Source organism: Pinus tabuliformis, chromosome 6 (assembly GCF_031772625.1).
Source record: "Pinus tabuliformis cultivar Carrire ecotype Pingquan chromosome 6, CPIR1, whole genome shotgun sequence".
NCBI lineage: Eukaryota > Viridiplantae > Streptophyta > Pinopsida > Pinales > Pinaceae > Pinus > Pinus tabuliformis.
This window is the reverse complement of record NC_142292.1, coordinates 1877727273-1877799361: the sequence shown is the minus strand read 5'-3', so window position 1 is coordinate 1877799361 and position 72089 is coordinate 1877727273. Positions and strand designations below refer to the sequence as shown.

At 35.8% G+C, this 72089-nt stretch overlaps 1 protein-coding gene and 2 pseudogenes across 1 annotated transcript; all 3 read left to right on the top strand.

Moving 5' to 3' along the window:
* The first annotated feature begins 18142 nt into the window (after positions 1-18142).
* Positions 18143-46941, top strand: LOC149266661 (mitogen-activated protein kinase homolog D5-like; annotated as a pseudogene).
* A 3000-nt stretch (positions 46942-49941) lies between these two features.
* Positions 49942-61398, top strand: LOC149266660 (mitogen-activated protein kinase homolog D5-like; annotated as a pseudogene).
* A 1847-nt stretch (positions 61399-63245) lies between these two features.
* On the top strand, positions 63246-64552 carry LOC149266659 (blue copper protein 1a-like). The gene is made up of 3 exons (XM_089397164.1): positions 63246-63352; positions 63537-63725; positions 63832-64552. Exons 2-3 carry the CDS (start codon positions 63554-63556, stop codon positions 64344-64346), a joined length of 687 nt encoding a protein of 228 aa, XP_089253290.1. The 5' UTR covers positions 63246-63352; positions 63537-63553; the 3' UTR covers positions 64347-64552.
* Positions 64553-72089: the final 7537 nt, after the last annotated feature.

Genomic DNA, 72089 nt, shown 5'->3' with positions numbered 1-72089 from the left:
TAAATCTTGAAAGTTATAAAACTCATTAATAAATGAAACTTGAAACAAGAAAGACTACAAACTTTCACAAACTGATCTGAACAACAGCAAAAGATTCAAGCAAACTGAGAAAATGTCAAGAAAGAAATACTTTCAAAATTGCCAAAAAGACTCTCAAAAAGGCACGAAAAGCAACAAGGCCAATCAAACAAGGAAAATCAAAGCAAGGCAACTTCAAATCAGGGCTACAAATGAAATTGAAATAAATTTCTTGTTCTGGAAAACCAGAACATCCAATAACTTCAAACAAAAGCCTTGAACTCAAGACAAAAACCACAAATTTACTTAAGAAGCAATCCTAGGCCAACTAGGCTTTTTAGTGAGAAGGAGATTTGAAAAAGAAATCTTGCAAGAAAACTAAGTTCTTCAGATAGTAGATGACCATAAAACCACATAAATGACCAAGCAGTAGACCTAACTGGGAAATTTTTTTTGAAAAAACAATTCAAAAAATTGTATACATGACTGTGTTAAGACACAAAAGCATGCACACGCATTTCTAGCATAAGAAACTCGCGTATACGTGAGTCTGCTTGAGTAACCCTACGTGTATATGCAACTGTAACCCAAGAAAACAACATATACAAAGCTCAATTAGGAAAAAACAAAAATCAGGGACTGATCCAGAAGATCATACTTGATGCCTCGAAAGCTAATGAGTCAAATAATATTGTAGAAACAAGCAATAAAGAAAACAAACCCTCATTGGGAACAAACAACCCAAACTAGGAATAACAAGAATGTTATCCCCAACGGAGTCGCCAATTTTGTTGCGGGTGAGATCACAAGATGGTCTTGGGTTGAAAGTCCCAATAGAGCGGAGGGTAAACAACAACAAGAAATGCGCAGGCAAACAACCTAAATGCTTATTCTATTGAACTATGCAGGAGTGTCCTTACCTGGAGGTCCTACATTTGGGTATATCTTGCACGGTGCACACCCTCAACTTCTCCCGATGTCTTTGAAACCTATAAATTATTCAAATGAAACATATACAACAATAGAAACATAAAGCATGTTCATGATATTCACTTTCTATCATATAAATCAATGAACAATTACGCATCAATATAATATTCATAAACAAATTACAATATAAATCAATGCATAAACACGTTTAATATTGGGAACAAAACATCATTTCTTTATTGAAGTAAGCTACAAGAAAAGTGGATAAATACAACTTGAGTCTTTCTCCAGCTCCAAGCAGAACAATCCTTCGAATCCATCCTTTCCCGACCTCAGCAATCTTCCTCCATCATCATACACAACGATATCTCAAGAAAGATGAAATACATCTCCAACAATGAAACAAGGGTTTCCTGGAGGTTTGGGGCATGAAGGAGGAATAGGGATTTTGATAGACTTGATCAGGGATAATCTCACTATAGTTTCAATATATCATATCTTCTCCCTTAGGGCCTTCCCATGGAGGTTTATTTATACTTCTCCAAATTAGTTTTTTCAGTTGGGAAATAGTTGGGCCACAGGCTATAGGAGTTGAGTAACAGGTAAAAGCCATGAACTCCACCCAAAATTAAGGAAATTTATTATTTTTTAGTGTTTTAACACATGTATGTGGGTTGAGTATATGTTGACCCGCATGTACATGCTTTTATCACAAGGAAAAGTAGCATATAGGAAATAAAACATTGTTTTTTAGATTTTGGACCAAGTCTGGAAGGAAGGGTTTCCCTAGGCCATAATCAGATCATCAGACCTACCAAAATTGGTAAATGGTGCTTTAACAACCTTTGAGTTTGTCTAATTCAAGTTCTCTCAAGTCGATTTTGTCCTCATCTGATTTCATTGTATCTACCCCACTGGTGCTTTTACTCAACAATATGGCTATAAATAATGAAAATATGAAAAATAACATGATTTGCAGACCTATCCTTCCATTTATGGATAATTTTAATCTCCCAAATTTGATTAGGATCACCAATCCTCCCATCCAATATGATCCTACTTGGCTTGTTTTGTGCATTGAACCTCCATTAGATAGCCCAAAATTTGAAGCAATGGATAGAGAAGATCCATATAACCACATATTCCCCTCCCACTTATGTTGTTCCTTAAAAAATATCATTGATGAATCTATATTTCTAAAATTGTTTCTATGCACCCTTAATAGAGTTGTTGTGAAATGGTATATCAAAAAACTCATAGGGTCACATCCTAATTTTGCATCCCTAGCCACAACATTCCAAAACGTTTTTAAATTTTTGTTTGATATGATGAGGGAGTTAAAAACATTCTTTCATGTAATCAAAATATGACCACTCGTTTTATGAACTATATCCATAAATGGTTTTGAACGAGCCTATGATCTATAAAATATCATGGATATTCCACTAAAACTATTTATCACAAGAGATCTTACAATATTATAAATTATTTTACAATGCAATGGTTTACTTTATATTTATATTTTATTCTATGATATTAGTGCATAAAATAAAAAAATAAACTAAAACAAAAATGAAAGAAGCTAAGAAAATAACATGCCATTATGGTAAAAAAATACAAGTTAGATCTTATGAAGATTAAATAAGAAGGTGAGGCCTACTCTCTCTCTCTCTCTCTTCTTCTATATTATAATATGTAAGTATAGAGAAACTGCACTCAATATGGAGTTTCCAGTGCATTGTGGTCTAAATCATCACAATAGGATCTTGTATTTCCTCTCTTCTTCTTTAGCATCCTATTCCTAGATGTTATACTTTGTTATGGAGTAATAAACAATTCAAAAAGTATGAATAATTTTCATTTCATAATGGCAAATAACTCGTTCAGGACATGAATTGGTCTACACCATAGCCCAAGGTTGAGCCCAAGGTTCACGCCCGGCTCAGACCTCATCTTCCCCAAGGTAGGCACCTATCTCAATAATCCATGCACTAGTACTCTAGGCATATCGAAATGCTGGCCCACTCCCTCCACACTCACTAAGGTGCACATCCCCAAGCATCAAAGTAATTACATCCCACAAAACTTCGAAATCCCAATCCATTATCAGGAACTTGGTCTACAATATCAGGCACTTAGCCTCCTCAAGAAGGTCCTATAACCCCTTAAGAGCTATCCATAAAGAGCTATACAAGACAAAGGAACCACTAGAATATGTAGTGTTGATTGAGTATATCACCATCCCATATGGTGTTACATATTCTCCCTCACAAGTATGGGCTCCCATGAGATCATCAAATAAACTGGCCCTCTCGGCCCATTTGTGGATTTCCTATCAATCACCACATCTCAACATGCATCCAATGCATTAGTTATAACATCATAATAAATAATCCATATGTTAACTGTTGCATTTCATTATAAGAAAATAACATCATTGTTATCACAACATCTTTAGTAATAAAAATTGCATGCTCATGCATGTCATAAAATCTACATGCAATAACCACATGCTTCATATCCTTAAATATCATGAGTTTTAACATCAACATATCTGCATGGAAGATATATCATGACATCACATAATAAACTAACCACATGTCAATATAACCTTGTATCATAACATCATAAATGTGATAATCATCTTAATACATATCAAATATAGAGCAATAATACTCCATAAGCATGATTATCATGATTTATCAACCAAATAAATTTCATTGCCTAAAAAAACAATGAATACCAACTACGAACTAAGATTATTCAACATCCATCTATTATTTATCTCAGTGTTGTATTCTCAACAAGATTCCAATTGTTTTCAATAATCATTTCCTCTCTTCTCAATAAGAAATTTCACAATTTGTTAGACATGCATAGATATGCTATTAGACACATAGATATGCTACTGTCTCTTTACTTGAATTTTCACCCTCTATCCAAAACAAGATTGACATATCTATATTTCAAAATTTATATTGACTTTTCATTTACATTCACAATATTTTTATTAAAAAATAAAAAATAGATATATGCAGTAAAATAAATGTTCACAAATTACCCTTTTTTAGCTCATACTTTTCTATTTTTTATTCACTCTTACCTTTCTTTTTTTCAAAGTATTTTACTAATTCATTTTTTCCTTTAAAAAAAAAGAATGTATTTATTTCGCTCATGTCATTACCAATTTCTTATTAGCTCGACATTAGATATTTTCATATATTAAGAATATAACAAGTATTTAATAAATAAAAGTTGACATATAATTAATGTGATAGATACATGTACTCTCACTTGATGTGATTTTTTTAAATGTGACCCAATAACATTCATTAAATATAAGCCAACCTAATTAGTTCTTTTTCACTTCATAGGAATAAGAAATCCATCCTATCAACTTAAGCTATACTCTATTCTTACATAAATAAGCATAATAATTGTATAATTTATGATTTAGAATATTCTCTCAAAATGAAATATAAAATCACTTTTATAATTTCCCCCATACAATGGCTTAGGCATAAAATATAATTAAATTCATAAACAAACACTTACAAATTTTAATTGTAATTAATATTTAATATTCACCTCTATCAACATTGCCTTTATCTTATTTATACTCATTGTCATTTAAAAATACATTTTTATATACTTTATTAACCAAAACAAAGCACCTCTTATAACACGATATATATATATATATATATATATATATATATGGCAATGCATGAAAAACCCTCCAATACTAATATCTCACTTAGATTATTAAGGTTACTAAGCTGAATTAAAATATCAAATAAGTACTAAGAAAATTAATGCTTGAGAACATAGAAAAACATACTAGTGGTGGCCTTAGATGGGTATGACCCACTACAATGTATTGGTATACGCAAACTCTTGCTTATCTAAAAATAGTAACAATGTTAATTTTAACGTATTTTTAGATCTCTATTTTTTTTTGTTAAGCTTAGTAGGTCCATCCATTTTCTATTATATATTAAGCAAATTTACACCACACAGATTGACTGGGTGGCCTCAACTTGCCCTGATGGGAAACTAAGTATATTTGGAAGGCTATGCACTGTTACCGCATGCCCAGATAGATTTGTTCCATCACTTTTCAAAGAAGACTTTTCATTAAGAAATACAAATAAAGGGTGTGTTTAAACTGAGTAATTCTACCACAGGTATTCCCTGGATATGGGACCAACATCCTCCAATTCTTGATCTCTTCCTTTGATTCACTTTCCTACTTAATCTCTACTTCCAAGTCTTTAATGAGCTTCTGAATTCCCATGTCTATCTCATCTTGGTATGCCACTGCTACCTCTGCTATGAGGTAATCGATAGGCTTACAACCCCTGTGAGCTTCCGAAGTGCTCGACCCCTTGTTTTCCTGGTGGGTCAGGCTTCTCCTACCATGACCACATCCTCTTGTTACTTGAGCTATAACCTCTGCAGTGACACCTTGTGGACAGCCAAATGAAGCTAGTCTCGTTAAACCTTGCTCAATATCCCATATTTGTTTTTCATACAGTGCCTCTCTTCCATACTTCTCCACTTGAGAGTTAAGGTAGCCCAGACTCCGCAGGTGGCCAAGGGAATTGAGTTTCTGACTCTTCTCCCAGGGCTCCTCATAGTACCCCTCCCCCTTGCTATGGTTCAATTTTTGGTCATTCCTATGCATCTGGAACCAAGCCCTCAGGCCCATCCGAAGCCTAGCACTATGCTTGTGTTTATACCCACTTTCTTCACCCTCACCCAACAGATGCCAGCCATGGCTTTGCTTGCCCCTCTGCCCAAAATTCCACCTAGGATCCCTAGCTTGCCCTCAATACAATGCGAGGGCCCAGTTTCCCAAGGTTTTCTCAATTTCCTTCTACCATGGTAGAATTCCCTGCCCTCAGCTCTTTCATGCCTCTCTCTTCAACTCCCAGCCCCCTAGGAATGGAAAACCCACTATACCCTATTCCCATGGTTTGAGAAACTAGGCCCATGTATCTTCTTAGCGCGCAATTGCCAATTCCGCTACCAAGGTTCTTGTTCAATTGAGATAGAAACAGAAAGCAGAACCAGGCCATGGCACACCCTTTCCTCCCCCAGTGCATCCCATACAAAGCTACTCCCCATTGAGATGACCGCTTTCCCCTCCCTTCCCCCAGCAGAACCCCAACCAGATCATGGAATTGATACAGGAGCGAGACCAAATTACAAACCAGGAATCTGTTTCTTGTCTGCAGCCAAGGTTCCTTTCTTACCTTGGCCCCTCTCTAGCTCTAAGTCTCCCATATCCAAAATTGCTCTCTCTTACCCTGCACGTCAAATGCCATGCTTCCTTATTGCTTCCTCCACCACCTTGCCAACTCACCATCCATGCATTCATATCGAAGGACACCACACCCCCTGCCTTGAGCATGTGGGAGACGATAGTTGTTATGACCTTTGTACTACCCATATCACATCTGAGTCTAGCTTCTCTGACATCGTCCCGCATCCCGATCAGGAGTTTAGATCTCTATTTTTACTAATTCATAACTTTTATATTATTAATAATTATGTATGTCATATCAAAATAACTAGTTCTTCTCGTTATGTTTTGGGTGTTGGTTTCCAGTTTGCGATATAAGTATAGTTATTTAGTTATGACATCTTTTATATATATATATATATATATATATATATATATATATATATATATATATATAGATATATATATATATATATATATCAGAATAATAAAATTTAAAATACTTTTTATTTAGAATAAGACATATATTTTAATTATTTATATAATATTAATGTTTTTAAGAGCGGTTGCTTTTCCGTTTCAATATATTTATTATATTTATTTCTATAGTTTGCACCAAAAGTAACAAACAACATATTTAAGCATAAAGGTCCATATTGATTGATTAAACATAATTCTGTTATTACAATTAGTGTAAGATTTCGAAGTCTATTATCATTATCATTGTTGACATCCAACTACTCGGTAAATTTATTTGGACACTATTTAATCCAAAATCTAAATTTAATAATCCAAATATTTTTTTTATCTATTTTCTTAAAGAAATGGTATGAAAGGGTATTCATTTAGTGTCTTATATGAATTTTTTTATTTTAAAATTAATCATTTTTAAAATATATCTATATATATATATATATCTATCTATATATATATATATGTTATTTTGGATGTATATATTGAAAAAATGTCTTAAAAATTGCATTTATTTTTCAATCACTTTTAGCTAAATTCTTCTTTGTTGTTAAAAGAAAAATGATTGAACTTAGGTTTAAATATATATATTTTTTGTTTCAAACTAGTACCTAGCGATCACATAGAAATTTTTAAGCAGTTGGAGAATTTTGAAGACGATAATGGACAATAAAACTCCCGAGAGTATTCTCCTATGGAAACAGTAATTGAAAATTATGGAAATAATCGAAGTTTTCTATATTAAAATTCCATATGACCTAAGGGTTGAGCCTAGGCTCTGATACCGTATGAAACAACCCATAATTTAAATATACAACTAATTAGATCAATTATGTGATTTATAATCAACACACATCTATTCAACTAAGTAGCATAGAATTTTGAAAAATATGAGCAGAGACAACTTACTTGTAGCAATAATATTCCTTACATGTAATTTCAAAGTTGAATGTTATTTGAATCTCATTTACTGCAACAAATTTTTGGGGATGACTCTCCAACCAACCGTAGGCTCAGCTGCACATAATATGTCTACAACTGGCCACCCTCGAACCCTCAATCAACATACTACTCCCAGGGAATACTTTGTCTCACAACACTTTTCTCCCAAGAGAATGGGTGAAGGAATGGATGAATCTCATCCTCCTCATCATCCATTAAATAGCACAAAAAATGGAAAGGGGTGTTTTCATGCACATATTCCATGTGTCAAAATGCAACTTTTGTTTCTTTATTTTAAGTTTTACTTAATTTGATATTTATCTTAGTTTAACTCTTTCTTCTTTCATTCCTTTTTACTTTTTGTTAACTTACTTATATTTTCTATTTTTATAGTTTACTTGTATATATAGATATTTAGAACTCGAGTTTCTATTTACTATTTTATTTATTTATTATTATTATATTTTCTTCATTGTTTATTATTTATTTACTATCATTATATTTTCCTTACTGTTTACTATTTATTTACTATTATTATATTTTATTTATTGTTTATTATTTATTTATTTATATTTTAATATTATATTATATTAATTATTTATTATTTTTATTATTAGGAGCATTACACATCCTTTTTTATTTACTTAGGAGTTTTCTTTAAATTAGGAAAAAATATTTCCTCTTTCCTCTCAAGCACACCTTTCTCTCGCACTATTCTTTTCTTAACTTTCTACCCAACTTAGCATTTCTCTCCAACTAAGTTTATTCCTCCACTCAACATAATATACTTCTCCAATTATGTCGTTTCCCTTAGTGGAAATATTCCTCATAGGATTTTTTGGAGAAACATTTGGGAAGGTCCACCATGTGGAGTTAACCACTTAACAATTTCTAGGATAGCAAGAAGTCCATATTGCTCATGTGCTCTTTCCCATAACATTTCCCAAATGTAAACATTTATTCGCCATAAAATTTATTTACATAATCATTCAAATTAGGTCATGATCTCCACAACCATTAGAATCAAACAATATTTACAAATAATTATAAAAGAATCAATGTAACGAACCAAGTCATACATAGAGGAAAAAAAATATCTCTTAGAGTTTGTTCCTTTGATGGTTGCTTATGATAAGTGTATAAAGTGTATGATGTACTAATAGAATATTCAACTTCTTAATTAGTTTCCTTATACTACATAATGCTTTCCCATATTTTCTGGCATAGTTAACCTACAAATATATTGATCCTTCTTTTCTAAGTGTTACAATACACCACAACCTAATTTTTTGTTCTAGTCTTCCACCATTTGTTTGGTTTACATAATGTCATAATTGGTTATATTGAAAATCTCATATATTACTTCCATTTAAATCTATATGATGTATTAATGTCACTTCTGCCATATTTTCATGGTATTGGTTGCCTATTGTTTGACCTTAGGGAATAATCTAATTTCCCCCATCTCTTATGTTACACTCCCTAGCTCAATTGGATTATTTAATGGGGGTGGAAGCTATATCTTGGTCATTACATTACCTATTCTAATCTATGCACTCAAACTCATCCCTTGTCAGAGCCACAATAGTGCCACCACCCTCCTACTTATGGCAGTTGTTCCTCCCACTGTATCTAGTTTCATTTAGGGCATGCCACAACAGTCTACCCATGTGATCTCATCCTCATCTAGGGTACTATCAACGAACTTTTTATTATTCCCATGATGCAACTTCAATGGCTGGATTCTATTGGTAGATTGAAAGTGTTGGTTGCAGCACCTGAAACCCTAACTCCTCGCTCCATGGTTTTGATGGTGCTCTCCTTGGCGACCCTTAGTTGTTTTTCGAGGTTTTCCTACATATTGGTTGCTCTGCCCTCTTGGCCTAACCTCCTACAACAATGAAGGTGGTTGTTTTGGTTCTGTAGCATCGCCATGGCCACCCTAAATTAAAATTGAAACCCTGGCTCTGTGAGGGTTTTATCACTCTATTTATGGAACCTTTGCTTTGTCTCACTGGGATTCGAGGGTCTGCACTTGCACAGGTAACAATATAACATGTAGTTTTTTTCTCATTTTTATTTTTTACTAAGAACCAGTCCTCCCTCTATGAAATCTGAGTAATCATTGTTTATTTGCAGCGCTTTGATGATATTGTACCAGAGAGGCAGGAAGATACACAGAAGGGGTGCTCACCGTCCTCCTTCAAGAGAATTTGGTGGGTTTTTCTTTTGTATTATGGGTTTATCTCTAATCTACAAAAATTTCTAGTTTGATACTCTACTCTCCATCGTTGCCTTACTTTGTTGTGAACTCAATGCTCGGGTTTACTCAACTCCCACATATAGCAGTTACATTCCCAGAGAAGGTATGGTGGTCAGGTTTCGTTGTTCTTAGATATGATAGTTTCCATGATAGCTAACTGTCAATTTCTTAATTTAGTTTCTATTAATTTCACTAACTCATCTCTCTATTGCTTGGTATGCCCTCGCAGGTAATCTCAAAAAGCATTTCATGCAAGCATGGTGTTTGCTCAAATATTCAACATGCTAATCTAAGGTTTGACAATTATCCATGTTTGTTTTGGGTTCTCAAGTCCCTACTCTTATTGGCCTTACATAACATGTGCACCTTCGCGTTTGAAGCCTTCCTTGGAAATGTCGTGTTCTTTTGGAGCCATTTGATGTGCTTTTAAACTACCTTTTGGGTATACCATGAAAGGTGGAATAGAGAAGGGTTGGGTCCTGTATCAGTGTTTTTTTCTTCTGTCTTTTAGGTGGGTGGGTTCCACCCCAGGGTTTGTTTTCTTTCTAAACACGATGCTTTGTATATGCTAACTTTTATATGGGCAATTCACCCACTAGTTGTTGTTTACCTTTACCTTGAAATTGCTACACTCTTGGACAGTTCTATTTTGGGGTTAATTAATCTAATGTAATCATCTGTAATTTATTGGGATTTTCCCCTATGTCATGGACTGTTTGTTTCACTGCTATGACAATGGTTAGGTTATTACTGTGTTTATGGAAAGACTGTTTTATGATGATTTATGTCTATGGTGTTGTCCCTTGGTAATTTCAACTGCATAAGTAACCCTAAAAAGGATAACCATGTCCCAATTTATAACAAGGAATTTTTCTTAATGATTTGTTTCTATATTACTACTCTTCACAATTTCCCATATATAGGTAGATTTGTACACGATATTCATTTGGTAGCCTTTGGCTGAGCTCAATATATATTTTCGTCTACTATGTTCACTCTATTTTGTTTAATTGATTTAAAATCATCACTTACTGTAATATGTATGCCTTCTAGGTTACCATATGTAACCAACATTCTAGATATTTCAAGTCACCTTCATATACGCGTGATATGTACAATTATTATTTGTTTCTCTCAGTGTTTAATTTATAGTTATACCATTATATTGAGCGATCGAGGTAGCAGTGCTAGTTATGGATACTTACTACATGAGGTTTTTTTTGCATTTGAGTGTCCTTTCTAATTCACCCACGAATTCAGAATGTCTATTTGTACCTTTAACTTCTATAAGGTCTTACATGTGGTGCTACCACACAATGAGTTTTTGATTAAATAGTTGTCTCTACATTTCCCATAATTAATGAAGGAATTATTTCTAAGATGGAAATAAAACTAAGTTCTAGTAGCTTTGTGTACTTAATCTATAGCACATATCTTTCTTGTGCTTCTTTTTTGTTTTTTGGGAATTCCCTTTATACACAATATTACTAAGTGGTTTTCAAATCTAGGAATTCATTTGCAGTTGTTAGACTCAACTATTTGATCTATTTAAAAGTTCTATTGATGATGTTATTGTTTCACTTATTAAATCTACTATTAAACTTGATTTATAAAATTTCGTTTTTGGTACTGATGAATATAAATCACCGACTCTTGTTTCTTCTGTTGAGAATCTCATATTTTCACTAGTCTCGACCTGTGAGTTAATGTATTGTTATCATAGAGAACCCTTACAGTAATATGATACTTTGGTTATACACTTATGTACCCAATAGTATCACTTTCTTATTCAGAGTACATGCATGAACACCTCTTTACTAGTATTCCTATAATTTGGTTTTCTCAGTTACTTCTAATGTAATAAACATATCTAAACTAAAATTTTCAACTAGATGAATTACATATTAGAGAGTATTTGTAGACAGATGTTACATAACCAATAAAACCCACACTCTAAATCAAATATAATTACATTCATCTAAAGAGACTCCAGGGTCTCTACAACTATATTTCTTATAGAAACCATACCGTTACTGGAGCCACAACCATGCAAAACTTAGGAGTTCATCCATGTCAAATGAATCTACATTTCCATAGTTAAATGCCCGCAATAAGAATAAAACTACGATCATTCATTATGAGAAATTTGGATGGAAAATAATCAAATGAGTTCAATTACAATAGAAAATTTATAAGAAAATAAATACTATGTTACCAGAAGATTGGATTACTAGTGGCCGAATTAGCTTGGAAGGAACAACTTCCCACTCAACCTTAAACCATCTCCTCCGGTTCCCCCCGATTTGAGATCTATTTTATTCCTATAATCAAAAACTTTTGTTGTCTTGGTGAAGGTATTTTTATGCCTCACTTTCCTTAGTAGACATTCCATAACAATGTCTTGTTTTTCTAGGTTTTTCAAAACCCCATAGCCTAGGATTTTCTTGTTTTTATTTTCTTGAAAACGATTCTTTTCCATCCTTTAAAGACCTTATTTTTCCACTACAGTTCTTTTTCACCCATTCAAGTGCTGTTTCCGCCACAATGAGTGATTTTACAAATTTTTCTCTACTTATCTAGTAAATCACATGATTTCACTCAAGGGGTTTTTATTTGGAGTGATTTAAGAAAGTTTAATATTTTATTATTATTATTTTCCTTTATCCAATCTATCCATCCTATATTATGGATTAGGATAATGATCTCATTCGTTTTGTTGTTCTTTCGAGATAATTACTTCCAACACCACATTTAATTATTTCAAACTCAACTAATTACATTATCATAGTTAATTTTTCAAAAGAAAACCTTGGCCATCATGCCATTATTATCATTATTTCAACTACTAAATATAATTTATTAACTATTATAGTTTTTTAAATAGAGGGGCATTACATCCTCCCCCCTAAAATAAAATAACACCATCCTTGGTGTTTATTTCTCAGAAATTGCTCTGGCAAGCCAAGCTGCGTAAAAAAATTCTTCATGTTGTCTTCTAGTTCCCAAGTGGCCTGCTTGGGAGTAAAGTGCCTCCACTACACTTTAACTCAGGCCACAACCTAATTATGGAGCACAGTCTCTTTCCACTCCAATATACAGAGTGGTTCTGCTAGAAAGTCCCCTTCAAGATCCACCTGACACACATTCCAATCAACTGTATGAGAAGGATCATGAATATATTCTTTCAGTAACGAAACATGAAATAAATTATGAACATTAACATGGCTAGGCAGAGCCAACTAGCATGCTACTCGACCCATGCGATCCAAAATTTCAAATGACCCACAGAATCAGGGTGCTAATTCAACACACTCTCGGGTTCTATGAGTACCTTTTCGAGGCTTAACACTCATATACACATGCTCTCCCGCTTTGAACTCCTTAATGGCCCTTTTCCTGTACACATAACTCTTTTGTCAGCCTTCGATAGTTTTATTATTCTGTTGAATTTTCTGCATTCTCTGTTCCATTTCCTATAAAATCATTGGTTCAAGAATCAATCTGTCCTTGGGTGGCTCCAACTGAGTGGGGTATGGCATTTGCTCCCATAGAAGGCTTCGAAGGGGCTCATATTAATAGTAGTGTGGTAGATTTTATGATAAGCAAACTCAACTAGATGTAGAAAATCTTCCCACTTAATGGGCCTACCCATCACATGCATTCGGAGCATATCCTCTATAATTTGGTTTTTGCTTCCAGTTTGCCCATTCGTCTGGGATGGTATGTAGTACTGAATTTCAACTTAGTTCCCAAACCCCCAAACAAAGCCTTCCAGAAGTTGGAGGTAAATTCTGCATCCCTATCTGATACTATCATCTTTGGTATCCCATGTAGCTTGAAGATATTCTGCATGAAGACATTAGCAATTTGTGCAATGCCAAAACTGGATTGTAGTGGAATAAAATGTGTTGCTTTAGTCAATGTATCAACTACCACCATAATGGAGTCATGCTGGTGCCTGGTCCTTGGTAATCCAATTATAAAATCCATCGAGATGACTTCCCACCTCCACTCAAGTATGGGCAGTGGATTCAACAATCTTGTTGTATGTTGGTGTTCCACTTTCACCTATTGGCACTCCATACATTTGGCTAAATAGTCGACCACATCTTTCTTCATACCTGGCTAAAAAATTTAATTTCTTAAGTTTTTTTTAATGTTTTGATACCCTGGATGACCAACATATGGTCTCTTATGGCATTCATCTAGAATCGTTTATTTTAATGCTCCTACCCCCCAAAATATACAACCTATTCTAGTATGTAATTAAACCTTTTGGGTTTAAAGCATATCCCAAGACTCCCCCCTACTGTACCTTTAGTTGCATTTCTTGTTAACCCTGGTCATGTTCCACTGCCCACTATATCTGTTCTTCCAAATCCGATTTTACACTTCTTTCTTCACTAGCAATCAGCAAATTAGAGTATCTACTTAGTGCATTAACATTTATGTTTTCTTTTCCCTTAATGTCTTTGATTTACATGTCAAATTTTCTAAGGAAACCTAACCATCTTGCCTGCTTGGCATTTAGATCAAGTTGGCTAAATAAATAGTTTAAGCTGATATGATCTCTTATCGACACAAACTTCTTTCCTAGAAAATAACGCCTCCACATTTTCAAGGCATGGATTACTACAGCTATCTCCAGGTCATAAACAACATAATTTTGTTGTTTTTTTTTCAATTTTCTTGACTCATAGGCTATAACTAGATTTTATTGGAGTACCACACCCCCCAATCCTTCTAACCAAGCATCAGTGCACATGGTAAAATCCTTATTTGAATCTATTATCTTTAAAATAGGGGTTGTTGTCAACATTTAATTTAATTTATTAAAACTCTCTTGGCATTTTGTCTATCCTTTCAAACTTCACCCCCTTCTTTTGTAGAGAGGTAATGGGGTAAGCCAACTTTGAAAACCCCTACACAAATCTACGGTAGTACCCAGTAATCCCCATGAAGGAATGAATTGTTGATACATCTTTTGGTATTGGCCAATTCATAATGGATTTGACTTTCTCCACATCCACTCCCAATCCCTCTTTGGAGATGATGTGTCTTAAATATTATATTTTGGGTTTATAAAACTCACACTTACTACTCTTCACATAAAGCTGATGCTCCTTGAGTGTTTACAACACCAATCTAAGATGCTCTTGGTGTTCCTTCTCATTGTTAGAGTACACTAGAATATCATCAATAAAGACTAACACAAACCGTTAAAGGTACTTATGGAGCACACTATTCATGAGACGCATGAAGGTTGCAGGTGAATTAGTAAGTCTCAAAGGTAATACCATGAGATCATAATAACCATGCCTTGTTATCAAATTTTTCTTATGTATATCTTCATTTTTTATGCATAACTAATGATATGCAGTTCATAGATCAATCTTTGAAAAAATCGCTGCCTGCCTCACTTGATCAAATAGATCATTGATTCGGGGTAGCAGATATATGCTTTTAATGGTTAATTTATTCAACGTTATATAGTCAATAAACATTCTAAATGTGCCATCCTTTTCCTTAACGAACAATACCGAGGCTCCCATGGTGACACACTCGGTCTGATATAGCATTTATCTCGTAACTCTTGTAGCTTCATTTTTTAATTCTAATAGCTCTAGGGTACTCATTTGGTATAGGGCTCTAGACACAGGCGTAGAACCTGGCATGAAGTGAATCGATAAATCTATGTTCCTTCGAGCGGGTAATTTCAAAATTTATTTAGGAAACACATCTTGAAACTCTCTTACCATAGGTAATTGATCTAACGCTTAAGCTTTTGTTTGTTGTTTATTTTCTTCCACATGCACCATATAAACTTGACAACCTTTTATTGTTCTTTTCAGTTGTAAGGTTGTTATTTGTCTAACCTAAACTGGTTTTGGTTTTCCTTTCACCCAAAAGGAATTCCCTTGTGAATCAATGCAACTCACAGTCTTTTCATATACCAACCCAACTAGTATAATTTTCTCAACCAAAGATGAATCTCTAGTCTGATCTCCGGTGGGAGCATGGCTAGGGTTTTCTTCAGCACTGACTGTAGAACCGCAACTACTTACTACCATCCCCTTTGTTGTGGTGTCATTTTCACTATCATGGTCGGCTAGCTTCCCCCTTTGATTTGACTGTCAACATAGTGACTCCTTTGTTGTCTCTAGGATTGTCTGCCGAATGTCAGATATGGATTACTCAGTGGAACCTAATCCCTATGAGTCCCAATGATCTGTCAGAGGTTACAGTTTCTCGATCCCTCAGAATGCCATTTTAGTTGTACTCTAATTTTTCGTCTGCCCTTTCCGACCCCATCCCTTCCATGCGTAGTTTGTCATTTGTTACACTCTCTATTGCCTCTCTGGGCCTTGACTTCCCACCCCTCTCTCTAGCTACACCTCCTCTTCTTACCACTTGCATCCCACCCTCCCCCTCATATGACTCATTGCCTCCAGTTTCATCGCCCCATCAGTTCTCCACTACATTCCCCACCTCTGTAGGGTTTGTTTCATCAATGGGCATGTCTTTAATCCAGCTGTATTCCCTCCCCTTCCCTCACTTTGCAGCGGAGCCCCGTCCACCTACCTCCTCTTATGATTTCTTCAAAATGTCGACAATAAACCCTTGGGATAGTAACCTTATACCTGAGAAGGAGAATCAGGGTAGTCAAGATCCCCTATAGGACCACCTAACAGTGTGTCACTTTGGTAAGGTCAAAAAATTGAAGTGTGTTAAGTTCTCCTGAAAGGATCTGTCTCTCAGTTTTGGAGAGGGAGTACAAATGGGGGAAGTTTTAGATATGGCAAGCAAGGTTTTAGTGGGAAGAGTCAGAGGTAGAGCATATTCAGCTGGTCATCTCCACCTCAGGGTCATGGAAATTTGTGGGAATATCTCTAGAGAACTCCAGGAAGTTACTACCTTAGCTTGGGGCTAGTTTGAACTCATCTTTCAAAGGGATTAATATACCTCTTAGGCACTCTCGAGGTATTGGCATATAGAGATGGCTCTAGTATTGCTCAAGTGATGGAACCCATTATTCAATCCTGAGTGGGAACAAAATTGGAGTAGGACCACTTTGGGTTAGGCTTCCTAGGATACCCCTCTATTTCTAGTCTGAGGACATCTTCACTCACATTGGGAATGTTCTTGACACATTTCTGGAATATGAAAAGACTTAGTCTACCTCAAGAAATAAATCAATGGGTCAAATTTTGTTATACCTGGATACCATAGAAAGTTTGGAGGAGAATATTACACCGCGTTGGAAAAAGATTCATGCGTATACAAATTATGGACTACGAGGGAGTGTCTTTCAGATGCAGAAGGTGTCATAAATTTGGACACCTCTATAAAGAATGCCCTTTAGTTCGCCCTGCCGCCTCTCCCTCCAAACACGCGGATGAAGTTGATCCTGTTGCACCTTCATCTGTTGAAGGTCAGATAGCTCAGTCCAAAGTTCCTCTGACAGCAGAGTACATATCGACTTAGGAGCCAACTTCAAGCTCCCCCCATCCTCACTCCCCGCCTATGACAAGATATAGTGTGGCAACTACAACCACTCTCTCATCAAGTACCCCTCCTCCGTTTTTCTTTGCATCTTCTTTTTCTTTAAATTGTAATGCATAGCACTTGCATACTGCATTTTCATCCATACCTATAATATCTTCTTTTGCTATAACTTTCCCACTGGAACTCCACCAACCATCTTTCTTGACCACTCAACCATCTATTCCTGCATTGGTTCTCTCATACTCTCACGAAGATCTTTTGACCACCACTAGGCATTCTCATTCATAAAATCTTTGATCCCAAGTGTCACACCCGCCTAAGAATGTTGATATTGGGTTGACCTCCCCTCCTCAAATTTCCAAGAACACCAGGGGTCAACACTCTCTCATTTCAAAAGCCATCATGTAAGCTGGGGTGGAAGTGGTGCATGGCAAACAATCCAAACTTGACAGGGTTCTCATAGCATCGAACATACTTCCTAGGTCACCCCCATGAAGTGGATCTCCTTTAACTGCAGAGAGCTGGCTAGCCCTCCCAGAAAAATAGCCCTCATAAGACTATTAGACTCTGATCCTATCGATATCATCTTCCTACAAGAAACACTTGGTTTGGATGACCAGGTTATCCATGTCCTACAATCTTTAAAGCCAGGATAGACCTTCCATGCACTTGACATCATTGGTAGATTTAGGGGCATTTCCCTGGGAATTAACCCCCACACTAGCAAACTCAAGGCTTCTTAAGGAGGGTTTGACTTTATTGGTATGGATATCTACTCCTCAGAGCTTTGCATGGAATTCATAATTATCAATGTATATTCTGCCTGTCAGAATAGAGCTGCGTTTTCGAACCATCTCCTCAACTTAACTCTAGTAAACTTCGACAATATTATTCTCGGTGAGGACTTGAATTTCTCCATTGGATATGGGGAATCTTGGGGAAGCAATGCTCAATTGGATCCTCTATCAGACACTATGGAACACCTTCTAGAGCAACACCACTTGATTGATATTCCCATGAATAAATCACAACCTAACTGGTGCAACAGAAGAAATGGGGATGCAGCTCTGGTCAGGCGTTTGGATAGATTCCTCATCAAGGAGCATCTGGTAAGATCCTTGTCCAATTATAGATAGTGGGTGGGATCTGGTGGCATATCTGATCATTCTCCTATCTTCCTGGAGCTGTCGGGTCCCTTCAAGAAGCCTAGGGCACCTTTCAAATTCAACTCTACTTGGCTGAAGGACCCCAATTACATCAATTTGGTCAATGATTACTGATGCACCCATCCACCTGCCTAGGAGAGATCAATTGCATAAGGTTTATGTCATAACCTTTTAGAAATTAAGATCTTATCTATCAAATGGGCTAAGGATAAGCGAGACTAGGATGATCAGGCTCTCAGTATCATTGAAACCAAGATGGCAGATCTCTTGGATGAGCAAGGATGAAGGTTTACATCTAAAGAGGAAAAATCAATACTCATTGACTTGGAGACTCAGAGATCCAAAATTCTCAAAGACCAGGAAGAAACTTGGTGCCTCAGGAGTCAGGTTATTTGGCTATAGGTTGGAGATGAGAACACCAAATTTTTTCACAATTGTGCGAAGGGAAGAAGGGCCAAAAACACCATTTGGAACATTCCATATGAGGATGACCACCTCGCCAACTCCTTTCATCAAATGGCACACTTGGGCAATTGACATTTTCAGAAACTTTTCAAGGCCCCCCTAGTGCCACACTTGCCGAAATTGTTCAAATTGTTGGGATCTTCCCTCGATTTGTTGACCATGATGAGGCTGAGGAGCTCAAAAATCCTGTTACTATGGTAAAATTGAAAAGCACGATAAAATGGTTCAAAAAAGACAAAAGTCCTAGACTAGATGGCAGGCCTATTGAATTTTACTTAGCCTTTTTTTATACCATTGGATAGAATCTCCTTAAGGTGGTGGAGGATTGCAGAATAACTGGGTGTATGTATGAGGCTATCAACTCTACCTTCATCACACTCATTCCTAAAGTACACTCTCCTCTCTCATTCAATGATTTCATACCCATATCTATCTGCAACTACCTCTACAAGATCATTGCCAAGATTATATGACGCAGGGTTACCCCTGCTTTACCCACAATATACATGTAGACCTATGCATAAATCATTTTCCCAGGAATGGATATGACCTACCAAGTCAAAACTTCAATAACGGTGATGGTTAAGGCCCCTTTCTTTGGAACTCATGCGGAAACATATAAATAGACTAACCCAAAGTCTAAACCTTTCAAATCCTTTCCATCGGGACTCCTTCACTTCTATCGAGACTCTATCACCCCGCATATACCTTCGTTAACCTTTTATTAACCTTTAAGCCCGCATATATACTTAACCCCCATTTATAAGTGGACTTACACATAAAATCCTCCTATCGGCGCTTTAATCCCTTATAAACCATTTACAAAGGAAAACCCCCACAAAACATAACTTTTTTACCTTTATATGGCTTCAACACAGTCATCGAGGTTACCTTTATCGCAATCGCTCATCAGGTTCCTCCGCGCACACACCACATATAGTTCTATCGCGCCTCCAACTCCGATATGTGACTATCGGAATGTTTAAACATCACTTAAGCCTTAAAAGACTCGCCCACAACACTTTACTGAATACAAAGGAAATGCACCAAAATTCCACTCCGAACCATATAAGCCAGACTTCAAAATTTATATACCCACAACCATAATATTCATCGAGTCCGCTAATACCAAGCCCTTCCGCCTTGTTACTCCGATCTCTGAAACACCAACCTCCGATCAACGATTATCGCTATCGGCCATCACAACATCCTTCACCTCCTAACCTTGCGATATGCGATTACATCTCAACCATCTGTTGTATCCTCCGATCCAATGGTTGTCATTACTCCCGATCAATGAAATTAATCGCTAATCCTCCACCGTCCATTTACTCGTGCCAGATCTAACAGCTCACAAAGATTTCGGTCAGGCAACATACACAAGGATTAATCTCTTGATAAGTGGTTTCCTCTCTCCTCATCGCTACCATGTGTTGATTGCCTAATGGGATCGAGGGTTCCGCGCTCAATACCACTTATGGTTTTGAGGTTGCACGAAATCTACTTTCACTATTACAAAACCACCTTTCCCTTTTTTTCTCCACTATTCCTTTTTACTTAGCTTTACGATGTTTTCTAGTGTTGATGTGGTTCTCGGGTTTCTTCAAAGGTTTCACCTTTTCACTCTTCCACTGCTCTATTTACTCCCGAACTTGATTTCTGCATCTTTGTTCAATCACTGTCCCTTTAAAGCTCTACTTTGATCCTTCAAATGGATTCACAGATCCATTACATTCCTCTATCTCGCTCTCCTCTTTGTGTTCTCTGAACTTCGCCTGCACGAATATATATATTATGCAGAATCTTTGATAGACACATAAATTATCAGTCAACACTCAAATCACACATCTACACAGTCAGCATCAAATTATCTGTGTATAAATACATAAACAAATTATTACATATTGAGACTCTGTCTCTCCTCGGACCGATATTCTAATTTAATGGCCTTTGTTAATTATCTGCCCATAGGCTTACAAACTCTCCAATCTGTTATCTGTCTACCCTATCCAACCTCTCTATTTCTAACCCCTTTCTTTGCCTTTTTGGCTTACATTTATACAAAGGGATTCTAAAACCAATTTCTGGTTTAGATCCATAAACTCCTCAACAAAATTCCTAAAATCTCTTCCTCATCCCTAAGGATTCTCTCAAATCCACAAAATCATGAACTGACTCCTAATCTAGGATTTACAATCAATTCTCAATCCTCTCATCACTCAACTATCCTAAATCTCTCATGTTCTCCTACATTCGAGAACATTTACAATTATGCCTCACAATATTCAATTAATTCCTATTCTCATTAAAATCACTCAAAACATGAAATAATTACATTAATTCAATACTTAGGAAACCAACTTCCTTAAAACACAAGTCCCCCTATGTATACTATGATACAATAATGATGTTGAGCTGATTTCTCCTACATCATTATAGCCAATCACCTTAACTCTATTTTATCAAATCATATCTCGCTTGAACAATTTTCCTTCTTGCATAACTGACAAATTCATGGGGCTATGGGCACATCACATGAGGCCGTCCATTCCATCAAGATTAAGCAGCTTGAAGGTGCCATCCTCAAAGTTGATCTTTCCAAAGCTTTTGACCGGGTTAGCTGGCTTTACTTAAGAATGCTCCTAACCCATTTAGGCTTTCCTCTCCCCTTCATAAAATTGATTATGTGTTGCATCACTACTGTCGCTTTCAACATCCTGATAAATGGTTTTTCCTCCAATGTTTTTCATGCAGAACGAGGTCTTAGACAAGGATGCCCTCTTTCCCTTCTCCTCTTTCTCCTAGTCATGGAAGGACTTGGTAGATTTTTAGCCATGGCTAAAAGAGAGGGGTGATTGCTGCGTCTTAAAATTGCAGACTAGTGCATTCTTACGCACCTCCTTTATTTTGATGATGTGCTTATATTTCTCAATAGAGGCATTTAGGACACCACTGTATTCTATGACATCTTGTTGATGTTTTCTACAACCACTAGTATGGAACCTAACTGATTGATATCTACTATCACTCTCTCAGCTTGCACTCCAAAGGAAGCTCAAATTGCACAATATAAATTTCCATTTCAAAGCCTCAATTTGGATGATGGTCTCAAATATCTTGGGTTCTCATTTAAACCCCATTGTTACAAAATTGCAAACTCGATATGGCTTGTGGCCAAGGTGGAAAAGAGAATGCAAAACTGGAATCATAGGTTTTTATCTAGAACAAGAATATTAGTCCTTATTAAATCAGTCTTGGAGGCTGCATCGGTGTATTGGATGTCTCTAGAATGGATTACCAAAGTGATTCTTTCTAGAATACAATAACTTTGTTGCAGATTCCTTTGGAATGGTTACAAGGAATGGAAACCATTTTCTTGGGTGGGATGGAGACACCTTGCAATTCCAAAGAAATGGGGAGGTTGGGGATTGAAAGACCTCCCCTCTCTCGCTCATGCACTTGTTGCAAAGATGGGGTGGCTTATTCTTACATCCCATACTCTTTGGACTGAGGTGATAAACCATAAATATATTTGGCCCTACCAGCTTATGGATTGGATCCACCTACCTACATGGAAAAGATCTAGGATATCCATGATTTGGCGTGTTGTCTTACATACTCTATGCACCATCAGAAATGGTCTTACCTGGTGGATTAGAGATGTCTCATTTGTACGTATTGGCATTGATCCCTGGATGGGATGTGGCAACATGTATAGACTCCCACCCAACCTCAATCAATTTCTCAAGAACAAAGATATCGTCATGCTCGCCAACATTGCTAACCAAGAAAATACCTCCCTATTAACTCAAGAATGGAAATAAGCTGATCAACTAGGTACACCTATTCAGTGGCAGCAAGTTTGGAATGGATATATCAATGCGCTATCAGAATCTCATGTTCGCATTAAGGAGGGAGCTAATGAACTAAATTGGGTCCCTGCTGGGCATGGTGCATACACTCCAAAAGATGGATATCCCATCATACATGCTGCCCATATGCCACTTGCGCTTATAGAATGGTGGTGTACTCTTTGGACGGTTAAATCTCCTCCTCGAACCACTATGTTTATGTGGAACATCTTAATGAATAAGACACCAGCTGGGGGTAACTTGATGAAATGATCCTTCTTCAGCCCCACTTGGTGTGTGCTTTTTCATTGAGCAGAGGAAACAAATGACCACATTTTTATACTTTTCCCTTCGATGATCTACATATGGGAACAAGTTCTAATAAAACTATCAATTTCCAACGGATGGCACTAGAAAATGTATTGTAGGCCTGGAATCAATGGAGGGAGGGGTCCTCGAACCAAAAAATTCACTATCTTCCTCTGATAATATGTTGGACCATCTGGCTAAATAGGAACGGTTTCATATTCAGAGACAGAGTGGCTCAATGGCCAGCATCTATTGCCCAAATTATTTCTGCCTATCATGATATCTCGGAAGATGATCCCACACCTGCTGGCCATGTTGTCACACCAGAAGTCATTGATCAAAATCTGCCTTGGGCATACTTTGATGGTGCAGCTCAAGAACAAGGATGTTGGGGGAGGGTATACTTTTTCATAAATCTGAAAATCATTTCTTTTGAATCCATATGGGCTTGGGGATTGGTACAAACAATTATGCTGAATTGATCTCTCTTAGACATCTCTTCCATTTTTCTCTTGCACATGCATGTAGACATATTCATATTTTTGGAGACTCTAAAATAATCATAAACTGGTTCAACAAATCATTTTCATGTCATATGCAGTCTCTCATAAACATTTTGGATGAAATCATGCTCTTAAAGGTACAACTTAATTATATCTCTTGTCAACATATTTACAGGGAGTGTAATATGGTTGCCGACTAGCTTTGCAAGGCGGTCATGGTCCAGCCTAGAGGATTGTGGATAATATAAGAGAAGAAAGGAGCTAATCACTTCCAATATTATCATCATCCTCATATAGATCAGTTCTACCAGCAAGCCAATAGGCCCTAATTTTTGCGATATATAGAAATGATTACTATCAGTACTTGGTTTATACATTGTATATATTTTTCTCTATGCACATTTACAGTATACACTGTGTGGTAAATATGTACATACTTATATTTTTTATGGATATGGCCGACTTTACAGCATATGACATACAAGCATCTACTACATGTAACTTTCTATATTAATGGAAAATTGTGTTTTTCCCCAGGGAAAAAAAAATCAATCTTTTCTAGACAATTCACCACAGCTTTTTATTGTTCCAACTAGCCAATGACAATTAAGAGGTCATATCATCCTAAACGGAAGGGTTTTTAAGTTTATTTCTATGATATATCCATTTAAATTAACTACACACTATTTTACCACATGGGTCACTTTCTGTTTGGTACCAGTGGCTAACTCTAGTAGCTAGGAACTATGAAATGTTTATGATTTTAAATTGTACTTTTCCACAATTTGAGGATTTATATAGCTTAGTTTAGCCCCTTGGTCTATTAAAACATACAAAATTTGGTTTTGAATAATACCTTCAATATCAGTCATGGTATATTGACGTTCTGCCTACTTGTCTTCCCATGTCGAGCTGATTCTCGGAATGCTTCTCGCCACATCATTTACCGTAGAAGCTTCATGTGCCACCTGCACATTCTAAATGAACTTGAGGTTGTGGCGACAATCCCATACAAATTTTCGTTCGCCACAAATCCAACACTTTAGTTGCTCCCATTCCTTACCCCCTGTGTTTTTCTTGCTGCCCAACTCTACAAGTTTGGATCTAGTGTAAGATTGTGTTGGCTAATTCTAATCGACTCTGTAAAAAAATTTCCACTCGTGGTCCTTGCAAAATTTCTTTAAATAGGTCAGATTCTACCTCTTTATGTTCATTCCCATCTTGGTTTTATCCTTAATCTGGTAGGGTCGAGAGCCCTCACTTTGAAATTCTAAATTGCTGATAGCAAAGTCGAGCCTTCGTCACTACTACATCCATAGTTTTGGGATTATCAAATTCAATTCTTTTTATATACACAGTTGGTAAACAATTTAGAAGTGTTTGTAGTTTATCCTTTTCCTCTCTGATGTAGGCCACATACCAAAGTAATCTTGTGAACTTGGTCATGAACTCATCCATGGTAAGTTGTCCCAATATCAATTCATGGAATTCTTTTACCTAGTCAGCATAATACCTCTCACTCACATAGCGAGCTTTAAATTTCTGTTAGAAATCCTCCCATGAAAATTTTTTCTCCTCCAGCGGATGTATAATTTCCATCTCCTCCCAACACAATGTGGATTTCCCCTGCAACTAATGCACATCCAATCTTTCTTTTAGGTTCCTTTCATATTCATACACCTAAAGGTACTTAACCATATTCAAGATCTAAGTAACTGCGTCCTCCTCCTTTTCCCTGTCAAAGATAGGAGGTTTTATCTTTTGGAACTCTCCCTGTAGTTCCTTATTCATTTTATCCTTATGGGATTTAGAATCTATTTTATCAGATTCTTCTTCCTTTCTAATTTTTCCAACATCGATCCTCTCGGCTTCCATTTTGACCCTTCTGTCTCAACACTCTTATCACTAGATTTCTCAATCCATTATGTAATCAATTTATCTTGTTCTTCACTGTGTTTTATTAATCATTCATTGCTACTCCAGAGTTGTGCCAATTCTTGTTGCAAGTTTCTAATTATTTTCACAAACTAAGTGGGCAATTACGTAACACCTTCCCCCAATTCTACATATAAATCATCCCCTCCAGTAATGGTTGGGGTTGTCTTCTCGATCCTTCAAGTAGAGTAAGATATCTATCAAGCAAAGAAATTTAACAACATCAGAGAATTTCGTTTTTAATGTTAATCCTATGCAACACTAATGAGTAATGGATCCTCTATGCAATCTGAGTGTAGAAATATGGGCTCTGATATCATTTGTAATGAACCCAGTCATACATACATTTTTTTTTTTTCTTACAGTTTGTTTCTTTGATGGTTGCTTATGATATCAAAAGTGTATAAAGTGTATGATGTACTACTAGCATATTCAACTACTTAATCAATTTCCTTATACTGCATAATGCTTTCCTATATTCTCTAGCATAGTTAACCTACAAATACCTTGATCCTTCTTTTTTAAGTGTTACAATACACCACAACCCCAATTTTGTTCTAGTATCCCACCATTTGTTTGGTTTACATAATGTCATGATTGGTTATAGTTTCAAATCACATAATTTACTTCCATTTAACTATATATAATGTATCAAGGTCACTTCTCACATATTTTCATGGTATTAGTTTCCTATTATTTGACCTTAGGGAATAATCTAATTTACCCCATCTGTTATGTTCTCCTCCCTAGCTCAATTCGACTGTTGAATGGGGGTGGGTGCTATACCTTGGTCATTACATTACCTATTCTAATCTATGTGCATGACCCTTTCCCTTGTCTGAGCCACAAGATGGCCACTACCGTCCTACTCATGGCATGTAACTTGTTCCATCCAGTGCATGCCATGCAATTTTGGCCATGTGATCTTGTCCTTGTCTTGGGCAGTGTCAGCGACCTTGTTACTATTCCCATGATGCGAATTCAATGCCTGGGATTTGCTATTGGCAGATCGACAGTGTTGTCTACAACACCTCAAACCCTAACTCCTCATTCCATGATTTTAATCCAACTCTCTTTGGTGACCCTTAGTTGTTATTTTAGGGTTTCCTACATTCTAGTTGCTCTTCCCTCTTGGCTTACCCTCCTACAACAATGGAGGTGGTTGTTTTGGTTCTACAGTAGCGCCATGGGTGCCCTAAAGAAATTGAAACCCTGGCTCTGTGAGGGGTTTATAGCTCTGTTTATGGAACCCTTACTCCATCCCATTGGGATTTGAGGGTATGCACTTGCACAGGTAATAGTATAGCATGTAGGTTTTATTTTCATTTTCATTTTTTATTAAGAACTTCTCCTCCCTATATGAAATTTGAGAAATCATTGTTTATTTATAGTGCTTAGGCGAGATTGTACTCGAGAGCCAGGTGGATACATAGAAGGGGTGCTCACCCTCCTCCTTTAAGAGACTTTGGTGGGTTTCTCTTTTGTATTCTGGGTTGATCTCTAATCTGCAGAAATTTCTAGTTGGCTACTATGTTATCCATCGGTGCCTTTGTTTGTCGACTCACTTCTTAGATTTCTTCAACTCCCGCATATAGCAGTTACATTCCTAGATAAAGTATGGTGGCCATGTTTTATGGTCCTTAGCTATGGGAGTTTCCATGATAGTTATCTGTTAATTTCTTAATTTAGTTTCTATTTATTTCACTAACACATCTCCTTGTTGCCTGTTATACCCTCACAGGTAATCTCCAAACCCTTTACCTACAAGCGTGGTGTTTGCTCAGATATTCAACATGATAATATAAGGTTCGTCAATTATCCAAGTTGGTTTTGGGTTCTTGAGTCCCCTACTCTTATTGGTCTTCCACAGCATGCACACCTTCGTGTTTGAAGCCTTCCTTAGATCTATTAAGTTCATTTGCAGCCATTCAATGTTCTTTTAAATTACCTTCTGGGTATACCCCGAAAGGTGGAATGGAGCAGGGTTGGGTGATGTATCAGTTTTTCCTTTTTTCTTTTAGGTGGGTGGTTTCCACCCCAGGTTTTGTTTGCTTTCCAAAGGCACCTCTTTTGTATTGTATTTTTAAAATTCTATATGGGAAATTCACTCACTAGCTATTATTTACCTTTACCTTGAAATTTCCATAGTCCTCGATACTTCTGTTTTTGGGTTAATTAATCTAATGTAGTCATCTGTAATTTATTGGGGTTTTCCCTTATGTCATGGACTATTTGTTTCACTACTATGATAATGGTTAGGTTATCGTTGTGTTTATGGAAATATTGTTCTATGATGATTTATGTCTATGGTGTTGTGCCTTGGTAATTTAAATTGCATAAGTAATGCTAAAAATGATAACCGTCCACCAATTTACGACAAGGAGTTTTTGTTAACGATATTTTTCTATATTAATGTTCTTCATAATTTCCCTTATATAGGTTGAGTTGTACACGCTATTCATTTGGCAGCATTTCGCTAAGCTTGAGAAGATAGGCATGTCCGTTATGCTCACTGCATGTTGTTTAATTGATTTAAAAGAATCACTTACTGTAATATGTATGCCTTTTGGGTTACCATTCTTAACCATCGTTGTAGATATTTCAAGTCAGTTTCATCTATGCGTGAAATGTACAGTTATTATCTGTTTCCCTCAGTGTTTAATTTACAGTTATAACATTATAATGAGCAATTGAGGTAGTAGTGCTAGTTTTGGATACTTACTACCTGAGGTTTGTTTTTCATTTGAGTTTCATTTCTACTTCATGCATGAATTCATAATGTCTATATGTGCTTTGTACTTTTGTAATGTTTTACATTTCATGCTACCTAGAGCCATTTTCTGATTAAATAGCTATCTCTACATTTCCCATAATTAATGAAGGAATTATTTCTAGGATGGAAAGAAAACTAGGTTTTAGTAGCTCTGCATATTTAATCTCTATCACATATGTTTCATGTATGTCATTTTTATTTTTTGGGAATTCCCTTTATAAACAGGATTACCAAGTGGGTTTCCCACTTGCGAATTCATGTGTGGTTGTTAGCTTCATTTATTTGACCTATTTACAATTTTTATTTATGATGTTATTATTTCACTTATTAAATCTATTATTAAACTCGATTTATAATATTTCCATTTTGGTAATGATGAATATAAATCACTGTCTCCTATTTCTTTTACTGAGAATATCCTAGGTTCACTAGCCTCGACCTGTGAGTTAATTTATTTTTATCACAGAGAACCCTTACATCAATATGAACCTTTTGGTATACACTTATGTACCCAACAGTCTCACTTTTATATTCAAAGTACATGCATGAATGATTATTTACTAGTATTCCTATAATTTGTTTCTCTCAGTTACTTATAATGTAATAAACATATTTGAACTAAAAGTTTCAACCAGATGAATTATATATTAGAGGGAAGTTGTAGACAATTGTTACATAACTAATAAAATCCACAATCTAAATCAAATATAAATACATTGATGTAAAGAGACTCTAAGATCTCTGCAAATAAATTTCCTACAAAATCCATACCATTACTGGAGCCACAACCATGCAAAACTTAGTAGTTCAATCACGCCAAATACATCTGCATTTCCTTAGTTAAATAGCCGCAATAAGAATAAAAATACGATTATTCATGGTCAAAAAATTGAATAGAAAATAATCAAATCACTTCAATTACAACAGAAAATTTATAAGAAAATAAATACTCTGCTACCAGAAGATCAGATTACCAACAACCGAATTAGCTTGGAAAGAACAAATTTCCACCCAACCTTGAACTATCACCTCCTGTTTCCCCTCAGCTGAGATATCTTTTCTTCCGAGAATCAACAACCTATGATGTCCTCGTGAAGCCATTTTTATGCCTTATTTTCCCTAACAGAATTTCTATAACGACGCCCCATTTTTCTGGGTTATATCAATCCCCATAGCCTAGGCCTTTCTTGTTTTTATTTTCTTGAAAAGGATTACTTTTCATCCTTTAAAGTCCATATTTTTCCACTACGGTTCTTTTTCACCCCTTCCAGTGATGTTTCCATCATATTGAGTGATTTTCCATATTTTTCTCTACTTATCTAGTAAATCACATGATTTCACTCCAAGGATTTTTCTTTGGAGTGATTTGGGAAAGTTTAATATTTTAATATTATTATTTTCCATTATCCAATCTATCCATCCTATATTATGGATTAGGATAATGATCTCATTCGTTTCATTGTTCTTTCCAGATAATTCCATACAACACCACATTTAATTATTTCAAACTCAACTAATTACATTATCAATTTTTTTTTTCAAAAGCAAACCTTGTCAATCATGTCGTTATTATCAGTGTTTCAACTACTAAATATAATTTCTTAACTATTATAGTTTATTAGCGGAATTACAATCAAGTCTGCTAAAACAAATGCACTAGGGGTATCACAATCATGATTAAGCCTTAGGAATTTAGTGGTGATATTTAGAATAAATTAGGGTCATTTCTTGTCAATGATGTTGTTGACATGGTGAATTTCATAATATACAAGTCCTTACTATGTTGTATTAGATCCTTGAGGAGGAGGTATTGATTTCCTTAATTATATTTGGTTGCTCTATAAAAATTGGACTAAGCATGGGAGGATTCTTTGCATGAATATGTAGTTGGAAAATATATTTTAATTAGATCCAATGTACATAAACCCAAGTACACTTGAGAAGAGATATCACTGAAAGATCCATCAAGGGTTTTATTTTATCTATGATGACCATAAAGAAGTATCTCATCCCATGTGCATGGATTCTTGGAGATGTACATTCTCAGGATACGAAAAATCATTCTATTGAACATTTTTCATCCTAGGTTCAATCATTGGCCATAGGTTGAACCAAAAGGTACTTAGGAACCTATTATCCCTATTTGAAATAATAGTTTATGGGAACCCAAAATGAACATAGAAATACTCAAATAAGGGCTTAGTAGTTTCCTCTATTGTGATACTCTTTTTTCAAGGTTTCAATATGGTCATATTAGAAGACTAACCACTAATCACAAATACTTTATTCATTCCCATGATTGGTTAATGTAGGTCAAAACTATAGTCCATAGAGAAAAAATCCTAGGTATGAATGGGGTAGGAAAATTAGTATACAATACCTATTTATTAGTGGTACATTTCATGATGGAAATGCACAATCTCATATTCTTGTTGATATCCTATTATATCCTTGGCTAGTATGGATAATTTTGTAGTACTACCACTATCTTTTCCATGCTAAAGTGCCCTTCTATCTGATGTATTCTGTATACCCAATAAGCCTCACATGCTCACTTGAAATACTAAAGAGTTTGTCTAGATAACATACAATATCATACAAAATATTAAAGTATGAGGTTTGGCTAATTATGCCAAGTGTTTGATATGTAACAATGAAGTTGGGGTCAATGTTATACAATTGGAGCCCTCGAGAGGTCTTATATCCAGAAGATATTAGGACTATGATTATCCTCCAACCAAATGTTAGCTAAGGTAATTTAAGTTGTTATTTTTTATATCCTTATTATACTTGTTGGTTATGTAGAACCATTATAGGTACATGGACCAATTTTGATGGTGGCCATCCTTTATATTTTCTTTCATATAAATGAATAGCATGAGATTGTAATCACTTTAGATAATTTATCCTTCCCCAAAATGTAATGCTTCCATCAGTGACAAGATTACATTATGGAGCACATATGCTTGTCATGTATGGGGTATATATGAACCAAATTGGAGAATGCCTCATTATCATAGCTCATTGGATGCCCATCCTAAGTGATGACTACACCAACAATATAGTTTGAAGAATTTGTGTCATTCTTGAAGGGCTATTATAGGAATGGTAGAGAGAGTAAAGGTGGTGTTTATGATCCTTGAAATATTTATATTATGAATTAATTCAAATGAGCTTAGCTTTAGCCCCATTGTTGGTCACTTATCTTAAGAATCAAGTGATATGATGGAATTATAATACAAACTTTTAATAGGAGCTAGTGAGGCCCAAGAAACTATGTATATTTGCTAGACTGATCATCAAGGCTAGCCAATCATGAATGACTTGGATCTTGGATAGATTTATATGAACACCATGTTGATCCCTGATTTATACCAGATATCGAATTATATGCATGAAAAACGATAATTTATATGAATTGGCATTTAAATTGTGATGTTGTAAGGTTCTTAGGATCTATTGAATGTGATACACATTTTCTAACTATGTTTCATTGAATATGGGGATAAAATTTAAATATATAACCACAAAATAAAATTTTCAACAAGCACAAATATCGCCCATCAATCTCATGAACAATACTAGAGTATTAGTCATGCTAAAAGGCATGGCCAACCACTTGAGAAGGATTTATTTAGAATTAATAGGGATATTCCATACATTGTTTTTCTCAATTAGTACATGGTGATAACATGATTTCAAATAATTGTTGTTGAAAACTTGGCCTTCTTGAGTTAATAAAGGACATCATGAATATAGAGGATTAGATATCAATTCTTGACTGAAGTTTTGTTTAGAGGTCCATAATCAATACAAAGTCAACATAAATTATCCTTCTTTTGTCAGAACATAATTGGGATTTGATTCAAAATTATCAATATAAAATTTATCATCTAACTTGGTACATTCTAGCTACATAAATTGGAGTAATTTTCTTACAGGGTCCCTTTTAGTGGTGGGTCCTAGCTCAATATTTTGGTTCTAAAATCTTCTAGATACAATTTCAAACATCAAAGGTCAATTCCTTGAGTGAATATTTTGCTAGTATAGCTCACAACCATGATTCAACATTATTCCACAAGCCATAAACTTTGTAATGTTTTGAAATAACCTCACTTAGAGTTTATATGTATAATCTATGCCTCCCATAATTGATGTCCAAGAAATCCATCTTTTGGATGTACCTCTATGGCCAATATGATACCTTAATATTAAGAAGTTCCACATAAAATAATACTTAGAATGTACTCTCATACCACCTTGTCTCCTTTTATAGAGTTTTACATCTTGTCAATTGGTCATTATAGTTTTCAATGGAGTGGAATTCCTCCATGAGGGAAAAAAGAAAATCGATCAAAGTGGGTTATATCCTAAATGTTATAGATTCATATATAATATGTATCTCCCAATAATTTTTCCATCAAAATTTTGATATAAGAAATGGACTTAAGGAGGGTGAAAGGAGTCATTTTATTTTCATTTTTTTTTCAAATGGAATAATAACCAACTAAGAAATTTAACCATTTCTACAAAGCATTTGTGTCTATCTAGACTTCAAAAAAAGGAATGTGAGGGTTAACATGCACCTTGAGGGGTGTTGCACCTCTAATATGATTCCTTATTGAAGGTTTCTCTACCACCATCAGTAGACATCCAAAAAAATTCATCATCTCATTTTTCTATCCCATAAGGGATTCCCCTGAGTAACAACTTGATTGAGTCTCTTGAACCATAAGTTCTCCTTTCTTCCGCCAAGGGAGACCACCTGGTGAGACGCGAATAATATTCCCCAAGTTTAAGTAGTTGAAGAGCCAACTCCTTTACCATAACTTGTTCGGGACATGCATAAGCAATAACAAAGAGAAGAATTATATAACGGTACTAATCAATATTGTTTAGAAATGAAATAAAGGAAGAAATATAAATGAAAGCACAAATAGAGCGTCTATACAACATAATAATAAATTGAAAACCAAATTTTATTAATAAATGGAATTATATCTATATATATATATATATATATCCTAGCTAGAATGGTGGTACCTTATCCAAAGAGAGATGTGTTTGCTATGTTCTATTCACAAGAAACCAAAATTTCCTTCTAACATAAAGTATGATGTCCCTAATTATAAAACCATAGAGTTCAAAAATTCTAAGCCAACGGGTTGATGCAATAAATGAATATGCACTCCCAGAAGCTAATATATATGTCAAATTCTTACGCCCACAACTTTTGAATACATTATTATGTTGTAAGGTGTTTCCCTCTGAGACCAAATCCCCTCCTATGCCACCTGTAAAATTGTGAATCATTGATTTTGATGTTAGACGATAGAAATAATTTCAGCCATCAGATTGTTTGGAATTGTCGGTTACAATTCATTACTAAATGGCCTCGACCATCATTTGATAAACTTACAAGCTTGGTTATGGTTGAAGGTTATCCTATGCTTGCAAGCTTGGTTACAGTTGAAGGTTATCCTGTGCCAAGCATATTCAACGCTATCCTGAAGGGTTGTCTGTCTGGACGCAGAGCGCTTGAAATTTCTTCGCTTTCTTCTTGATCCCTCTTCTCGTCGACCATGGTTATATTCCTCTCAAAGGTATATCTCTTATTGAATATTGTTTTTTCACTGCATTGATTTTGGGTTCTAAGTTCTAACCCCCTCTAGATTACGAAGAGCAAGCTTACTTTGTATCATATTACTTGCTGCTGCAGATGAGAGTTGCTTCACAATGGGTAAATGGATCAAATAATCCCCTACATTCCTGGAATGCCCCAATTGCGTGTAAAAGATCTGCCCAAATGATTGCAACTCATAGACTCCTCCAATTACATGTTTCAGTTTCTCAGAAGTGAAGTGCAGGCCACCATGGAAGCTGAATTTGTAATTCTTAATACCTTTTATGAGCTTGATGGTCCTATAGTTGATGCACTATGAACTAGACTTCATGCCTTGTATACGATTGGCCCTCTTGTTTTGCAAGTTTCCTGCTTGTCGCTGCTAGACAGGGTTTGTGTGCAGGAAATGTCTCATTCGACACCTCCACCATGGTATTCATACAACACCTCCACCATGGTATTCATACGACACCTCCACCATGGTATTCATACGACACCTCCACCATGGTATTCCATTCATTTAGCTGGCATTTTCTTGCATTCATCTCATCTCGGTTCCCCATTTTCCCTTTTTGCATAGAAAACAGAACACCCAAGCTTTACACAACTCACAAGGGAAATTGTCCAATCTTGGGGACTTGTCATTGTCATTGGCCATCTCAGACAAATTAGCATGCAACTCATTTAAAGATAAAGGTTGATTTCTCATGGAGGTTAGAGACTCAGACAACTTCTAGGGAACTACATCAATACAAGTTTCCATGGCAACCCTTATTTCTTCATCTATCCTGTATTATTGAAATACAATATTATAATGATTGATAAGTTTCCTATCAAGTGCATGAGTTTCACCTCCCACCACCTGCATTGTTTTTACACTGCATTGATTTTGGGTTCTAATTTCTAGCCCCCTCTGGATTATGAAGAGAGAGCTTACTTTGTATTGTATTACTTCCTCCTGCAGATGAGAGTTGATTCACAAATGGGTAAATGGATAAAATAATCCCTTGCATTCCTGGAATGCCCCAATTGCATGTAAAAGATCTGCCCAAATGATTGCAACTAACAGACTCTTCCAATTACATGTTTCAGTTTCTCAGAAGTGAAGCGCAAGCTGCCCTAGAAGCCGAGTTTGTAATTCTTAATACCTTTCATGAGCTTGATGGCCATATAGTTGATGCACTTTAGACCAGATTTCATGCCTTGTATACGATTAGCCCTCTTGTTTTTCAAGTTTCCTACTTGTCGCTGCTAGATAAGGTTTGTGTGCAGGAAATGTCTCATTCGACACCTCCACCATGGTATTCCATTCATTTAGCTGGCATTTTCTTGCACTCATCTCATCTCGGTTCCCCATTTTCCATTTTCGCATAGAAAATAGAACACCCAGGATTTACACAACTCACAAGGGAATGTTATGAAACCAGCTCAAGAAAAGATAGAAAAGATAGATCAACACCTTAGAATTCAGCCTCTTCGAGGGGGAAACCTCCTTTACATTACATAAATGAACAATTCTTTGATGATACAAATGACAAAACCTCCTTTCTATATATAGGAGTCTAAGGAGTCACAATATAATCCAGCCGACCTAACAATAATAATATAAAGCCACAAAAATAACAATAGAGGGATTCTATGGGGCACAGAAATAACAATATGGTGGTAATAGGGGCACAACAATATAAATAAGGGGTATAACTACAATAGTAATGGGGTAATCACTAGTATTATAGGGACCCAACATGCCCCTCTCCTTCAAAAAAGTGTTGTCCTCAACGCTTGAGTAGTTCTGGATACTTCTGCATAAAATTCTCATCCTCCCATGTGGAATCTTCAGCGGATAAGTTCTTCCACTTGATAAGATACTCTGAAATTGATCGATTTCGTAGCTGTCGAGTTCTTGTTTCTGTGACTGCTTCCGGTTCCAATATAATTTTTCCTTCCTCGTCAAGTTCTGGCAATATTGTTTGAACTGGGAGCTTGTCGCCTATAACCTTCTTTAAACATGAAACATGGAAAACTGGGTGCAATCGAGAAGCTGCAGGAAGCTCCAATTTGTATGCCATAGTACCAATCTTTTGCAACACCTTGTACGGACCATAATACTTTGGTGATAATTTATTATCCTTCTTAGCTTGCTTTAGGGACATTTGCTTATATGGTTGTAGCCGTAGGAATACCCAATCACCTACATCAAAACTTCTTTCACTGCGATGTTGATCTGCCTGTTGTTTCATTCTATTTTGTGCCAACACGAGGTTATCCTTTAAGAGTTGGAGGACTTGTTGTTGATGTTCGATGTGATGTTCCACTGCCTGAACCTTAGAATTTTCTCTTAAATATGATGTGATGGATGGTGGTTGATACCCATAAAGTGCCATAAATGGGGTCATTTTTGTTGCTGTATGGAAGGAAGTGTTATACCACCATTCAGCCAGAGGCAACCATTTGACCCATTGTGTCTGTTTATCAGATACAAAGCAACGAAGATATCCTTCCAAACATTTGTTTACTATCTCAGTTTGCCCATCAGATTGAGGATGATAAGATGAGCTATGAGCTAACTGAGTACCAAGACAAGAAAATAATTTTGTCCAAAAATTTCCAGTGAAAATGGGATCTCTGTCACTTACAATAATCTTTGGGTTTCCATGTAGCTTTTGAATTGTTTCCATAAATGCAGTAGAAACTGTACTGGCTTTAAATGGATGTGATAATGCACAAAAGTGTGCATACTTGGTAAGTCTGTCAACTACCACCATGATGACACTCTTTCCCTCAGACTTGGGTAAACCTGTGATAAAATCCATTGAAACCTCCTCCCAACGTTGGCTTGGAATGGATAAAGGTTGTAATAGACCCGGTGTCTTAATTGTTTCAACTTTATTTTGTTGGCAAACCAAACATTCCGCCACAAACTTTTGAATATCTGATTTAAGGCCATCCCAAAAAAATTCCTTCTTAACCCTGTGGTAAGTTTTTAAAAATCCTGAGTGCCCTCCTAAGGGAGAAGTGTGCAATTCCATAAGAATCTTTTGTTTTAGCTGGGAATTCTTACAGAGGTATAAGCGATCTTTGTACCATAACGAATCATTTTTCCAGCTAAATGTATCAGACGTACTGGAATCTTGTTGTAGCTTTCGAATAAGTGCCCACACTTCTTCATTCTTCCATTCCTCCCTTGCTTCGTTTATCCAATCTGGTTGGATAATAGAAATGGCGCACAACAATGCTTCCACATCCTCATCCTTTCTTGAGAGTGCATCTGCCACCACATTTTGCTTCCCTTTTTTGTAGATGATTTCAAAGTCATAACCCAACATCTTTGTGACCCACTTTTGTTGCTCTTCAGAGGATAATCTTTGTTCTAAAAAGTATTTAAGGCTATCATGATCCGTTTTTACCTTGAAGTGTCTTCCCATTAGGTAGGGTCGCCATTTCTTAAGTGCATGGAGTATTGCCAACATTTCCTTCTCATAAATAGCTTTGCTTAAAAACTTTCCCTTGATTGGACGACTTTCAAAAGCAATGGGTCTTTCATCTTGCATTAGAACAGCACCAATTCCATTTCCTGAAGCATCACATTCCACAATAAAGGTTTTTGTGAAGTCCGGTGTAGCTAAGACCGGTGCTTGGCACATTGCCTCTTTAAGATGTTCAAAGGCCTTTGTTGCTTCCGGAGTCCATGAAAATGAATCTTTCTTCAATAATGTTGTTAGAGGTGCTGCTATTCTCCCATAATTCTTAACAAACTTGCGATAATACCCTGTCAACCCAAGAAATCCTCGCAGATGCTTTATGGATGTGGGGATTTTCCATTCCTTAATGGCTTTAATTTTGCTAGGGTCTACCTTAACTCCTTCATGAGATACAATATGACCCAAATATTCCACCTCCTGGACTCCAAAGAAACATTTGGATCTTTTTGCATATAATTGTTTCTCCTCCAATAGTTGTAGCACCCTGTCAACATGTTCAACATGATCCTTCCAAGACTTGCTGTAGATTAGTATATCATCAAAAAATACTAACACAAATTTTCTAAGGAATGGTTTGAAAATTGAATTCATCAAACCTTGAAATGTTGAAGGTGCATTGGTAAGGCCAAAAGGCATGACCAAAAATTCATAATGACCCTCATGAGTTCTAAATGCCGTTTTCGGAATGTCTTCAATCTTCATTCTGATTTGATGATATCCCGAACGAAGATCCAACTTGGTGAAGTAAATTGATCCATGCAATTCATCCAGTAATTCATCAATGACAGGAATGGGGAACTTATCTTTAATAGTGAGCTTGTTGAGCTCCCTATAATCCGGACACATGCGCCATGATCCATCCTTCTTGTGCACCAATACTACTGGAGCAGAGAAAGAACTTTGACTCGGTTGAATTATACCAGCCTCTAGCATTTCTGCAACCATACGTTCAATTTCACTTTTTTGGACATAGGGATATCTGTACGGCCTGATGTTTGGAGGAACACTTCCTGGAATCAGATGAATAGCATGATCATGATCACGCATAGGTGGGAGACCTTTGGGAGTCTCAAATACCTTGGAATGATTGTCCAGGACTTTTTGGAGATCTGGAGAAATAGATGATTCCAATGTGGAAACATCTAGCGAACATAATTGTGCAATTACACCTCTTTGCTCCTTTTTTAGAAGCTTTGTCATACCATTAGAGCTGATTATCTTTCCTGGTTTCCCTGCAATACCCCTTAATTCAACTTCCTTTCCTTCCGTAGAAAATTTGATGAAAAGTTCTTGAAAATTAAAAGCTATTGTACCCAAGGATTGTAGCCATTGGACTCCTAGTACAACATCAGCACCTCCCATTGGAATGGAAAGCATTGGGCTAGTCAATACATATTCTCCCATGGATAGCTTGATATTATGGCACTTTCCAGAGCAATTTATTGTTCCTCCATTTGCAATCATCACTTGACACTCTGGTGCTGGATATAGGAAGCAATTCAATTCTTTTGCTACCCTACAATGAATAAAATTGTGGGTGCTTCCTGAATCAATCAACACTATTACCTTTTTCTTCTTGATTTGTCCTTCTATCTTGATGGTTTGAGGAGTGGTAATTCCCGCCAATGCATTACAAGATATGGTCGGATTTATTTGTTCTTCATCTAGGCTTTGTTCCTGGAGTATATCTTCTTCTTTTGACCTTTCTTGCTCCTTTTCTTCTTCCTCTTCACAATCTATGTAGAATAATTTCTTCTCAGCACACTTATGACCTTTAGTGTATTTGCTATCACAACTGTAACAAAGCCCTTTTGCTCTTTTTTCTTCCAATTGTTGTGGTGTCAACCTTATAGGTTGTGGAAGACTAGGGGCAACAACACTTCCGTCTTTATAGTTGTGAGTGGTATGCTTCCTGGTTGCCATAATTTTGCTTTCCATTTTTCTTGCTAACCTGAATGCCTTCTCTAATGAATCAGGTTCCCAAAGGCGAACATCATGTTGGATATTATCCTTTAAAGACCCTATGAACACATCAATCCTATGCTCCTCTGGAATATCTTTTACCCTTATGTTCAATTTTTGGAACTCCTCAATGTGCTCCATTATTGAACCCTTTTGTTTGAGACTTATCAATTGGCTAAAAAAAGTGTTGCTTTTTGTATCTTCATAATGTGCTATCAATTCTTCCGTAAAAATTGCCCAAGTGATAAATTTTTTACGAGAGCAAAGCCATTGATACCATACAAACTGATTTGGTTCCAAATATACAGTTGCCATACGTACCTTTTGTGTGTTTTGCACATTATTGAGATCGAAGAATTGCTCCATCTGTAATATCCATGTGGCGGGATCCTTGCCATCAAACTTCCTCATATCGATTTTTGGAATATGGTGGGTCTTCGATCCAACATTAGCGTCTATGGAATCATGATTAACATTTCTTTTTTTCTCATCATGAGTTTCCTTTACTACCTTTTCACCATTAGTAAGTATTTCTTGTAGAAAATTTGTCAAATCTGTCTTCAAATCTGCCATGTCTGTCTTCAAATCTCTCCTCAAATCTGTCTTCAAATCATCCATCTTAGCTTCCATGCCCTTTATCTTAGATTCCACGCCACTTATCTTAGCTTCTGTTAGCTTTTGTGAGCGTGACATTTGTTGCACTTGTTCTTGTAATTTTGATATATCATGTAGCATTTCTTCCTCTTCTTCATGAGTCATGCTAGAGCTTTCAGGTTCCTTACTAGGTGTTTGCATTTTCTTTCCTCGGGGCATCAGTTACCGATAATAATGCTTTACTATGCCCTTTGAATTCTATTAAACCAAGCTTACACAAAAATTTAAAAGAAAACTACACACCTTTTTTCACTTTATAGAAGCCTGATATTGAATCTGATGTATCTCTGTAATTTCAGATCATCCAGTTCTGAAATTGTGACCTGTAGTAGCTTTCTGTGTCCTCTTTCCAATGCCACAAGTCTGAACCAAATTGGATTCTCCAAGGAAGAGTTATGTGAAATCTCCCACAGTGACTTGCTTTTAGACTAGTTCAGTAGAGCGAACTTGTACGACGTGCCACGAGTCACTGTTTCAACCTTTGAATCTGAAACACACATACAAGAAACTAAATCCGTCCTCTTTCTGTACCTTCTTACGAAATTTCAATCCGATCCCCAGAGAGAAAGTTATGACGATTTTCCCCAGGTCACCTGTTTGGAATGTAATTCAGGAGTCTGCAAAAAGACCAACTTCCTCAGATCATATCTCCACAAATATCACGCGAAAAGCTCTGAAATTTGGACCCAAGGTTCAGCGCGATTTCTTCTCAAATGGGTTTTTTTTGTGACTTCTGAAACATCACAGAAAAATAGTTATAGCGAAAATGCCACGATGACCTGTTTGGAGCAGCGAAACCCTAGAATCCAAAGCTCTGATACCAAATGTTATGAAACCAGCTCAAGAAAAGATAGAAAAGATAGATCAACGCCTTAGAATTCAGCCTCTTCGAGGGGGAAACCTCCTTTACATTACATAAATGAACAATTCTTTGATGATACAAATGACAAAACCTCCTTTCTATATATAGGAGTCTAAGGAGTCACAATATAATCCAGCCGACCTAACAATAATAATATAAAGCCACAAAAATAACAATAGAGGGATTCTATGGGGCACATAAATAACAATATGGGGGTAATAGGGGCACAACAATATAAATAAGGGGTATAACTACAATAGTAATGGGGTAATCACTAGTATTATAGGGACCCAACAGGGAAATTGTTCAACCTCGGGGACTTGTCATTGTCATTGGCCATCTCAAGAAAATTAACATGCAACTAATTTGAAGTTAAAGCTTGATTTCTCGTGGAGGTTAGAGACTCAGACAACTTCTAGGGAACTACATCAATACAAGTTTCCATGGCAACCCTTATTTCTTCATCTATCCTATAGTATTCAAATACAAGCTTATAATGGTTGATAAGTTTCCTATCAAGTACATGAGTTTGACCTCCCACCACCAGCAAAGTGGGGTTTTGTTCAGAAACATCCTTAGAAGTTGATGATTGAAAAAAGGCAGGAATTTTTGTTTCTTGGTGTTACATTCTAGTATGTGTTTGTGTGCCATAGTTTATATGAATGAGGTCCTTCAAATATTGTTTGTTAGAGGCTAATGTTTGTATGTGGATTGTCTATTGCAGTAATTTTTGTATCATATTTTGTGAGGATTGAAATATATACACTCTACAAATGTCCTTCATAGGGACTTGAAGCCCAGCAATCTTCTACTGAATGAAAATTTTGATATGAAGATATGTGATTTTGGTGTGGCTTGGATTACTTATGAAACCTATTACATGACCAAATATGTGGTTACTAGATGGTATAGAGCTCTAGAATTTCTATTGAATTCATCAGATTATAATGTAGCCATTGATGTCTTGTCAGTAGGTTGTATTTTCATGGAATTGATGAACAGACAACGCTTATTCCCTGGAAGGGATCATGTGCATCAACTGCATTTATTGATAGAGGTAAAGGCCATATCTTGTAATATTTTCCTACTGCGGCTTACCCTATATAATGGTTGTATGCTTTTAAGCCTATTGAAGTTTGAGCCATGCTTCTTGTTCATATCTTGTTTCTTGTTAAAGTACATAGAGACATTTTACACTGTTGGTTAAATGGTTGAATATATGGCTATAATTTAAATATAATGCGAGTGCGAAGACAAAGCATTTATTGTCTTTGCAGTTGATTGGCATGCCAACTTAGGCTAACCTTGGATTTGTTCAGAGTGATAATGCTAGAATATTTATTCGGCAACTGCCACAGTATACAAGGCAGTCATTTAGTCAAAAATTCCCTCATGTGCATGCACTAGTAATTTATCTTTGTGAAAGAATGTTGACATTTGATCCAAATCGTAGAATCACAGGTGTAGAACATTAAAAATTCCCTCATGTGCATGCATTAGTAATTTATCTTTGTGAAAGAATGTTGACATTTGATCCAAATCATAGAATCATAGGTGTAGAACATTACCTCTCATTCTCATTGACTGATCATTTCTTTATTGGTTTTCTAAAGTAGGACTTTTTAATTCATCCTTGTATAAGCTGGACTAATCCTTTGTGGATTATGGTTGTTTATGGTTGATTTCTCATGGAGGTTAGAGACTCAGACAACTTCTAGGGAACTACATCAATACAAGTTTCCATGGCAACCCTTCTTTCTTCATCTATCCTGTAGTATTGAAATACAAGCTTATAATGATTGATAAGTTTCCTATCAAGTGCATGACTTTGACCTCCCACCACCTGCACAGTGGGGTTTTGTTCAAAAACATCCTTAGAAGTTGATGCTTGAAAAAAGGCAGGAATTGTTGTTTCTTCATATTACGTTCTAGTATGTGTTTTTGTGCCATACTTTATATGAATGAGGTCCTTCAAATATTGTTTGCTAGAGGCTAATGTTTGTACGTGGATTGTCTATTGCAGTACTTTTTGTATCAAATTTGTGAGGATTGAAATATATACACTCTGCAAATGTCCTTCATAGGGACTTGAAGCCCAACAATCTTCTACTGAATGAAAATTGTGATCTGAAGATATGTGATTTTGGTCTGGCTCGAATTACTTCTGAAACTGATTTCATGATCGAATATGTGGTTACTAGATGGTATAGAGCTCCAGAATTGCTGCTAAATTCATAAGATTATACTGCAGCCATTGATGTTTGGTCAGTAGGTTGTATTTTCATGGAATTGATGAATAAACAACCCTTATTCCCTGGAAGGGATCATGTGCATCAATTGTGTTTATTGATAGAGGTAAAGGCCATAGCTTGTAATATTTTCCTACTGCGGCTTGCCCAGTATAATGGTTGTATGGTTTTAAGCCTATTGAAGTTTGAGCCACGCTTCTTTTTCATATCTTGTCTCTAGTTAAAGGACATAGAGGCATTTTAGAGTTTTGGTTGAATGGTTGAAGATATGGCTATAATTTAAATATAATGCTAGTGTGGTGAGAAAGCATTTATTGTCTTTGCAGTTGATTGGCACGCCAACTGAGGCTGACCTTGGATTTGTTCAGAGTGATAATGCTAGAAGATTTATTCGGCAACTGCCATAGTATCCAAGGCAGTCATTTACTCAAAAATTCCCTCATGTGCATGCATTAGCAATTCATCTTTATGAAAGAATGATGACATTTGATCCAAATCAGAGGATCACAGGTGCACAACATTACCTCTTTTTCTCGTTGACTAGTCATTTCTTTATTGGTTTGCTAAAGCAGAACTTTTTAATTCATCCTTGTATAAGTTGGACTAATCCTTTGTGGATTATGGTTGTTTATGGTTGATTTCTCGTGGAGGTTAGATAGTCATATAGATTCTAGGGAACTACATCAATACAAGTTTCCATGGCAACCCTTCTTTCTTCATCTATCATGTAGTATTGAAATACAAGCTTATAATGATTGATAAGTTTCCTATCAAGTGCATGAATTTGACCTCCCACCACCTGCAAAGTGGGGTTTTGTTCAGAAACATCCTTAGAAGTTGATGCTTGAAAAAAGGCAAGAATTGTTGTTTCTTGGTATTACGTTCTAGTATGTATTTTTGTGCCATAGTTTATATGAATGAGGTCGTTCAAATATTGTTTGCTATAGGCTAATGTTTGTACGTGGATTGTTTATTGCAGTACTTTCCGTTTCAGATTTTACGAGAATTGAAATATATACTTTCTGCAAATGTCCTTCATAGGGACTTGAAGCCCAACAATCTTCTACTGAATGCAAATTGTGATATAAATATATGTGATTTTGGTCTAGCCCAAATTACTTCTGAAACTGATTTCATGATCAAATATGTGGTTACTGGATGGTATAAAGCTCTAGAATTGCTGCTAAATTCATAAGTTTATATTGCAGCCATTAATGTCTAGTTAGTAGGTTGTATTTTCATGGAATTGATGAACAGACAACCCTTATTCCCTGGAAGGGATCTTGTGCATCGATTGTGTTTATTGATATAGGTAAAGGCCATAGATTGTAATATTTTCCTATTGTGGCTTGCCATGTATAATGGTTATATACTTTTAAGCCTATTGAAGTTTGAACCACACTTCTTGTTCATATCTTGTCTCTGGTTAAAGGACATAAAGACATTTTACAGTTTTGGTTGGATGGTTGAATTTATGGATATAATTTAAATATAATGCCAGTACAGTGAGAAAGCATTTATTGCCTTTGTAGTTGATTGGAATGCCAACTGAGGTTGAACTTGGATTTGTTCGAAGTGATAATGCTAGAATATTTATTCGGCAACTGCCACATTATCGAAGGCATTCATTTACTCAAAAATCCCCTCATGTGCATGAATTATCAATTTATCTTTGTGAAAGAATGTTGACATTTGATCCAAATTAGAGTATCATAGGTGCACAACATCACCTCTTTTTCTCATTGATTAGTCATTACTTTATTGGTTTGCTAAAGAAAAACTTTTTAATTCATCCTTGTATAAGTTGGACTAATCCTTTTTGGATTATGGCTGTTTATATCATAGTATTTGACATCTAGTATCGAGATTAATTTTTGTTCCTTGTCCCACAAACAAGGGGGTATTATACACCAATTTGGTGTTTGGCTTGGTTGTGACCTTAAAATAAGAAGAAGAAAAAATTGTACACTCAAGAAGGCCCTATTCTATAGATTTAAGTTCTACCCATTTAAATCCAGGCAACTGGTAAAATTTTCCTAGCACATGGTAATACAAATCCAATTCTGACAAAAATAGATGAATATCTTATGTTGATATCCTTTGCAGAAAATTTTTAGTTGCTTTTATTTTTTATGACAATGAAAGTTGTTTGTTCTTTTGGATGGGAGTACAATTGATTTTCTAGGTCCAGTTGGTTAAACAAATATGTTTGTTGGTTTTGGAATAGTGGAAGAGGCACTTCCCATCCGTGCCTGGAAAATCTACATGATATCTGTGATGAAACCACTTGTACCATGCCATTCAGTTTTGATTTTGAGTAGCACACCTTAACATAGGATCAGATCAAAGATTTGATCTATAGAGAGACTATCGTTTTTAATCCATAGTATGCACAATAAAGTAACATTTTTTGCTAACAGTGGTTGCAACTTTGAAAATTTAAAGCTGGGTTATGTTGTTGTTTGTAGTAGTCATAATGTTATAAATATTTATTGAGTTTAGGGAGAAATTTATATATTTGTATTAAAGGCACATTTGACTGCAGGGTAAGTTGTAAGGGAGATAATGATTGAAGGGGTGTAAAGCATTTATATTGGAGTATGTCAACATGATATGCTACAACTTGGTGAGATGCATTGTGCATGTATGAGTCACAGACCTAAACAATGCGATAAAGTTGTATTATGCTTTACTCTTATTTATCTTCAAACTTCAAGCGGTTATATGAAGATAATTTTTGTTAGAATATAAGTGAAGAAAAGTTGAGTATGGCAGTTTGCCACTATATATGAAGAATATGATATTTTTTCAAATTCTCCTTTCATATAAGTGATGAAATTGGACCTTTGGCTATTATGTACTGATACGAATAACATAAATCCTTGCTTTCTTCCCCATTATCGTCGGTTTTGGATTTTTAGCTTTTAATTGTCTGATTTATCTACAATAGCTTTTTCTCCATTGTACTCAAAATCAAATATTATGTTTTACAACACTATTTTGGTATCTGGATTGGCTGTGAACTTAAAATAAGAAAATAAAATATGTACACTCAAGAAGGCCCTATTGTATAGATTTAAGTTCTAGCCATTTAAATCCAGGCAACTTTTAGTGGTTGTGTCTTTGAGGAAACACCCATTTAAATTATACCATTTAAATAGAGGCCAAAAGCTAGCACATGAGAAAAGTTTCCCAGCACTCGTAATGCAGATCCAATTCTGACAGAAATAGATGAATATCTTCTTTTGATATCCTTTGCAGAAAATTTTTAGTTGCTTTTATTTTTTATGGCAATGAAAGTTGTTTGTTCTTTTGGATGGGAGTACAATTGATTTTCTAGGTCCAATTGGTTAAACAAATATGTTTGCTGGTTTTGGAACAGTGGAAGAGGCACTTTCCCATCCATACATGGCAAATCTACATGATATCAGTGATGAACCCACTTGTGCCATGTCATTCAGCTTTGATTTTGAGTACCACACCTTAACAAAGGATCAGATGAAAGAGCTGATCTATAGAGAGGCTCTGGTTTTTAATCCAAAGTATGCAGAATAAAGTAACATTTTGTGCTAACAGTGGTTACAACTTTGAAAATTGAAAGCTGGGTTATTTTCTTGTTTGTAGCAGTCATAGTGTTATAAATATTTATTGAGTTTTGGGAGCAATGTAAATATGTGTATTAAAACCACATTTGAGTCCAGGGAAAGTTGTAAGGGAGATAATGATTGAAGGGGTGTAAAGCATTTATCCTGGAGTATGTCAACCTCATATGCTACAACCTAGTGAGATGCATTGTTCATGTATGAGCCATAGACTTGAACACGATGGTAAAACTGTATTATGTTTATTCTTATTTATGTTCAAACTTCAAGAGGTTGTATGAAGATAATTTTTGTTAGAATGTAATTGAAGAAAAGTTGAGTCTGTCAGTTTGCCACTATATATGCTCAATATGGTATTTTATCAAATTCTCCTTTCAGATAAGTGATGAACTTGGACCTCTGGCTATTGTGTACTGATATGAATAAAATAAATTCCTACTTTCTTCCCCAATCTTGTCGGTTTTGGATTTTTAGCTTTTGATTGTCTGATTTATCTACAATAATTTTTTCTCCATTGCACTGGAAATCAAATATTATGTTTTAAAAGGAGCATTTCCAACCCATGATGGAAGAATATGGGTGAGCATGAATGGAAAAAGTGATATACTAGAAAGGAAAATGAAAAATTAATTACTAGAATAAGGAAATGTCTCATTCGACACCTCCACCATGGTATTCATACGAAGCCTCCACCATGGTATTCATATGACACCTCCACCATGGTATTCCATTCATTTAGGTTGCATTTTATTGCATTCATTTCTTCTTGGTTCCCCATTTTCCCTTTTCGCATAGAAAACAGAACACACAGGTTTTACACAACTCACAAGGGAAATTGTCCAATCTTGGGGACTTGTCATTGTCATTTGCCATCTCAGACAAATTAGCATTCAACTAATTTAAAGTTAAAGTTTGATTTCTCGTGGAGGTTAGAGACTCAGACAACTTCTAGGGAACTACATCAATACAAGTTTCCATGGCAACCCTTATTTCTTCATCTATCTTGTAGTATTGAAATACAAGCATATAATGATCGATAAGTTTCCTATCAGGTACATGAGTTTCACCTCTCACCACCTGCGTTGTTTTTTCACTGCATTGATTTTGGCTTCTAATTTCTAACCCCCTTTGGATTACGAAGAGAGAGATTACTCTGTATCGTATTACTTGCTGCTGCAGATGAGAGTTGATTCACAAATGGGTAAATGGATCAAATAATCCCCTACATTCCTGGAATGCCCCAATTGCGTGTAAAAGATCTGCCCCAATGATTGCAGCTCACAGACTCCTCCACTTACAAATTTCAGTTTCTTAGAAGTGAAGTGTAGGCCACCCTGGAAGCAGAATGTGTAATTCTTAATATCTTTTATGAGCTTGATGGTCCTATAGTTGATGCACTCTAGACCAGACTTCTTGCCTTGTATACGATTGGCCCTCTTGTTTTGCAAGTTTCCTGCTTGTCACTATCAGACAAGGTTTGTGTGCAAGAAATTTCTCATTCGACACCTCCACCATGGTATTGCATTCATTTATTTGGCATTTTCTTGCACTCATCGCATATCAGCTCCCCATTTTCCCTTTTTGCATAGAAAACAGAACACCTAAGCTTACACAATTCACAAGGGAAATTGTCCAATCTTGAGGACTTGTCATTGCCATTGGCCATCTCAGGAAAATTAGCATCCAACTCATTTAAAGACAAAGGTTGATTTCTCATGGAGGTTAGAGACTCAAACAACTTCTAGGGAACTACATCAATGCAAGTTTCGATGGAAACCCTTACTTCTTCATCTATCCTGTAGTATTGAAATACAAGCTTATAATGATTGATAATTTTCCTATCAAGTGCATGAGTTTGACCTCCCACCACCTACAAAGTGGGGTTTTGTTCAGAAACATCCTTAGAAGTTGATGCTTGAAAAAAGGCAGGAATTGTTGTTTCTTGGTATTACATTCTAGTATGTGTTTGTGTGCCATAGTTTATATGAATAAGGTCCTTCAAATATTTTTTGTTAGAGGCTAATGTTTGTACATGGATTGTCTATTGTAGTACTTTTTGTATCAGATTTTGCAAGGATTGAGACATATAAACTTTGCAAATGTCCTTCATAGGGACTTGAAGCCTAGAAATCTTCCACTGAATGAAAATTTTGATCTGAAGATATGTGATTTTGGTCTCGCTCAGATTACTTCTGAAACCTATTTCATGACCGAATATGTGGTTACCAGATGGTATAGAGCTCCAGAATTGTTGTTGAATTCATCATATTATAGTGTAGCCATTGATGTCTGGTCAGTAGGTTGTATTTTCATGGAATTGATGAACAGACAACCCTTATTCCCTGGAAGGGATCATGTGCATCAGTTGCATTTATTGATAGAGGTAAAGGACATAGCTTGTAATATTTTCCTACTGCGGCTTGCCCTATATAATGGTTGTATGCTTTTAAGCCTATTGAAGTTTGAGCCACGCTTCTTGTTCATATCTTGTCTCTGGTTAAAGGACATAGAGACATTTTACAGTTTTGGTTGAATGGTTGAAGATATGGCTATAATTTAAATATAATGCCAGTGCGGTGAGAAAGCATTTATTGTCTTTGCAGTTGATTGGTATGGCAACTGAGGCTGACCTTGGATTTGTTTAGAGTGATAATGCTAGAAGATTTATTCGGAAACTACCACAGTATACAAGGTAGTCATTTACTCAAAAATTCCCTCATGTGCATGCATTAGTAATTTATCTTTGTGAAAGAATGCTGACATTTGATCCAAATCAGAGGATCACAGGTGCACAACATTACCTCTTTTTCTCATTGACTGGTCATTTCTTATTGGTTTTTTAAAGCAGAACTTTTTAATTCATCCTTGTATAAGCTGGAATAATCCTTTATGGATTATGGTTGTTTATGGTTGATTTCTTGTGGAGGTTAGAGACTCAGACAACTTCTAGGGAACTACATCAATACAAGTTTCCATGGCAACCCTTCTTTCTTCATCTATCCTGTAGTATTGAAATACAAGCTTATAATGATTGATAAGTTTCCTATCAAGTGCATGAGTTTGACCGCCGACCACCTGCAAAGTGGGGTTTTGTTCAGAAACATCCTAAGAAGTTGATGCTTGAAAAATGGCAGGAATTGTTGTTTCTTGGTATTACGTTGTAGTATGTGTTTTTGTGCCATAATTCATATGAATGAGGTTCTTCAAATATTGTTTGCTAGAGGCTAATGTTTGTACGTGGATTGTCTATTGCACTACATTTTGTATCAGATTTGCAAGGATTGAAATATATACACTCTACAAATGTCATTTGTAGAGACTTGAAGCCCAGCAATCTTCTACTGAATGCAAATTGTGATCTGAATATATGTGATTTTGGTCTAGCTCAGATTACTTCTGAAACTTATTTCATGATCAAATATGTGGTTACTAGATGGTATAGAGCTCCAGAACTGCTGCTAAATTCATAAGATTATACTCTATCCGTTGATGTCTGGTCAGTAGGTTGTATTTTCATGGAGTTGATGAGCATCAGTTGTGTTTATTGATAGAGGTAAAGGCCATAGCTTGTAATATTTTCTTATTGCGGCTTGTCTTGTATAATGGTTGTATGCTTTTAAGCCTATTGAAGTTTGAGCCATGCTTCTTGTTCATATCTTGTCTCTCGTTAAACAACATAGAGGCATTTTATAGTTTTATTTGAATGGTTGAAGATATGGCTATAATTTAAATATAATTCCATTGTGGTGAGAAAGCATTTATTGTCTTTGCGGTTGATTGACATGCCAACTGAGGCTGACCTTGGATGTGTTCAGAGTGATAATGCTAGAAAAATTATTCGGCAACAGCCATAGCATCCAAGGCAATTATTTACTCAAAAATTCCCTCATGTGCATGCATTAGCAATTCATATTTGTGAGAGAATGTTGACATTTGATCCAAATCAGAGGATCACAGGTGCACAACATTACCTCTTTTTCTCATTGACCGGTCATTTATTTATTGGTTTGCTAAAGCAGAACTTTTTAATTCATCCTTGTATAAGTTGGACTAATCCTTTGTGGATTATGGTTGTTTATCATTGATTTTTCGTGGAGGTTAGAGACTCAGACAACTTCCAGGGGACTACATCATTACAATTTTCCATGGCAACCCTTCTTTCTTCATCTATCATGTAGTATTGAAATACAAGCTTATAATGATTGATAATTTTCCTACCAGGTGCATGAGTTTGACCTCCCACCACCTGCAAAGTGGGGTTTTGTTCAAAAAAATCCTTAGAAGTTGATGCTTGAGAAAGGCAGGAATTGTTGTTTCTTGGTATTATGTTCTAATATGTATTTTTGTGCCATAGTTTATATGAATGAGGTCCTTCAAATATTGTTTGTTAGAGGCTAATGTTTGTATGTGGATTGTTTATTGCAGTACTTTCTGTATCAGATTTTGTGAGGATTGAAATATATACATTCTGCAAATGTCCTTCATAGGGACTTGAAGCCCAACAATCTTCTACTAAATGCAAATTGTGATATGAAGATATGTGATTTTGGTCTGGCTCAGATTACTTCTGAAACTGATTTCATGATCGAATATGTGGTTACTAGATGGTATAGAGCTCCAGAATTGCTGCTAAATTCATCAGATTATACTGCAGCCATTGATGTCTGGTCAGTAGGTTGTATTTTCATGGAATTGATGAACAAACAACCCTTATTCCCTGGAAGGGATCATGTGCATCGGCTTTGTTTATTGATATAGGTAAAGGCCATAGATTGTAATGTTTTCCTACTGTGGCTTGCCATGTATAATGGTTGTATACTTTTAATCTTGTTGAAGTTTGAGCCACGCTTCTTGTTCATATCTTGTCTCTGGTTAAAGGACATAAAGACATTTTACAGTTTTGGTTGAATGGTTGAAGTTATGGTTATAATTTAAATATAATGCCAATGCGGTGAGAAAGAATTTAATGCCTTTGTAGTTGATTGGAACTCCAATTGAGGTTGACCTTGGATTTGTTCAGAGTGATAATGCTAGAAGATTTATCCGTCAACTTCCACAGTATCCAGGGAAGTCATTTACTCAGAAAGTTTCTCATGTGCATGCGTTATCAATTTATATTTTTGAAAGAATGCTAACATTTGATCCAAATCAAAGGATCGCAGGTGCACAACATTACCTCTTTTTCTCATTGACTGGCCATTGCTTTATTGGTTTGCTACATAAGAACTTTTTAATTCATCCTTGTATAAGTTGGACTTTTCCTTTGTGGATTATGGTTATTTATGGTTGACTTCTCATGGAGGTTAGAGACTCAGACAGCTTCTAGGGAACTACATCAATACAAGTTTCCATGGCAAACCTTCTTTCTTCATCTATCATGTAGTATTGAAATACAAGCTTATAATGATTGATAAGTTTCCTATCAAGCTCATGATTTTGACCTCCCACCACTTACAAAGTGGGGTTTTGTTCAAAAACATCCTTAGAAGTTGATGCTTGAAGAAAGGAAGGAATTGTTGTTTCTTGGCATTACGTTCTATTATGCATTTGTGTCATAGTTGATATGAATGAGGTTCTTCAAATATTGTTTGTTAGAGGCTAATGCTTGTATGTGGATTGTTTATTGCAGTACTTTCTGTATCAGATTTTGTGAGGATTGAAATATATACATTCTGCAAATGTCCTTCATAGGGACTTGAAGCCCAACAATATTCTACTGAATGCAAATTGTGATCTAAAGATACGTGATTTTTGTTTGGCTCAAATTACTTCTGAAACTGATTTCATGATCAACTATGTGGTTACTAGATGGTATAGAGCTCCATAATTGCTGCTAAATTCATAAGATATACTGCAGCCATTGATGTCTGGTCTGTAGGTTGTATTTTCATGGAATTGATGAATAGAAAACCCTTATTCCCTAGAAGGGATCATGTGCATCGGTTGTGTTTATTGATATAGGTAGAGGCCATAGATTGTAATATTTTCCTATCGTGTCTTGCCATGTATAATGGTTGTATACTTTTAAACCTATTGAAGTTTGTTTTGGGTTTTTTTTTTAAAGGGGGAAATACCAAAACCAGAATAAAAATTCACCACAGAGACAATACTCTGTTTCTTCTGTCCAGGATCTTTTGACAAGAACCTCTTAAAATCAAAATGACTCAAAAGACACCATTACATAGTCACAAAGCATTTCTGTTAATTTAAAACAAGCATTCTGTTACATATTTCTTCCTCTGTGCAAAGAGGGAATCTCAAAACAAAACTCTGCTGCTCACACAAATTTTCCACTGCTGTGGAGATTACATAAACCAGCTCTCTATTCTTCAATGGCTAAAAAAAATTACATTCCAAAATCTATATAGCACTGCTGTGCATTTTACAAAGACAATTGCACTCACGTGCGTAACCACCACTCACAACACTTAAAAAAAAACAAAACCATATACTACTACAGCACGTAGGCTTGTTTTTAACATATGACAACATATACAAAAAATTATAAAAAAAAATCATATGTCATATGGGACAATGCCCATAACCAAAATTAAAAGCATGCCCATAACAACATTAAATACGTGCCCATAACAATATTGAAGCCTCCACCAAAGAAAATACGACGGGCATTAAAAACCATAAGTTTCCACCTACGGCGGTCAACAAGAAAATGACAAAATTTAATGTGACGTGGGCAGACAGCACATTCTGGAAGTCAACGGCGGAGATCACGAGATCAGATCGGACGATGGAGAGGATATCGGAAGGCAGATTTTCACCGAGCTTTAACTTCCGATGGGTTTCGTTTGCTGATGTCATGCGGGTGACACGCGTCGCCTCCAAATCGCATCGGAGCTCAACAATACGGAAACCACTTTTCATGGATGGCGGTGCGATATGATCCTGGCCGGTTTTATGGTTCTGTTCGGTGGTTTCGTGCGCGTTGAAATTACATTTTCAACACTCCCCTTTAATTTCAACTGCTGGGCATTCGGTCATACCCAAACACTTCCTCAAAAATTCAAAGCTTTTCTGATCCAGCGGCTTTGTCAAGATGTCCGCAACCTGTTCTTGAGTCCTGCAGTGTTCTAGGACAATTTCTCCATTGTTCACCAATTCTCTGATGTAGTGAAACCTTGTATCAATGTGCTTCGTTCTCTTGTGAAACACTGAATTCTTTGACAATGCAATAGCTGAGCTATTGTCACAAAATATCACTGTCGCTTTTGCCTGCTCTTGGCCTAAGCTTCTCAACATTCTTCTCATCCACACTGCCTGACAAGCTGCTGCTGTAGCTGCCACATATTCAGCCTCTGCTGTAGACAATGCTACAATGGACTGCTTCTTAGAAGCCCATGAAATGGCTCCTGAACCCATATGAAATACATAACCGGAAGTGCTCTTCCGATCATCTACACTTCCAGCCCAATCGCTATCAGTGTAACCAATTAAATCTGAACTTTCTAAGACACTATATAATATGCCAAACATTTTGGTACCTTTGACATACCTCAAAATTCTCTATGCTGCCTGCCAATGTGCCTCCTTTGGCCTCTCCATAAACCTGGAAATCAAACTAACAGCATACATTAAATCAGGCCTAGTTGCTGTTAAATACATAAGGCTGCCTACAATACTTTTGTACAAGCTAGGATCAAAGTCCTTGCTGCTGTCCTCTCTGTTGAGCTTTAATCCCATCACTGTGGGAGTGATTGTTGCCTTGCATTCTTCCATCTTAAATCTGTTCAAAATTTGATTTACATATCTTGCTTGAGATATAAAAATTCCTTTTTCATTTTGCTCTACTTCTATGCCTAAGAAGTATCTCAAGAAACCCATATCAGTCATTTCAAATTCATCCTTCATGACTGATTTAAAATTCTTAATGAGCTGATCATCATTACCTGTGAAAATAACATCATCAACATATAAGACCACAATCAAAATCTTACCATCCTTTTCTTTGATGTAGACGGTGGGTTCTCCTTCACATTTGTCAAATTCATTATCCAATAGATAAGAATCTATCCTGCTGTACCATGCTCTTGGCGCTTGCTTCAGCCCATAAAGAGCTTTCTTCAATTTGCACACTTTGTGCTCTTCTCCTTTCTTCTCATATCCGAGAGGCTGTTCCACATAGACCTCTTCCTTTAACACTCCATTTAGGAATGCAGACTTCACGTCCATTTGGTAGACTTTCCATTTGTTTTGAGCTGCTATTGACAGCACTGCTCTCACGGTTTCCATTCTTGCAACCGGTGCGAAAGTCTCCTCATAATCTCTCCCATACTGCTGCTTGTAGCCTTTGACAACCAGCCTTGCTTTATGCCTTTCAATCTTACCTTCAGCATTGCTCTTGGTCTTATAAACCCATTTCACACCAATGACTTCTTTGCCTTTTGGTAGCTCAACCAAATCCCATGTTTTGTTTCTCTCTATGGCATTAATTTCCTCATCCATAGCTTCTATCCATTTCCTATCTTTAATTGCTTCCTCGAAATGAATAGGATCATCAACATGACAATACAAGGCAAATAAGGAATTCATTCCTTCATCATAAATATCACTTAGATTTCTAAATTTCTTACCTCTTTCACTTGGTGTGCAAGTGCTTGAAGATGCACTTGAGTTTCCTTCTTGTGGTGTGCTTGGAGAAGCACCCTCATTGATCCTTAATGGTGTACCTTGTTGTCCTTGTGTTGGCGCTGCTGTTTGGGGATGTATTTCAGCCACTTCCTCTTCATCTTCATCATGAGACAAACAGCTCTTGACATTCACTGTTTTCTCTATGCTTCCATCCCAAGCTTCCTCTTCAATGAATTGAACATCTCTGCTGACAAAAAACTTCTTGGTAGATGGAATGTACAGCCTATAGGCTTTGGATTCATCACTGTATCCAATGAAGATGCATTTCTCCCCTTTACTGTCCAACTTCCTCCTTAGCTGATCTGGTATGTGTGCATAGGCCACACATCCAAAAACTCTCATGTGGGTGACTCCTTGCTTTCTCCCACTCCATGCCTCTTCTGGCACCTTGTTCATGACTGCTTTTGTAGGACACCTGTTCAATATATAAACTGCACAATGTACAGCTTCAGCCCAATACTCATTTGGCAAATGCTTTGCCTTCAACATGCTCCTTGCCATATCCATGATGGTCCTGTTCTTCCTTTCAGCAACTCCATTTTGCTGTGGGGTGTACCTTGCTGTAAACTGTTTATGAATTCCATTTTCTCTACAAAATCTTAGGAATTCCTTGGAGATATACTCACCTCCTCTATCAGTTCTCAAAACTTTAATGTGCAGCCCGTTTTGGTTTTCAACAAATGCCTTGAAGTTTTGGAATTTCTCAAACACTTCACTTTTGTTTTTAAGGAAATATATCCAAGTCTTTCTTGTACAGTCATCAATGAATGTTAGGAAATATTGGCTGCCAGCTAATGATGGAGCTTGCATTGGCCCACATAAATCTGAGTGGATGATTTCTAAGGGTGCCTTTGCCCTTATGCTCTTCCCTGATGGAAAACTTTCTCTATGTTGTTTTCCCAATATGCAGCCTTCACATAGGCTGTCCGGCTTCTCTATCAATGGCAATCCTTTCACCATTCCTTTCCTACTCAACAAATTCAGACCTCCAAAATTGAGATGTCCAAATCTCAAATGCCACAACCAATTCTCATCCTTTGGCACGCTTTGGAAAGCCTCTTGGGTAACTGCTGCAATTTCTCCTTTGTTTTTCAAATCTGCCCGGATTCTGAGAGGGAACATCCTGTTCCTTGTCATCTTCACTTCAGCAATGCATCTTTTGCTGGGTGGTATGTCCATGATGGTGCACACATCATTTTTAAAGAAAACATTGTACCCCTTATGGACAAGCTGTCCAATACTCAAGAGATTACATCTCATTCCGGGGACATAGTATACATCTGCTATGGTTTTCCTTTCTCCTTGCTTTGAAAGTATTTTTATTTCTCCTTTTCCCATAACAGACACTTTACTATCAGTTCCTAGTGTGACTTCTGATTTCACATTTTTATCTAGGGCAGAAAAGAAGGCTATATTTCCGGTCATATGGTTGCTGCAACCTGAGTCTAAAAACCATATGTCCTCACTATGTGTTTCAGCCATGTTACAAGCTAATAGGACATTTTCTTGACTGCTGTTTTCTCTTGTAACATTTGCATTTTGTCTGCTGTTCATATCATGCTGTTTCTTTCTACAATCACTAGCATAATGACCATACTTTTTGCAATAATAGCATTGAACATTAGATTTATCATACCTTTGTCCTTGAGCCTGATACTGATCTCTTTGTTGGCTGCTGCCTTGACCTTGGTTCTGATTTGGATTGCTGCCTCTTCCTTGTGCATTTGATGGGTTATTCCTTCCACCTCTATTCTGGCTTCTGCCTCTTCCTCTCTTGTTTCCTCTTCCTTGACCCCTTCCTCTTCCAAAAGACATCTGGGTCTTGAAGGCTTGCTCAAGGGATGAGTTTTCATTCCTACTCAACCTCTGCTCATGTGTTATCAGTGATGCATGTAGCTCATCAACTGAATATTTTGAGAGATCCTTTGTCTCTTCAATGGTGGTGACTATGGCATCAAACCTTGAGGGTAAGACCCTCAATATTTTCTCCACTATTCTTCTATCTTCAATTGTTTCTCCATGAGTTCTCATTTGTGTGATTACACCAATCACATGAGTGAAGAATGATTCAATGTTGTCTGACTCCTTCATGTTCAAGTTTTCAAAATCCTTTCTCAGCATTTGCAATTTTGCTGTCTTCACTCTCTCCATGCCTTGATAGGCTGTCTTGAGAGTTTGCCATGCTTCATGTGATGTTGTAGCTGCTGCTATCCTTGGGAATATACTCTGGTCCACTGCTTGATACAACAAGACAATGGCCTTTGCATCCTTCTTCCTATTGAGCTTCAGCTGATCCTTCTCTCCCTGAGTTAATGCATTGAACTCAGTTTCATCTGCTGGTTCCTCAAACCCATATTCTACTAGTTCCCATATATCTTGAGCAATGAACAAAGCTCTCATGGTTATAGACCAGTAGTCATAGTTCTTCCCATTAAAGTGTGGGAGCTGGGTGTTGAACATACCCATGCTTGTGCTTGCCATTCCTTGCATCTTGAACTATGGTTTTAAATCCTTGACTGTGTTTTTTTAAAAAAAAAACTGACTGTCTTCAGCAATAACAAGAGAAATGCTTTTGGGGAATACCTGAATCCTTCGCTGTCTAAGTCTTCTGTCTACCTGAGAGGTTTTGCTGCAGCAACAACCTTCTCCCTTCAGCTTCTTTGTCTCCTACAAAGAGCCTAAGCCTGCTCTGATACCACTGTTGGGTATTTTTTAAAGGGGGAAATACCAAAACCAGAATAAAAATTCACCACAGAGACAATACTCTGTTTCTTCTGTCTAGGATCTTTTGACAAGAACCTCTTAAAATCAAAATGACTCAAAAGACACCATTACACAGTCACAAAGCATTTCTGTTAATTTAAAACAAGCATTCTGTTACATATTTCTTCCTCTGTGCAAAGAGGGAATCTCAAAACAAAACTCTGCTGCTCACACAAATTTTCCACTGCTGTGGAGATTACATAAACCAGCTCTCTATTCTTCAATGGCTAAAACAAAGCATTACATTCCAAAATCTATATAGCACTGCTGTGCATTTTACAAAGACAATCGCACTCACGTGCGTAACCACCACTCACAACACTTAAAAAAAACCATATACTACTACAGCACGTAGGCTTGTTTTTAACATATGACAACATATACAAAAAATTATAAAAAAAATCGTATGTCATATGGGACAATGCCCATAACCAAAATTAAAAGCATGCCCATAACAACATTAAATACGTGCCCATAACAATATTGAAGCCTCCACCAAAGAAAATACGACGGGCATTAAAAACCATAAGTTTCCACCTACGGCGGTCAACAAGAAAATGACAAAATTTAATGTGACGTGGGCAGACAGCACATTCTGGAAGTCAACGACGGAGATCACGCGATCAGATCGGACGATGGAGAGGATATCGGAAGGCAGATTTTCACCGAGCTTTAACTTCCGATGGGTTTCGTTTGCTGATGTCATGCGGGTGACACGCGTCGCCTCCAAATCGCATCGGAGCTCAACAATACGGAAACCACTTTTCATGGATGGCGGTGCGATATGATCCTGGCCGGTTTTATGGTTCTGTTCGGTGGTTTCGTGCGCGTTGAAATTACATTTTCAACAATTTGAGCCATGCTTCTTGTTCATGTCTTGTCTCTGGTTAAAGGACAAAAAGACATTTTACAATTTTGGTTGAATGATTGAAGTTATGGGTATAATTTAAATACAATGTGAGTGCGGTGAGAAAGTATTTAATACCTTTGTAGTTGATTGGAACTCTAACTGAGGTTGACCTTGGATTTGTTCGAAGTGATAATGCTAGAATATTTATTCAGCAACTGCCATAGTATCCAAGGCAGTCATTTACTCAAAAATTCCATCATGTGCATGCATTATCAATTTATCTTTGTGAAAGAATGCTGACATTTGATCCAAATCAGAGGATCACAGGTGCACAACATTACCTATTTTTCTCATTGACTAGTCATTACTTTATTGGTTTGCTAAAGCAGAACTTTTTAATTCATCCTTGTATAACTTGGACTAATCCTTTTCGGATTAAGGCTGTTTCTATCACAGTATTTGACATCTAGTATCGAGATCAATTTTTTTTCCTTGTCCCACAAACAAGGGGGTGTTATACACAAATTTTGTGTTTGGCTTGCCTATGACCTTAAAATAATAAGAAGAAAAAATTGTCCACTCAAGAAGGACCTATTCTATAGATTTAAGTTCTACCCATTTAAATCCAGGCAACTAGTAAAATTTTCCTAGCACATGGTAATGCAGATCCAATTCTGACAAAAATAGATGAATATCTTATTTTGATATCCTTTGCAGAAAATTTTTAGCTGCTTTTATTTTTTATGACAATGAAAGTTGTTTGTTATTTTGGAGTGGAAGAGGCACTTCCCATGTGTGCTTGGAAAATCTACATGATATCAATGATGAACCCACTTGTGCCATGCCATTCAGCTTTGATTTTGAGTAGCACACCTTAAAAGAGGATCAGATCAAAGAGTTGATCTATAGAGAGACTATGGTTTTTAATCCATAGTATGCACAATAAAGTAACATTTTGTGCTGACAGTGGTTACAACTTTGAAAATTGAAAGCTGGGCTATGTTCTTGTTTGTAGCAGTCATAATGTTATAAATATTTATTGAGTTTACGGAGAAATGTAAATATGTGTATTAAAAGCACATTTGAGTGCAAGGCAAGTTGTAAGGGAGATAATGATTGAAGGGGTGTAAAGCATTTATATTGGAGTATGTCAACATGATATGCTACAACTTGGTGAGATGCATTGTGCATGTATGAGTCACAGACCTAAACACTACGATAAAACTGTATTATGCTTTATTCTTCTTTATCTTCAAACTTCAAGGGGTTGTATGAAGATAATTTTTGTTAGAATATAAGTGAAGAAAAGTTGAGTATGGCAGTTTGCCACTATATATGATCAATATGGTATTTTGTCAAATTCTCCTTTCAGATAAGTGATGAACTTGGACCTTTGGCTATTGTGTACTGATATGAATAAAATAAATTCCTGCTTTCTTCCCCAATCTCGTCAGTTTTGGATTTTCATCTTTTAATTGTCTGATTTATCTACAATAGCTTTTTCTCCATTGCACTCGAAATCAAATATTATGTTTTACAACACCATTTTGGTGTCTGGCTTGGCTGTGAACTTAAAATAAGAAAAAAAAAATATGTACACTCAAGAAGGCCCTATTGTATAGATTTAAGTTCTACCCATTTAAATCCAGGCAACTTTTAGCAGTTGTGTCTCTGAGGAAACACCCATTTAAATTATACCATTTAAATCGAGGCCAAAAGCTAGCACATGAGAAAAGTTTCCCAACACTGGTAATGCAGATCCAATTCTGACAGAAATAGATGAATATCTTCTTTTGATATCCTTTGCAGAAAAATTTTAGTTGCTTTTATTTTTTATGGCAATGAAAGTTGTTTGTTCTTTTGGATGGGAGTACAATTGATTTTCTAGGTCCAATTGGTCAAAAAAATATGTTTGTTGGTTTTGGAGAAGTGGAAGAAGCACTTTCTAGTCCATACCTGGCAAATCTACATGGTATCAGTGATGAACCCACTTGTGCAATGTCATTCAGCTTTGATTTTGAGTACCATGTCATTCAGCTTTGATTTTGAGTACCACACCTTAACAAAGGATCATATGAAAGATCTGATCTATAGAGAGGCTTTGGTTTTTAATCCAAAGTATGCACAATAAAGTAACATTTTGTGTTGACAGTGGTTACAACTTTGAAAATTGAAAGCTGGGTTATTTTCTTGTTTGTAGCAGTCATAGTGTTATAAATATTTATTGAGTTTTGGGAGCAATGTAAATATGTGTATTAAAACCACATTTGAGTCCAAGGAAAGTTGTAAGGGAGATAATGATTGAAGGGGTGTAAAGCATTTATATTGGAGTATGTCAACCTCATATGCTACAACTTGGTGAGATGCATTGTGCATGTATGAGTCACAGACCTGAACACGACAGTAAAACTGTATTATGCTTATTCTTATTTATCTTCAAACTTCAAGGGGTTGTATGAAGATAATTTTTGTTAGAATGTAATTGAAGAAAAGTTGAGTTTGGCAGTTTGCCACTATATATGCTCAATATTGTATTTTGTGAAATTCTCCTTTCAGATAAGTGATGAACTTGGACCTTTGGCTATTGTGTACTGATATGAATAAAATAAATTCCTGCTTTCTTCCCCAATCTTGTCGGTTTTGGATTTTTAGCTTTCGATTATCTGATTTATCTACAATATTTTTTTCTCCATTGCACTGGAAATCAAATATTATGTTTTACAAGGAGCATTTCCAACCCACGATGGAAGACTATGGGTGAGCATGAATGGAACAAGTGATATACTAGAAAGGAAAATGCAAAATTAATTACTACAATAAGAGATTAGAATTCAGCAACTTGTGCAAAATCCAAACACATATGTAAGTGTTATTGGAAATACTTACTACATTTTCTTTGCAGCTTTTGGTGCAAATGCTAATTAGATCATTACAAAACTTAATCCACACTAACATTCAAAAATTTAATAATTACCAATATATAAAAACATTTTAAATTTGTAAAATAAATAAATAATTATCTAATTTCCATTCAACACTTTCAATACACGTCTCTATTTTTGTAAATCTTTATAAATCTTTATCTTTAATTAAAAAAATTAAAATATCTATCTACACACAACAACCTCTTTTTATATATATAAAATAATTTGAGGACTCACGTAACGAGAATGATCTCTATATACTCAGCATTAGCTTTGTAATGATTCATTGAAAAAGTAAAAGTGATATATTTCAACCATATATATTACACTATTTAAATATAATAGATTTTTAATTATTTATTAAAATATTAATATAAATTATTTATATATATATATATTAATTAAATTTTGATATTTAATATTTTTATTTGCAGAATTAAATTTGAGTACAGAGAAAAAAAAAATTATGCTCACCTTATTACACTTAGTCAACGTATATCTTTGAAAAATGTATTTCTTTATACAATTGAATTAAAATGAAAGAACATAGAGACGAGAACAAACTACATGTGAACAAACTACATGTATCTAGGAGAAAAAATTGATACTCTCGACCACCCACCTTAAAATCCTAAACAACTCTTACACAATGAAAAACTATAGAAAAACATTTTCACAAAGAACAAATTAGGTGGTGGAAGAGGTCAAAATCAAGACGTGTTCTATAATCTGAATGTGTAACCAAAAAAATTAGGAAAGAAAAGTGTTGTTGACCCATTTGCAAAAGAGTGTAGTCACTATTTCTTGACAACGCATGCGGCGTTGCCATTGGTTGACATGTTCTTCAAATATTATAACATAGATAACGTGTGAAAGTAGGTAGAAAAATCTTCTAACTATTCTAACGAGGCATACGTAGGAACCTTCCGAAACTATACCGGTAAATGAAATATCGCACGAAGACGTATTCAAAGCAAAGTGGCTGTACGTCTTTTTTTTCAGGGATTCCTTTAGCCATTAAAGCTGATTAGGTAGTAAGGGAATCGGAGCTTTACTCGTGGGAATTATGAGCCACGCGGCCTCCTGGGCCCTGCCCAGAGATTTTGTAGGTCACTGGCGACTCGGCTGTGTATGACTATTGACATGGATGAGTTTGGTAGTCTTCCGTGCCGGCTACGAACCGCGTCGGGAGTCCTATATATTCAATCTTTTTGTTCTCAGACTCCTATATATCCAATCTTCTCATTCCATAAATTGAAGCACAATACTTTGTTCACTTCATCCAAAGAGCTACCTCGGAACCTGCAGCGGCTACACCATCAAAATCACTTCGACACTTCACGGCATTTAATATTGTATGCTCTTTCATCTTTCTTCATTGATATTGCCCGCATGGACTGTTGTTTAATTATGCCCCTCTGTATTGTTCTCTAATCTGGTAGTTTTGATTGTAGAACGCAGTGACCTTGTGATGTATCTTCATAGAAATTTCGATGTATGGTTTGCTAATTTGTTTGTTTCGATGGCGGATATTGGCAGTAATTTTAGCGGAAGATATGGGGCAGCAGGGACTGTGGATTGCACTTGTGGTGGCGGTGGCGATGATGGTTTTGCCATTTAATTGTTTGGCTACAGACTACACCGTCGGTGACAGCGCACAGTGGACTCTGGGCGTCAACTATAATACCTGGGCTTCTGGCAAAACATTCGTTGTGGGCGACAAACTCGGTACGTAAAAACACAAATTATAGAAAAAGGCCAATAGTGATATTTGATGATACTGTTGCACCTAATGAAGATATTGATGAGTGATGATTGAATGAATATAATGCAGTGTTCAAATACACGCCGGGCACGCACAATGCGCTGGTGGTGAACAAGGCGGCGTATGATTCGTGCCTCACTACCAATCCCTTGGCAACACACACCAGTGGAAACGACACCATTACTTTGGACAGCACGGGCGCCAAGTATTACATCTGCGGAATCACGGGTCACTGCTCAGCCGGCATGAAGCTCACTATCACCGTCGGCGCCGCCTCCACTTCAAAGAAGAACGGAACAGCGCCATCCCCCTCGCCCGCCCGTTCTCGAACACCAACTGTCCAATCGCCGTCGCCATCATCGGCCTCTCCGACCGCACCAACCGTTGGTTCGCCTTCCCCATCATCCACCGCTCCCACGACGCCAACAGTCGGAGCGCCTTCCCCATCATCGGCAGCTAACCCGCCTTCAGTGCAAACACCATCGTCGTCAACAAACGGGGCGAGCACAGCCTCGCCTTCATACCGCATCGGTGGTGTCTTCCTGCTTGGAGGATCTCTTTTGCTCGCCATGGGCTCGATATAGATATAAATAGATAATTACTCAGGCTTCGTCATTGCTGTCAGATTATTTTCTTCTCAATCATTTTGTTATTATTACGATGACTATTTATCATCGGATGTATTCTATTCATTCCCCTAAGGCTAAACCGATATCTTCTTACTGTTTATTGTTTTTCTGGGACTATAGGCAGGATAAATAGTCATTTATTTGCTGTTATCCCTTATATTTTTATATATCACATGTTTGAATGTTAAATACTTACTCCTAGGTTGCGATCTTTATATAAATATATATGTATGTATGGGACTATAGGCCCGAAAAATAATCATTTATAAACGGGTATCTCTTATATTTCAATATATCATGTTTGAATGTTAAATAGTTATTTGTGAATTTTACTAAATTGTAAATTTTGAGTAAATTCAATAAATATAAAAATAACTTAAAGGAATTACCATCCATCCGCACACATATATTTATGTGGACTCAAAATCTACATAATCTACATGTAAAGTAGCAACTTTGCATGAATGTTAATTCCAATATTCAGTTCATGCTTTAAGTAAAAACGGAATCTAAACGGAAGACTTAACTGGCTTAATGAAATGATATTAGATAGCGTGGTATTTGGTGGTATCAATATTTAGGTAAGATATTTTTTAAAAGTAAGTCGAACCCAATGTATAAAGTAAAATCCTATTTCCATTAAATATCTAAATTTAGTAATTATGAGCACAATTTATTTGATAAATATCAATTTATAAATTTTGTCTTTTAAATATTATTTTTTGGTTATTTCAAAAAATAAATTTTCTACTTTAAAAAATTAATAAAAATAAAAATAATATTATAAATAACATTTTCCATTGGTCAATTCTTCTATCTTAATAACTTCAAAAAAACAATAGTATTTCTCATAAGAATGAAGTAAGCTTCATATATATTTTTTATTTTTTTATTTGAATTTGATATAATCTATTTTAATGAAATAGTAATTTTTCTATATTTAAATAATAATTTTCAAAATATAAATAAATTAAATTTATTGAAAATGTTATACTATGTTGATTAAAAAATCAAACTCCAAGACTAAATTTCTTATATTTTAATTTTGTGGAAATTGATTTAAAATTGACAATAACCTTATGAGTTGTCTAATATGCCATTTCACAACAATTCTATTAAGATTGCACCGAAAGAAGTTTAAAAAATAGAATTATCAATGTTATCATTTAAGGAATGAAAGAAGTGGAGATTCTGTATGCACTTATGAGTTATCTAGTATGCCATTTCACAACAACTCTATTAAGATTCACCAAAAGAAGTTTAAAAATATAGAATTATCATGTTATCATTTAAGGAATGAAAGAAGTGAAGATTCTGTATGCATGACAAACCAGGTAAGGTCATACTAGATGGGATCATGGGTGATCTTAATCAAATTTCAGATATTGATTTTATCCATAAATGGAAGGTTAGATATGCAATTCATTTTAGTTTTCATATTTGCATTCTTAATAGCCATGTTGACTAAAAGCACTAGGTGGGGGTCAACACAATGGAATCGAATGAGGACAAAACCAACTTGAAGGAACTTGAATTAGACAAACTCAAAGGTGAAATAGTAGGGGATGGAGGATGATTATGTTTTATTCTCGTAGATTTCATAAAAGAAATAACAAATATAGCGATACCAAGAGAATCAAAATGTCCACTAAGAACACAATAATTTTTATGTGAGAATGTAGGTGTAGTCCTGAATAAGTGATAAATTTTCGTCATCAAAGTATTATATCCTAAAGACAATGAATGGAAAATGGTAACTTAAATAATGCGACAAATTACTAAACAAAAATTATGTGAATTGTGGATGCCATGTCTTTTGATTAATTAAGTGTTCAAAGAAACAAAAATCATCCTAAAAGATAAAGTAGAAAAAACTAGCTAACCTAAGGGTGTTATTACCAAAGAAAAATGTAAGAATAAAATATATATTCTTACAAACATTTATCAATAAATTATTTGAGTTTTATTGTGATTATTGAGTAAAGAGGTCAACAAGTCCCTTTCAAATAATAGATGGGAAATGAGATTTACTAATAGAGTAAGTGAAAGTACAAAAGATATTAGTTATGAAGGCCATTGGGGGGAGTCCCTAATGCCCAAAAAATTATCAATCTCTAGTTCCCTCCCCCTTATGAGAGACACCTAGGTAGGAACCTAGTCAAATTCCACTAAGATACTCATTCATGAATAAATGCACTAGCTTACCAAGCCTTCAATATGAAATCGAATAATTGAGGGATATTTAGTGTGAAAGAACTAAGAGATTCAATCAAAACTTTGGTCCCAACATTAACATTATTGGACATTATACAATGTAAGATCCTTCTTATTTCCAAATCTATTCTAAACCACATCCAATATATAGGATTTTACATACTATAAATATAAAAAATTATGTTTCAATGTACAAGTTTATGGAAAATATTTGGATGCATATCCTTACCACCCTAGCCAAACCAAAATATTCTTTTGATAAGTGAGGAACTATAGTTGGTTTGATTAAATTGTTTCTTTTAGCACTGAAGTTGGTGTACTTAATTAATTATTTGTTTTAGGTATTATTTATTTTCACTTGGGGAATCTATAAAAAAAACCAAAATATTACATAAAATGGGACTTAAAATAATATTTGAAATAAAATAGCAAAGATGGAATGCAAACTATGGAAGTAAAATTTTCCTTTTATTTCAACAAGGGGAAATTCTCCAATATCCAACCAATTATATATATATATATATATATATATATATATATATATATATATATATATATATATATATAACCTAAAGGATGTCATGTGAAATATTATATGAAATCCAAAGACTAGGAAAATTGAACAATAATGATTAGGACTGAGCACGTAGATATTTCATTCTAGAGAGATTATTTTCCTAAAATATATCATTCCAAACAATAATGATTGATATTAACAATCTATGGATTTCCTTTCTTACAAGTATTTCATTAAAATGTAGGACTTGAAGAATTCCCATTCAAATAAGCGTGAGGAAAAATACATTACCATAAAATCGTAATGAAGCACACACACAACCAAGGATAAAATGAAGGGTTTCATCCCAAGTTGAGTTGTCGATCTACTATTAGTTCTTTGTTACTAGATAGTACGAGAATTACCTACTTAATAATTGTGTCACAATAGTGATAGACAAAAAGAAAAGGATAGAAATCCATGCACAAATAAACTATTGCTTTCTCTATCTTATGCATTATAAATGATTTAAACATAATGACACCCATAACCTAAATAATATGATACAACAACAAATTTAGGTTACTTCATTGCTAATCGAAATAAATAGATTTACAATTGAACACCTCAAGATACTTGCAGAAGTAATGTAGGAATTAAAGCCTCTTTGAGTAGATCCTTTTCCTCCTTCTGTGCCCCACTCTATAATTTTGACGGTAGAAAGAATATTACTAGGTGGCATAAAGAAGTATTCCTAGGTAAATCATAAGATGTGCGTCATATGAGTAGAAACTAAAAGTCATAAGAAACAACATAGAAAATAAAAATGCACACAATCACATCATCACACATAAGACACAATATATCTACTGGAAACCCTTCTGGGAGAAAAACCACTCTTGTTGTTGTTGCACTACTTTGAATCTCTATTATGTCAAACAATTTTTATTTTACATATTTAGTTGACTCCCATCAACCTAAATACTCGACCTCATATAAAATAGGCCAACAAAAAATCAGTCAGGAGAATCGATTCTACTGATGAGCTCGGAAAACTTTGTTCTCACAGAGTTCTATAGACTACCTTCCATTGAAGGCCACCACGATCAATGATCCTTTCCCAACTCTGGTTGGAATATCCAACTTCGATTGGATGGAAAAATTGTTCCTTTCATTAAAGTTTGCAAATCATTGCTTCACACTCATGAAGTCACTGCTCCTCTACACTATGCAGACTAAGTTTCAACTACTTTCATACTATATCAAAGACTCTCTTCTCAACTAGACTCAGCTCTGCAATCCAATCTCCAATAGCAAGAGACCATATAAAATAAACCAAAAGAACCACAAATAACATGCTGTCAACTCCAACAAATAGTGTCACAAATGTAACCATCAATAATAAAATCATCTAGCAACATAAAATTTACTTCAAATCCTCCATATAAAATTTTCTACAATAGCCATGAATCTGATCTGAATAGTGATGCATTGCTTCAGACTTCTACTAAAACAATGCCATTTTTGCATCTACATAAAGTATCTATGATCTCAACTAGGTTTGATTAATTCCTTCTCTATTCATCCTTTTATCATCAACTCCCACTCTGAAACAACCTATACTCAGCTCCAAAATGATGTATATAAAATGTGTTGGGTGAAAGCACTAGGATCAAGAGTGCACAAAGTTGACGAAATTAATCCAATATCACCACTACTTATGCACTAAATGTGTTTACATCATCGAAGGACCTTTTAAAACCATTCTTGACATTTACAACTTAATCTAGAAGCCTCTGGAAATTTCCATGCCAAATTACATCTAATTTGCGTGAGGAATCCGAAGACATTTTCATGAAATTTCAACTACACTTATAAAACTAGCTAATCTAGGTTACAACTTCATGCACAAGCTTGTATTATTGTGATTGGAGCCTTTCAAGCACATGCACAAGCCTTCCGATCGGTGTGATTGGGGAAAACATAAGGAAAAGGATAAAAATTCAGCCCAAATCCTCTTCGAGTGGCTTGGTCACCTTCTCTAGGTCCTGAACATGCCTTCAAACCTCTATCATAACCTTTGGCACCTTTGAAAATGGATAAAATAAGTCTCGCAAGCGTCGATGTCAAATTGACCTAAAAGGATAATAAACAAAGGTTAACTTGTCTGCCAACAAGTCAGTTTCTCTCCTATGACATCTTCACAAGCTGCACCACATCTGAACAAATTTTGCAGCACCTCTAGACAACATCCTCGTCATCATCATGAGGCCAAACCATCATTCCAGCAAGTCATCTCCATGAGCATAATCATGAAGACCTAGATGAAGACCTAATATGCTAACTCATCTAGTGTGCCAACTCAACAACATGAGGGACACCTAATACATCATCTATGTCTCCTGTAGCAACATCTCCCATGCCTCCAATCAATTTATAACAAGGAATCACAAAAATGGACATCAATTCACATGCCAGCACATGCTAACAAAAGATAACTCCTCCATGACCATGATGCTACCAACAAGCTACATCATTAAAGGTTGACATAAAAGGTTGAAATCAATGCCAACATAAGCTAGTTACCATCACAAACCAATGCCAAAATCATCTAGTTGGAACCATGCATGCCATAATTAAAACAATCTACCCCTTTGGAATTGATGGAAACCATACATAATCTCTACACCATCATCCTCTAATAAGGCAACAAAAACTAAAACACAAACATTGAAGTAACTGATATCTACATGGCTAAAATATGATGCAATCAACCATGGGGGCTTCAATCAATGAACCTTGGACATATCACGTGCGTTAATGGTATACTAAACAATACCCTTAATTTGACTACATATTGGAAAAGACTTCTAAAATTCACATTATTTAACCCCCTACCAATACGAACCAAATACACCTTCCCAATTTAAAAAACCTCTACTTTCACTGGATATTGTAGGCATCAATTTTTTCATTAACATTTTTTATACCCCTTTATATTTTTTTCATCAACTTTGAATTCCATTTTTTATACCTGTCAATATAAAAACCCTTTACCCCCTATTATATTCTGAAAATATTATGTCATTTTTTCCTCAAGATATATCCCCAAATATGAATGCACGTGGTATTGTATTTCTCCCCTAGTGAAGCCCCCATGATATCAACGATGACCATACTCACCATATCAGCAGTAAGAAGCATATGAACATCCAAGCAACATTTGGAGCAGCATGTCACACCAATCAACCACTAGCAGCAGCATCAATATTCCAACACAAGGTAACCATACATGCATGAATAGACATCATAATTAATAACTGCATGTAACAATGTGCACATAAGACATCAACCAACACTTCTCCATAGAAACTACATTGCCACAACATCAATGGCCAACATCAACCTCTTTTGCCATCTAATGAGGTCAAAACCCAACAAACATAACCCAACATTAGGCATGCCTTAATGAGCATTTTACATGAATATATCAGTAAATACATGGTTGCTATGATCATCTCCTATGGATGAATGACTCAATGGCATATCATGATTGTTACATCAACATTAGCCCATACATGTGGCTACAAAACAAATCCATGAAACTCCTACAAAACATGAATACTAACATAATGACTCAATCTACTAATGACTAGACCCTCCACTAACATAAAATGATCAATCAATGACAAATACATAGCTGTAATAAACTAAATATATAAGCCCATACATGGTTGGTCCATGTCTCAAGTCACGATATACATGTCATTGTGAGAATGTCCTCATGCAATAGTAGCTGAAAGATTATCAATAAAGGATGCAACAAGGTTGATATACATTTCTTTCCACTCGTAAATAGTAAATACAATAGTTTCAAAAAGAATGAGTGGAAATAAATATAAAACATAAAGAAAAATATTTGATAACATAGCCCCATGAGCATGATATACCTCATATGAAGTTATCTGAATGTTCTGAAAATGAATGGAAGAACTGGATCATAACTCATTGTTTCTCCTCAACCTTCCAATGTTCCCCTTGAGACCATACCAATCCCATACATACTAATGTAGTCAAGTATATCTAACATGCAAGAATGGACTATAGTAGGGGTTGATCTCTTCTACTTTAAATATGATGAGGAAGATTACTATCTTGGTTTCCTCTTTATACTTACTCTTCCATTCAACATGTACACATTATACGGTGTTTTAATTCCCTTTGCAATCCCTCTCTTTGAACCTTGTTTTTGGATGATGCAACCTTTGGAATTGAATATCACTTCCTTTCCTCCATAAACCATTTGGCTCACACTCAAAATATTATGCTTTAGACCTTCAATGAGCCAAACATCATCTGCATTGGTCCTCTTCTCACCAATATTTTCTTTATCCCTTCCTAATACTCTTGTTGATGCATTACCTTCAAACACAACATGGCCATTCCTTGTTCTATTGAGAAAATGAAAATTTCTCGTATCTCCTGACATATGCTATGAAGATAGACTATCAATATAGCTCGTATTATCCTCATCACATGAAAAAAGTGCAATGCCACACCTTCCTAGCTACTTATCCTTCTTCTTCCACATGGTGCTTGGTTGGTTCCTTGGTTTCACAATCTCCTTTGACTATTTCTTTTGAACAGATGGACTCAACAATCTAGGAATATTACAATCATTGGCCATGTGCCCAAAATTATGACACGCATAACACTCTATATGACCAAGATATGTAGCCAAAGGATCTAATCTTTTATTGCTCATGTCAGATCTCCATCTTGTTATGCTAGATCTATAATCAATGGCCTAGTGGCCAAACAAGTTATAAGCAAAACAAAAACCATTTAATGAACTTGTATATCTGAAGGTGGATCCTCTACCTGGTTGATCAAATTTCCACATAGAAGTGTATATTATCCTCCTACATTCAACTACTACATGACCAAAATTGTGATAGTTGAAGCACTCAATCTCATCCATTAAGGGG

Excerpts from the sequence above, each read along its gene's own strand:
- LOC149266659 (XM_089397164.1), top strand. The coding sequence starts at position 63,554 with ATGGGGCAGCAGGGACTGTGGATTGCACTTGTGGTGGCGGTGGCGATG. Across the intron at positions 63,726-63,831 it reads CGTTGTGGGCGACAAACTCG|TGTTCAAATACACGCCGGGC; the intron begins GTACGTAAAAAC and ends AATATAATGCAG.